General features: G+C 34.2%; 2 protein-coding genes across 2 annotated transcripts; both read right to left on the bottom strand.

The window, feature by feature from the left end:
- Positions 1-18,222: 18,222 nt before the first annotated feature.
- LOC148199152 (uncharacterized) lies at positions 18,223-20,785 on the bottom strand. The gene is made up of 4 exons (XM_088111658.1): positions 20,402-20,785; positions 20,029-20,143; positions 19,866-19,922; positions 18,223-18,402 (listed from the first exon to the last, which is right to left on the bottom strand). Exons 1-4 carry the CDS (start codon positions 20,783-20,785, stop codon positions 18,230-18,232), a joined length of 729 nt encoding a protein of 242 aa, XP_087967784.1. The 3' UTR covers positions 18,223-18,229.
- Positions 20,786-53,905: 33,120 nt separating this feature from the next.
- On the bottom strand, positions 53,906-56,947 carry LOC148199151 (putative magnesium transporter NIPA3). The gene is made up of 5 exons (XM_088111403.1): positions 56,564-56,947; positions 56,191-56,305; positions 56,028-56,084; positions 54,437-54,564; positions 53,906-54,145 (listed from the first exon to the last, which is right to left on the bottom strand). Exons 1-5 carry the CDS (start codon positions 56,945-56,947, stop codon positions 53,975-53,977), a joined length of 855 nt encoding a protein of 284 aa, XP_087967529.1. The 3' UTR covers positions 53,906-53,974.
- Between the last annotated feature and the right edge of the window lie 15,142 nt (positions 56,948-72,089).

Below are 72,089 nucleotides of genomic sequence, written 5' to 3'. Positions count from 1 at the left end.
AGTGTTTTGATGAAATCTTCAAAAAATTGGGAATAAAATTTCCTGTGACTGAAGCATTACAACAAATCCCTGAATATGCTAAGTTTTTGAAGAAACTCCTCAAAAGAAAGAAATATTTAGAGGAGGACTCTATTGAGATACAAGGTGATTGCAGTGTGATCTTGCAGAAGGCACTTCCTCCAAAGGATAAAGATCCAGGAAGTTTCACTATTCCTTGCACTATTGGGAGGCACAAAATAGGGAAAGCCCTAATTGATTTAGGGTCTAGTATCAATTTGATGCCCTTGTCTGTACTTGAAAAGATTGGAAGTTTTGAAGTCAAGCCTACAAGGATGACTTTATGCATGGCAGATGGATCCACCAAAAGGCCTTATGGTGTGGTGAAGGATGTGGTAGTTAAAACTGACAACCTTAAATTCCTGGTGGACTTTGTTGTTATGGAGATGGGGGAAGATTTGGAAATCCCTATTATTCTTGGAAGGCCATTCATGAAGACGACCAAGGTAATCATCAATGTTGATGATGGAACTATAGCTCTTAAAGACCAAGAAGAGGAGATGACTTTCAATGTCTTCAATGTTGAGCAACCGGTTCGAATAAAGAAGACTAGTCTCAAAGCTGCATGTGAGGATGCACACGGGACTAGTACAAAAGTTGTTAAACCAGGTAAAAAAGGTAAAAAATGTTTTCTATCACAAGTTAAGGAAGAAGAAAAAGACAGCAAAGGAACATGTGTTCATCTAGACTCACTAGAGAAACATGAAGAGCTGAGACCAAGATACTAGTGAGATTCAACAAAAAGCTTTGGGTTGTGAAAGAACTCGGAGCTGATGGACTGATAGAGATTGAATCTCCAATTTAAAGGAGAACTAAAACGGTGAACAGGAAGCTGCTGAAGATCAATTGGTGTGGAGAAGGAAAAGATGACACCAAGATTAAAGATGTGACATGAGCTTATTGGGTCAAGCTAGTGACGTTAAAGAAGCGCTTACTAAGAAGCAATCCAACTTTCAAAACCTTTCTTTTTAATCTTTTGTTTTCTTATTTGCTTTCTTTTTAATCAATTGTTTTGTTATTGTACTTTGCTTGAATGAATTAAACTGCTTTGATTCAACTGTGATGTGTTTTGTGATGAGTATTGCTTTGTAATATTCTAGTGTATTGATTGATGTTGAGATGATGCATGGTGTGCTGATATACAGGTAAAACAGGTGCTTGAGGTAAAATTTGATTAAGATACTGAGCATGATGTTTTTCTGAATTCTAGGACTTGAGAGTTTACTTGTGTGAGTTTTGGGCTTCAGAGTTGTTGTGAATAATTGCTATTACTTTGAAAGCGTGAATGATTTTGCCCAAATTTTCTGTGATTGAACTACTTTCTTGCAGGTTTCATATGATCAAGGTCATCTTTTGTTATCCCTTAATTTTTTTAGCCTACTCATGAATTTTTCCAAATAAAAAGAGAACAGTTTGTTCCATCCTTTGAACCTTTAACCTTAAGCACGTTTTGAAAACCCTGTTTTAAATTCTTTTCCTTCAGTTGAGTTGAGAATATTTGTGAGGTATTGATAAATGTTCAAGTTTGGGGTTGCTAGAAAAATAAGCAGTAAGCACAAGGAAAAAGAAAAAGAGAAATCAAAAGAAAAGAAATAAAAGCTCACTGCAAGGGAAAAGGTTGGGAATAAGAAAAAGATCTTCTTGAAAAGAGAACCTGTGTGTAATTGTTAAATTCATAAATATCTCTCTTAACTCAAGGATTTTGCATTCTTGAAAAACCATGTTTCTTCTTAGCCCAGCCAAGTTACAAGCCAAGAAAAGTCCTTGGGATGAAAACCTGCTTGTGAGTATGTTTGGTTTTGGTTAAATGAAAGCCCTTTGGTGTAAATATCTGCACTCTAGTTGACTTTTCTACACTCTGGTTGAAATTTATGCACTCTGGTTGACTTTTCTGCATTCCAACTATTTGGTACTTTAACTCTTCCTTCAAATCATTCCAATAGCGTACAAAATCAAGGGAATTTAGTGATAAAATCAAGTATAACCTCAACTCTCTTATTCACAAAACTAAAGCACAAACATGAGTTAAAGCAAGTTTCTAAGTCAAAAAGGTTGCATTTAGTATCAAAATTACATCACAGATAACGGTATTTTAAACCGTTATCACCTAGCAATTAATTTTGCATTACATACGCACAGAAGCTTAAGATAACCAAAACTCATATTCCTATGTCTAGGCAATACTACTTTTGAGAGCAATTCTTCAGATCTAGGTTTCCCCATATGTGTCCATATCACGAAAACTAATAATCATTGCCATGAATGAGTTAAACATAACAAGCATTGAGTAAAGAAGAATAACTCTAACAATTAATGAAAGAAGCATAAATAAATAAGAATAAATTCAAATACATGAGAGTTCACAAGGTTACATCATCCCCCAACAACAAAGAATGTTTAGCTCCCCATCGTGATGGAGAAACTAGATGAACAATGGAATGAAAAAGATAGAAAAACCCTAAAAATTGAAGAGGAGAGCTTCCGCATCCACTTCTGCCTCTAGAGAATTGAAGAAAATTTGAATTTGTGTTAATTATGTCAAGAGATATTCTCTCTAGGTCTAGCTAATCCTTAAATAGGGTTGAATTGGGCCATAGGCCAATGTTGGCGGTGCTCAGCACCCTTACTTAGGACGCCCAGGTGTGCTTGCGAAGGAGTGGCGCTCAACGTCCAATGGAGGGCGCTCAAGCATGAAACGTTACAGGGAAGATGGCGCTCAACGCCCCAAAAAGGGCACCTAGGCGTGACTGCGAGCTTCCAGCGCTGAGGATCATAAAAAGGGCGCCCAAGCGTGATGTGACCTTTTGCAACCTTCTCTTCCAGTGCTTTTTCTGTCCTTTATGAGTTCCAACTTCTTGACAACTTAACTCCTCTTCCAATTCATCCCAATTTCCTACAAAATCAAGGGAATTTAGTGATAAAATCTTAAAGCGTAATCTCAACTCTCTTATTTACTAAAATAAACCAAAATCAAGAGAACAAACAAGTTTCTAAGTCAAAAAGGGTTCATTTGATATTAAAATTTACTCTCAAATAACGGTGAAATCAACCGTTATCACTAACTGGACAGTCATATAGTACATAAGACCCCCAAGCCCGAGCCTGAAATGACTGGCGAATGGTTTGAAATTTGTTAAATGGCTTTTTCCTTCCATGCAAACTAGGGTTTCTTCAGCCTCCTATTTTATGTGCATTTAGACCGTTTGATGCATTAGAAATATTCACTTTGAAATGTTTGAAAATATGACCATTGGGAGAGAGGTGTGTGGTGCTTCGAATCTTAAACCTGTCAGAATTCAAAAGGTCGGATGCCTTTATCCATTGGATCTGATTAATCTAATGACTAAGGATGACTGACAGGTGGGGCCTTCGCTAGTATAAATAGGGGTGGGCCTCGCTTGCCATTTTCACCTTTGCTCTTTTACTTTCTGTTGCAGATCGATCATTCCTCATATTTTAGGTAATAATATTGACCGTCAACTTGTCTTCATTTAAGGAGTCTTTAGGAAGGGATGGTCGATGATATGAAAATGATGCTTCTTCATCGTCGATGTCACTGTCAATCGCTTCACCCATTTTGGGATCAATCGAGCGAGATGAGAATTTGGTTGGTAGCGTGATTGTTGTAGGTACCAATAAGGTAGTGAGCTTCGAGAGCATTGAAGTTCGTTTTTTGTTAACAATGCTTGCGTCTAAGTCACCCCACTATATTGAGTCAGATAACACTAAGTCGCGATTGAACAACTTTAGTCATCTCATAACTCGATCAGTAGGAGTTCGTTTAGGTGAGTTCTTCCTTCACTAAACTAAGAGGTAGTGGTTCACTTACATAAACTCATCCTTCACTGACTTGGCATGCCTTCGGTAGGGGCTCACAAGTGAGCTCATCCTTCACCAATTAAGTGGTGCAATAGGGGTTAACAGATGATTTCATCATTCACAAACTTAGTGGTGTGGCAGGGGTTCACGGATGAACTCATCCTTCATCGACTTAGTAGTGTGGCAGGAATTCACTAATGAACTCATCCTTCACCAACTTAATGGTGTGACAGAGGTTCATAAATGCACTCATCCTTCATCGACTTAGTGTTGCGGCAGGGGTTCATGAATGAACTCATCCTTCACTAAATTAATGATGTGGCAAGGTTTAACAGATGAATTGATCCTTCGTTGACCTAATGGTGCATTAGAGGTGCATTAGGGGTTCATGGATGAACTCATCCATCACCGACCGATTCGTTTTATTCATTGGATTAAGCGATAGAGTTTCACGAATGAACTCGTCCTTCACTAACTTGACATGTTGTTGGTAAGCAATAACATAAGTAAACTTTTCCTTCACCAACCTGTTAATATCTAACCTGTTAATATCTAACCGGACCACACTTGCACTCATTTTCTTGAAAATACTTTATTGTATTCATTAAGATGAAAGTTACATGAGGTTTGTAAATTTTTTAGTTATTGTAAAACTTCAAATGGAAAGGTTCCAAGTGTTAGGGATGGGTCTTCCCGCCATGCACTAGTTGGTAAGCCTCATTCTTAGGGTCTTCTACAATTCTAAACGGCCCCTCCCAGTTGGATACAAGTTTTCCATGTACCAACTTCTTATGCACTTCATAAGTCTTCATCCACACTAGGTCCCCATTGTTAAAGCTTCTTGGCTAAACCTTTGTGTAGTATCTTCATGCGATTACCCTTTTATTTTCTCGCACGACTTCCACTTTCCTCCTCGCTTGCATCATGTACCACTCCACTCTAAGTTGTGCATCATTCATGGTTTTAGATAACCTCATACATCGGTTGTCGGCAAATGGCCTAGGCCTTAGAGCCATTATCATGTGGTGTAGGGCTATCTTGTGGTTGAGATTTTTTGTTTGTCGTGCGGATATTCTTGAAACGATCCATGAGGGCACAAAAGGATTCTTCTTTCTTCTGCCTAAGATTCACCAGGGCAAAGAGTTTTAAGGTGATGTGATCGATTTGCGGTGAAATGAGTGCCGAACAATGAGCAAATCGCCAAAAAGCTATCTATATAATTGGGTGGCAGTGAGTTGAACCACGCCAAAGCTTCTCTTTTGAGGGAGACAGAAAAAGCTCTAGACCACATCAAGACGCTTATAGTGTAAAAATCCATTTGATTCACGAACATCCTTAAATGCTTGTTTGAATCAGTTGATCCATCGTACTTCTCGATGGTTGGGGAGACTGAGAGCTTGAGAGTCTCCATGATGGCTAGTGTGAAAGGATGTAGATTGGTTGTGTTGACCGTTTGCATGGACGAGTTTTCTCTACTAGCTCTCGTTTTGCCCCCATCGGCAGTTCTGCACGAGTCTTCTTTAGGCTTGGTTGGAGTGGGCTGATGTTCTTGTGGTTTAGTTAATGGTCGAGGCACTGATTGTCAAGTGCTTTGTCGGTGTATGGTCGCATTCTCAACTGTGAGTGCCATTAGCTCCTTTTCATATCTTCGTTGCATTTCCTTCATCTTCCATTGCATGTTCTTTATCATCTCCAACTAACTGGATTGATTCTTCGATTCTTCTATCAGGATGTTGAATGTCATGTTCCTTAAAGTCACTATAGGGCTTATTGGTTGTGAAATACTCATCCTCTCGTAGGCGCCAAAATGCTTCAAGATCACTAATACAATATAGACCTTTTAAGTCTGTCAATTTAAATCTATTTAAAAAAAACAGACTTAAAAGATGTGCAGTAGCACTTTTATAAATAAAAGACACCTGTTAATCAAATAACAAACTTAAATTTAACTCTTTTAAGTCAATAACAGATGTAAATTTATATTTCAAATATATTTTACATCTGTTGAATTTTCAACCGACTTAATTAAATGGTTAAGTATGGTAATTTTAGACTTAGATTTATCTTTTAATTTATGCTACACAGTATCATCCCTCCACTTAGCAATTTCTCTCCCTCCCCTTCGACAGATTTGTTCCAATCTCTCATCCTACGCATCAACATCTCCCCATCTCTTGCCGCAACAAAGACCTCTGGTGACTCACCACCGACAGCTCACCACAACGCGTCAACAACTCCTCTCCCGCGCGCGGTTTCTCTCGCTCTCGTTTGGTGGGCTGTGTTCTCATTCTCGGTAAGTTGGGGCAGCTTATGGGTGCACACGGATGTGCTAAAGTTTGCACTTTTTTGACAAACGTTGGTGTTTTTCTGCTCATGTGAGTTAATTATGCAGCTTAAGGGTTTTTGTTGCTACCACAGTTTATGATTTTGTTTTTCTTTCTCTATGGTATTCATCGTTTTCTTTTGATTGTCATTCCCTTTCTGGTTTCTAAGGATGTAATAGCAATTTTTGTTTTTGGGGGAGGGGGTGTTAGGAAACCAATATAAAACAGGCGAACGCGCGTTAGCAAACCCATATATATATGTGTGTGTGTGTGTGTGTGTGTGAAAGTAGTGTTCTAATATTATATATATCACGTGAAGTGCATAATTTTGTTAATCACGATGAAGTGCAGAATTTTGTTAATTGACTATGTGAAAGTAGTTTTATAGTATTATATAGTTCTTGTGAAGTTGGTAATAAGTTTGAAAGTTTTGGGTGGTGAATTAGATCCTAATGCATTTGGATATTTTTTTTATGATTAAAAAGGGGCTACTGATTTTTTTTTTATTATTATTTTTGTGAAAATTAGTGTGTATGATTTAGATATAATTTTAGTTCAGTTGCATGGTTTTTATCGTGATTAATTTGATAGAATGCTTTTAAAAATGACACTGAAAAATTCACTTTTAAGGTTTTATTATACATTTCTTCACTTTATTTTATTATTTATTATTTTATTATTAATTATATTTAATTTTCCTTTTTGTTTTACCGGCCAATCGGCAGATTAGTTGTAAACACTTCCTGAAGTATATTAGCAATGGACAAGTTATTTTCTCCAATGTGAAGATTAGGTGTTGTTTAAGTTTTGTTTAGGTTATGTTTAGACTTAAAAGATTAAGTTAAACTTTGTTTAGACTATAAATTTTAAGTTAAACATCTTATTCTTTATTTTGATTTTGAAACTTTATATTATGTACTTGAATTGCACAATTTGTAATATATATTTTATTATGAAAATTTGGTTGTACTTTAGATTTTAGATTAAACAAATAAAATTTAAAAAGTAACAAATTTAATTTGCTTATTTTTATTTATAAATATACAATAGTTAGTCAACAACAGATTTAATTAGTCAACAACAAACTTAAAATTTACGTATGTCGAATCTAAGTCTGTTGTAAAACAGACATAAAAAGCCCAAAATAACAGGCTTAAAAAACTCATTTTGTACTAGACTTAAAAAACTCATTTTGTACTAGTGGATGTAGGGTCAATGTTAACTTTTAAGTTGATTATCATGAAAGTTAATTGTCATGGTAATATAAGAATTACGAGCGTGTGGGATGGAATTGATGACCTAATGTAATATAAGAATAATGATGAAGAGAACCATAAAGGTAATATGAACAAATATAATGAGAATGAAGACGAACAAAGACAATACAACTAATAATTAAAATTAAAATAATATAAAACAATTGAAGCGATTAATATAAATTAATACAAATATTTCTAACCATATATTTAACATATACAAAATAATGGCTAGTAAAAAATATTTTTTTAATACATAATAACAAAATCATAAAAAAAATAAAATATAGAATCTTTAGCCCAAATCAAAATTTATTTTTTTTGAAAATCAGATAACATACAAACAGATTGTCTTTGTATAACATGATCAAATTCTAAAAGAGATAAAAAATGAAAACACAAATATAAAGAAGAGAGAAAAATGAAATGAGGAAAATAAAGAAGAAAAAAGAAAGTACCTAAGAAAAGAAAAGAAGATAATAGACGCAGCATCACATGTTTTGAGATTTATTTAACATTTACTGTAAAAAAAATGAAATTAAGAATAATGTTTTGTCAACTAAAGTAAATTTGTTGCTAAATTTGATTAATTAATGAATTTTATCTACAAAATTTGTCACTAAATTTGTCATGATATATATTTTATTTATTCGTACGAAATTTTTCACTAAATTTGTCATAATATATATTTTATCTATTCGTACGAAATTTGTCATAATATATATTTTATCTATTCGTAAATTTATTTTATCAATAAATAAAATATGCATTATTAGTGAATTATTTTATTAATAAAATTGTCAATAATTAAAATTTTCAAATCAATCCATAAAATCCTTTCGTAATATAAAATGGTAAGCTATGTAAGTATTTTTACTTTTTAATTATTGATATTTCATTATTTTTAATTTTTATTTTATTTAATTAATTCCTAAATTTTATTTATAAATGTAATTTTAATTATAAGAAAATATTTATTATAAATTTATTTTATTTTATTCTAATTTTTCATCATTAATTATTGATATTATATAATTTTTGTGTTAATTAATTCATTTAAATTTTATTGATAAAATAAATTTTAATTATAGAAAAGCATTTATTACAAACAAAATTTCTTTTATAGTATAATATTTTCAAACCATTAATTAGTATTATTTTATTACTTTTTTTATTTATGTGTTAATTAATTAATTAATTCATTTAAGTTTATTGATAAAAACATTTTAATTGTAAGGAAACATAGTATAAGATTTTTTTCAAAATTAATGATGATATTTTTTACTAATTTATTTTTGGGTTAATTAATTAATTTACAATTTATTGATAAAAATAATTCTAAATATAGAAAAGCATTTTTTTTCCAAATATGTTTTATAATATTCTCTTACCATTAGTTATTTATATTTTATTGCTCAGTTAATTGTTGTGCAACATTGATAGTTTTGCCATATGTTTACAAAGATTTCCTCCATCAGAATGTTCTTTGTCTTCTACATATGAAATTAACAATCATGTATGTTAAAATCAGTAATAATGTAGAAGTGGAAATAAGAGTTAATAAAATATAATTAATTAATTAATTAGCTATTTGAATTGACCTCACTCATGTATGTTAATTATATGAATTGAATTAATTATTTTAGCACATAGAATATGAATAATTAATGCTGAGAAAATTTTGGGATACATGTTTCCAATAATTAAAATTTTGAGATAAATGTTTTCCATCAGGTCAAATAAAAAATAAAAAGACATTTTTGTCCTTTAACATCATGCCATTATATATATATATATATATATATATATATATATATATATATATATATATATATATATATATATATATATATATATATATATATATATATATATATATATATATATCAGATTGAAGAGAAAAAAACATGAGAATTTGCAATGTATACATTAGTGAAAATCGTTGTGTTGTTGTGCATGCTGGCATTGGCATGTGCATGGGCAGACCCAGCTAGTGTGGAAATTACGAATAGTTTAGAGGGATATGAAACTATAAATGTTCACTGCAAATCAAAAGATGATGATCTTGGGTTCCACATTCTCCCTATTGACAAAAGCTACAAATTTAGTTTTCGAACTAACTTTTTTGGGGGAACACTGTTCTTTTGTTCGGTTCAATGGAAAAATGGTCCTTTATTGCATTTTGATGCATTTGACCAAAGTAGAGATTCAGGTATATGTTTAAACTGCCATTGGTATATTATGAAAGATGGACCATGTAGGTACGAATCTGGCATTCTCACATGGTATAAATGGAATTGATGTGCTTTATTTTAATTATCTATTCTTTTATAAAGACAAATGATAACCCTACACTTCTATCTTATGTTATTCCTCCACTTACATTTTTTTTTTATTACTACACCTTTTTAAACTTATATATTTTTATTACTCTTTCTTAAACTATATGTTGAGGCAATTGAAAAGTAGAAAAAAATTATTTAAGATTTTTAAAGCGTTGCGAGACCAAAAGGTAATGTTATATATACAATCGGTCGAAAATGAAATCTTACGTCGCTCAATCGATTGAGCGTCCAACCTTATTAAGATGATAAACGAAGGATTATAGCACCTAAAAAAATTTATAGTGACGATGTGAGTGAAGGACAATTGTATCCTCATAAGTTATTTTGAGCTTTCAGGACCCATAAGTTGTAAACCAAAAGCATTATATTCTAGAGACGAAATAAATAAAAGACAATTTTACTAAATGATCCTTTATGAGTTGGATGTCATAAGATAAACATGTAACCCATTAGGAGTCAACTTTTTATTCAAAAACCGTTAAGGGTAGTTTTTAGGGTAGTTATATGTAATTTGTCCAAATATAAATTCAAATATGTAATTGTCCAAGGAGGGTTGAAAATATAAATAGGTTTATTTTGATTTTACAAGAATGACAAATGGAACAATTCATACATACTAAAACACTGCAAACAAAAAAATCAGGGGTGATAAAATAAGACAATTTGAACTATTTTTGGCCTGCCAAAATTGAATCGAGCTATGCTAGCAATTAGAAAATGGTTTGGAAGATTCCCACCAATGTTATGTTGCTACTTCTAGAAGAACAGCTCTCCAATTTCTTCTTTGACCCAAATTCTTTTGGAAGAAACACCCAACATGTTTTACTGTAGTAGCAAGATGTGGTATTCTATTCTATGTTTGCAATAACCCTAATTAAAAAAAAACCCTAATTTCTAACCTTGATTCTCAGATTACAAGTAGATAGAGGAATTGACAATGTCAATTGTAAACCAATTGCAACACGAACCTAGAAAATGAACTAAGGCAAATCAATGACAACGAAAACATAAACATGTGGTGCCTTTGCTTCACTCTTCTACCTTGCCTTGCTCCACCCTATAAAGATAGGGTGAGATTAGATTCAGACTATGAAAAGATAGTTGAGAGGGATTCACATTCAAAGTTTAGTGACGTTCGCAGTCTCACGAGGTTCACAATCTCGCAAAGTTCACACTCTCATAGTGTTCGTACTCTCGTGGTGTTCATAGTTTTACATTGATGTTTGCATTCTCACAAACGTTCGCACTCTCGCGGCGTTCACAGTCTCGCGAAGTTCACACTCTCGCAACATTTGTACTATTGTGGTGTTCATAGTTTCACGATGGTGTTTGCACTCTCGCAACGTTCATATACTCTCATGGCGTTTACACTCCCAGAAAAGCCAAAAACACAACATACAAACCTAATTTTGCGAGCTAAGTTAATTAACGTGTAACAAGCCGACGAGTTTGCATGTCCTGCCTTGCATCTGGTCTGACAGGTTGGTGGGCTGGATGGGCGAGAGTATTGTGTTTTGACATGTTCAAACGCATTTCTCGACCTGCCGTTATTTAGTCAGGTACTTTGTTACTCCTAGGAAAAATGGTTAATCCAATGTTGATGGTTGCAATTTTCTTTCTTTGTAATTTTCTTTATGCAATTTACTTCAATGTTCTTGTTACTTTATTGCAACTTCTCCGATCACCACATATACCACTTTGAGTTTTATCACTTTTACGCTACACCTCATTGATTGTTGTTGCATTTCCATTTTCATCTTTATAAATAAACCAAATAAAACAAAAATATAGACTAGTGATGCACGAGATTATCATTGAAATTCGAGTAATAAAGAGATTATAATAATTAAGTGTGTGGGTGAAATTGGTACACGAAATCAATAATCTATACACTAAATTAATTTTATCCATCGACATTGAGACGTGAAAACACCCTAGTTAGATTGAAAAATGATTTTTTGTTGTCCCTATGAAAAAGAACTCACATTAAGCGATTTAGTTTTGAGCAATATTATGATATCGATTGAGACTAAATCCCCGAGAAGCAAAGACACTTATCCATGTCACAATGTTGAAAAACTTTCCTCAGTTTCTCACCACATGATGATATCTTAGTCTATGTGACTTAGATCATCAGTGAAACAAGGAGATTTGTTACAACATAATTTTCAATCCTTAATACAGAAATCAAATAATAATTCACATAAATATCATCCAAGATATGTGACAACATATTCATACAAGTCTTCATCATTTTCAATAGTAATTTTCATACAACATAATTTACATTTTGTTAAGAAATAAACTTTAAGTCTAACTCAACCTTACAAATTTGGCTTGTAATAAGATGATGTTTGCATTCACTTATATATTCTAAATTAACCTTATAACTAATTAATGTGAGATTTCAAAAATAATTCAATTAATATACAAATAATTACATCTATCATAAACATTCAAATATAATCTATTAAAGAGAAAAGCAAAGAAAAAGAAAGAAATTGGAAAATAAAAACTAGGTTTGAATCTATGTACTATCACTAATACAAAAATAGTGTATAATGTAACACATTCAACGTCCAATCACAAAATAGTCAATGTTAACAATGATCAGTGACAGTATTGTAGATAAATTCAACTGGTAGACATCATGTAGATGTAGCATTCGACGTCTTAAACTAAATGACGTCCAACCATTAACACCTTCGACATTAAACTTTAACCAGAGCAAACGTATAACGTCCGCTGAGGCAACAACTGACGTCCAATCCAAAATAAATGAATACTAAACGCTCATATGCTTCCCCACATTTACACTTTAAATAGAGTTTCAGATCCTTTTGAAACCCTACACCTCCATTCACCAAACTTTTGGTTCCAAGTAGAGCTTTCTTATTCAAATTCATTTTTATAACTTTTTGTCTTTGGGTTTGTATCAACTCCTTCAAGTTTACAAAAGCAAGGCATTTTGTTGTCTTTATGATCAGTTTTTGTGAAGCTTGAAAGTATGATACAAACCCAGAGCAAAAAGTTAACAGATATGGATTTCAAAATCCTACTCCATTTTACATAACCTATGGTTCTTTTACTAGTTTGGTTTTCATTTTTGCCTATGTTTTGTTATAATGTATTTCTTTTCGTTTTGTTTTCATTTCTAAACCTATGTTTTTTAAGAATGGATTTCTTTTTGAAATCCTTTAAGCTATTTGACGTCAGATTTAATGATAATTCGACGTCATATTATACTTTAACGTCGGCCAATTCCCAAGGTCGACATCCTTTGGTATATTTGAATGATCCATTTTACAACATAATTTTCAATTCTTAATTCACAACTCAAAAAATAATTCACATATCATCTCATATATGTGATTACATATTGATACAAGTCTTTAGCATTTTCAATAATCATTTCTATACAACATAATTCAAATTTTGTTAAGTCAAACTTACAAAATTAACTTGTAAGATGAGGTTTGCACTTACTTATATAAACTTGTTAACGGTTGAAAATATCGTTATCTGTGATGTAATTTTGATGCTAAATACACCGTTTTTTGCTTAGAAACGTTCTTGGAATCATATTTTTCTGTTAAGTTGTGTGAATAAGAGAGTTGAGGGTGAATTTGATGATTTTATGACTAATTCCCTTTGTTTTGATAGAAAATGAGTTAATATGGAAAGCAGCAGGGATAAAGTGCTAAGGAGATAGAGCTCGGAAAGGTCCAGAAAAAGCACCAGAAGGAAGGAAGCTCGAGGTTGGGGCGCCCTTTTTGGAGGCTTCAGCGTAGCAAACCACCGCCCACCACCTGAGTGCCCCTTTTGGGGCGCTTGAGCGCCAACAACACGAAGCTTGGGCGTCCTCTAGAAGGCTTAAGCGCAGGAAGTGTCACTCACCAAATGCGGGACAACTCAACACATGATAGAGTTAATTCTAAGGTAAGGTCATAAAATTATTACCGATCATATAGGTCTTCAGTAAATATAAGTAATAGATTTTACTTTCATGATCAAGGTGGGATTGTTTTCTCAAACATTGTGACAACAGTTCACCTCTTTCACGACCCCACCTTATAATTTCTTTCAGTTTGATACAGGTGGAATTGTTTTCTTTTAATTTTATAATAATTATATATAAATTGAACTACACTACAAACTAAATCAAATTGAATTATTTTAAATTAGTTAAAATATCTTATTTGTTTTTATTAATAAATGATTTATTTTAAAATTTTCAAAACTTAAAAAAAAGAAACCCCAAACCCTTGTTCACCTCCCTCATTCTTGTTCACCTCCCTCATTCCGCTCAACCCTTTGTCTTTTATCTCTCTCACTCCAACCTTTTCTCTGTCATTTCTATTGTAGTCCCAATTGAAAAAATCAGAAACACTTGTCGTTAAACAATTTGTCTTTGTAAAGAGTTGAGTCATTGGCATATTCACTTTCAGGCAAAGGTTCATTCAAGATCTCTTCAATTTCACCATCTTTACTAACCTTTATAATTTCATCATCTGCATAGGTTGAATCATCATCTCTAAAAAAAACCCTCTAGGTCAATTACCAATTCCTTCGGATGTCATTATGCTCGTGAAAATTAAATAAAATTATATACGAAAAAAATTATAAAATGAAAACTCATTATAAAATCATTTTTTGTAAGAAATTGTTTAACGAGTGTTTCTGATTTTTTCAGACCAATTACCAATTCCTTTGATGTCATTATGTTTGTGAAAAATGGATAAAATTAGATAAGACAAAAATTATAAAATGAAAACTCATTATAAGGACTAGATTGTGCTTTGCATGACATTAATGGATGTATTCCTCTTGTTTGGTGCAATTCGTTGACCCTAGACTGGGTGTCTTCCTCTCGGTTAGGGAAAATGGTTATTAAGGGTGTCTAACAGGGGCTTTGTTCCTGGACAGTACGTGTACGAGGGAAGAATAAAATAGGTGTGATAAGTGAAAGATATGAATGATGATTGGAGTGGTGAGGAATAAAATGAGTTGAGTTATTTGAGGAGAATAAATAGGTGTGATGCATGGAGAGTTTCGGTTAGATGTGCGTGATGGGAATAGGTCAAATAGAGTAGAGTAGATGGTTTCTTGGAAGAGGATGTATGAGTGAGAATCATGGGAAAGTGTAAATGATTTTGTCGGATGTGGTAGATGAGTGTGTGAATGGGTACATGAATGAAGAGAAGGTGAGGACGAGAGAAGATATGTATGAGGGTGTTGTGAGGGGATGAAGAGTGTGTGTATGTGGGAGGGGAATGAAGAGTGTGTGAGAGTGTGAGCGTCGTGTTCCCAATTAGAGAGCCTCGGATGGGTTGTGGAAATTTAGAATGTGCGTGCGAATATATTAAAGTGGAGTGATGTCTGCTAAATAGTTTTGTCTGGAGGCGAGGGAGGAAAGAACAAGAAGAGAGAAATAAGAAGGGGTTGTATTATAAGAGGAGTGGTTGAAGTTGGAAGAAAAGAAAGATGAGGATAAGAAGGAGAAAAGTTAATGTGTAGAAGTAGAGTTAGAAAGGAAGCTGGGCAAGTTTACGTGAAGGTGCTTCTGGTGTTGATGGGTTTCGGAAACAGTGGAGGGGAATAGAAAAAAAGAAGAAGAAGAAGAAGGGATTTAGGGTTACGTGATTATTATGCATGAATAGAATGTTGGAGCTTTGAAGGGTATGAGTAGAAGTTGAGAGAAAGCAAGGGGAAGAGAGTCATGCAGGGTTAGCCATGTAAAAATTAGGGTGATTTTTATTGGTTGGATTTTACAATGCAGTAGGAGAAAGGAAGTTAATGGGTTGGGATGGCTAAGGGTTGCATGTGATAGTATGGGGCTCCGCGGAAATAAGAGAGAAAGAGAAGTATAATAGTGTGGAGCATGCAATTACGAGGGAGAGAAAAAGGTCCTTATATAATTAAGTTTACGTATAGGGTTTAACGAAAAAGATAGGAGTGGAGATTCTTGGATGCAAGAAATGGTGTGTGTGGGTCCCACGGTGGAAAATTGAGCAAAGAAAATAAAGAGTGGGTGAAGATGTGTGTGTAGTATACGTAAATAGTCAAGTGTAGGGGAAGAAGTTTCTTCGTTTGGGTTTTACTTTGAGAGGATGATTATGTGAAGTTTGGAAAGGAAGAAATAAAGAGTGGCACATTAAAAGCTTTACTGCATGCAACGTAATTAAATGGAGAAAATAGAAAGTGAAATGTTGAAATAGAGTTTTAAAGGACAGAAGGGTTTTGGCTTCTGGTGGAAAAATAGAACAGTGATATAGGAGAGTTAGGATGAGAATCGTTAAGGTGGGTTCGTTGGTTTTTTTTGTAAGAGTGATTAGTAATTATTGAAAGATAATATATTGGTTTAAACGAAGAAAAAGGGGAGTATACCATGAAAAGGATTGGTGGCCTTGATTTTAGGTTTAGGAAATTATCGTTATGAGGTTACATATACAATGCCTAAACATTAAAAAAGTACTGAACTTACCTTTAAAGCAGAAAAGGGGAAAGCTGTGTGGTCCTTTAACTCTTATCAACATTATTTGCAACATGCATCTTCATGTACCATATGTATTAACAAAATTTTTATCATGTTCCCTTCGTCTTTTCTTTGCACATAACAATAAATGTGTCATGATTTAGAAAAAAAAAAACAAAAAAATCATGTTTTAATGAATTCATATTTGTCTATGGAATTATTATTAAAAAAACGAAAAAATAAATAAATATGGTAAAATAAACAAATTTAATCAACTGAATTAATTAATTAATATAACTTTTATCATTATTTTTAAGCATTTATGACATGAAATTGTGAAAATAAATTCGTTTTTCACTTTATCTATAAGAAATCAACCTACACGGGCACTATTTTAAAATAATTGCAAGCAATTCTTTTCGCAAATAAAAAATGAAAATGAATAAAAATAAAACGAGGGGCAACTTGTTGTAGTTGACATTGATCACAACAAGGAACAAATTTAAAATAAGACTTCAAATCATATTGAAGAAAACCATTATAGTAAGCAAAATATATATATATTTTATATATATATATATATATATATATAAACTTCGGAAAACAAGGAAATAATAGTATAGAATGTGCTTAAGGTTTTGTTAATGGTGAATTGGGCCACGGTTTTAATTCTGCACCAAACATTTCCTCCATATCTTTCTGCAGAAGAATATGTAAAAATCCAAAATATTTTAGCATTATTCGAATAAGAGCATTTCATATCAAAATAATCAGAATGTACCAAACCAGCAAGTATTTGAAGAGGCTATATATTTGAGGGAAAAAATAGTTGCTACCTGTAAAATAATATTATTTTGAGACGTACAACGGTCTAACATTTGAATCACTTAGTGTTTGAAACTCTTTTGAAATCCAAGTACTCTTGCAACCGCTCGTTCCAATATTCAGAGGGTATTTCCATAAAACACTCGATGTCAAAGTCAGCTTAACGTTACACAGTTTAAATATTAATAGTGCAGTAAATACAGATCACCTACCTCATTACCTCAAACCTGTATTTAAGTGACCACCAATTCACTTATTTGATTGTCTAGTCTCGAGGGTGACTCACACAGATCTAAGCTTGATTGTCCAATCTGTGGCTGACCGGACGGTCATATAGTACACAAGACCCCAAGCCTAAGCTCGAAATGACTAGCGAATGGGTTTGAAATTTGTTAAATGGCTTTTGCCTTCCATGCAAACTAGGGTTTCTTTAGCCACCTATATATTTTATTGAAAGAGTGATTATTGAAAGATAATATATTGGTTTAAACGAAGAAAGATAATATATAGGGTTTAGGAAGAGGTGGTCAAGGGTATGCAAAAGATGCTTCTTCATCATCGATGTCACTGTCAATCGCTTCACGCATTTTGGGATCAATCGAGCGAGACGACGATTTGGTCGGTAGCATGACTGTTGTAGATAACAATAAGATCACTAGCTTCGAGAGCATTGCAGTTCGTTTTTTGTTGGATGTCCACACAAAAAATGAGGAAGTGTGATAATTACTTATTATTCACACTTATTAAAACCCCTTCTTTGTCTTGATTCATGTGTTTTGTGTTAAAATTCAATGAAAAGATGCAAAATTTGTACATTAGTGTTATAGAGATAGAGAATTATCTAGTTTTGGTTAATTTTGAAGGAAAGTGGAAGATTGAAGCTTGTTAAATTATAGCAATCCAACGTAGATCAGCCTCAGTATTATTGTAGTGAAAAGCAAACATTTTTCAGTAAGTATTATTATAGAAATAATTATGCAAGTAAAAAATATATAAAAACCGTATGGAAGCTGAAAGTCTATTTATGAAATTCATTACTAGAACACAGTAGTGAATAGTAAAGACCATATTACTTTGAACATGAAATCATGTTCCTCGGATTATATACTATGAAGTGTAGATCAATCATCAAACATAAGATTTAACAGGAGAGAAAACATTTAATTTACTTACAGAGAGGGAACCCATCAATGAACAAATGCCAGTATAAACTAGCACATTTGTATGCCCACATTTTGGTGCAAAATTGAAGACCAGAATGAATACCAATACTATTACTAAGCCTCCATATGCCAGAAAAGCTGCAAGCACGGAGAAGACCTTCGTAATGAAGGAGCTACTATGAATAACATTATACTAATTCAGAGTATGAATGTTTTGGTCTTACATCATATTTATATTACCATAACTCACTTTGGTTATATTCTTTTTTGTTTCAATTTACTCTTCATTAAGAAAAAAGTGATAATTAATGTTAACCTTGCTAGTGAAGCCTTATATTGTGATCAATGGCAAGTCTTCCTTTGTTTTAACTAATTAACCTCATAAATCATACTAAATATTCAGGGAGTTTCAATCAATTCATTTGATATGAAAAACGAGAGCTTTCCATTAATTTATGCTGGAAATGCACCAAACATCAATGGTGGATACAATAGTTCCATATCTAGGTACCAAAATCTAATCTTTCTCTCTGGTAACAATTTTACAATTACATTTAGTGAGTCTTATTTCTTTATCCTTACACCATGACTACTTAGGTTTTGCATCAACCATTCCTTAGACGAGAATTTGGTGAAGGGGAAAATTGTTTTGTGTGATGGTCTTAAAGAATCTTCATCTCTGGGATTGGTGTCTGGAGCAGCTGGTGTTTTATTGAGAAGTGCAGTGCCAGAAGATGTGACTTCTATCTATGCATTGCCAACGGTTCAACTTGGCCTTAGAAACGGGGCACTCATACATTCTTACATAAATCTAACAAGGTATATTTTTACTACACACATCCCATCACTTAAGAATCACAGGAGCAATTTTCATTCGTGTATACATATGACTAATTTATATTATATTAACTGCATACTATACAGTAATCCCACTGCTACTATATTTAAGAGTAATGAAGGTAAAGACTCAGTAGCCCCTTATATAGCTTCATTCTCATCTAGAGGACCAAATGCAATCACTCCAAACATTCTAAAGGTAATATACATATCAATTTGTATTTTCAAAGAAACAGTTTGCTTATTCTAACCATTTCTTGATTTTGCAGCCTGATTTAGCTGCTCCAGGGGTTGAGATTTTAGCTGCATGGTCTCCAATTTCTCCTGTTTCTGATGTAAGAGGAGATAACAAAATTGCAAACTACAGTGTAGTGTCTGGAACTTCAATGGCATGCCACTGAAGATAAAACTACACTGTACATTAAACCATACAGAAACAGGTTCTGCAAGAAATCAGATGAAGAAAAAATGACCATGACAAACAAATATTTGCATCTAGCTAATAATAAAGCATGTAAAACATGAAATCTGGGTTCCACTACCTAATGTAAAACGAGTCAGTTGATCCTAACTTACCAGATTCAAAAAATTTATTAAAAATAAAATCCAATTAACTCCAGACAATTAATTGATAAAATCAAAACCAATTATTAATACAAGACAAAAGGTAAGAGAAAATCTAGAATCTAGCAGCCCCGTCCTGCCATGTTAAAAAACAAAGTTTTAAGCATAAAAACAAAATTAAAACAACACTGAAAGCTTACTTGTGATCATTCCCACCCACCAGAGTGGCTCCAAGAGATAATAATACCCACCAAAACCTGCAAAATGGCAAAGAAAACAAAATCATGTATAACCAAATACAAGCTTCCAAATAGAAATTCTAATTGTTAAAGGAAAAATAAGAAAAATAAGAAATTCCCTGACCAGCCCTGACACCAGAAGCTGCTGCAGCTCTTCTGAGACCTTGCTTCTTAATGATGAAACTTGCCCCAATGAACCCACTTGACACCAAAGCCAGTATGAGACCTTTCAGATTCTCCTTGGACAGACCCATCACGATTAACCGAACTAAAATTAGGATTGGTCATCAATAACACTCTTCAACAATTATAACACACACACATTAACCGAACTAAAATTCTATACTCTCTCCGATGGTCATCTCGAACTCCAATCAAAATTGGAGTTTCATTCTCATAATTATTACAGTGAAGCTAGTTGATCAGAGCGGAATTCTGGTCTAATTTAGCACTAAAAAAGAGATGCAAGACAAAGAAAAGAAACGACAGAGCACCACCGTATAGCAAAGGCGCTTGAGCACCTCGAGGCTCCCTCCAAATCTCCGCCACCACGCCGTCACCTTCGTCTTCCTCCTCCTGTGCCGCCTCTTCCTCAAGGCAAAGTCTGCACAACAGGCACGACGCGTGGAGGTCGAGTCACGGCGTGATGCAACCAGCATGGTAAAGGTGTTTGCAGGGCAACTATTTGGCCTCGGCGTCAAAGAGGGAAATTTGGTCTTTGCACACAGCGAAGAAAACGAAGCCGTTGGGGTCGAGCGCGAAAAGGACCGAGGGTGTGACGTTGACGGAGGGGAAAGGGTGGCGTTTGGCGGGGAGGGGCTTCGGGGAGAGGAGTAAGAGCGCGTCCTGGAAAATGAGGTCAAAGAGGGGTGATTCGGCATCGTTTTGGGAGAAGGAAGAGTCCATTAGTTCGAGGAAGGAGGTGTGGCAATGGGGACAGAGGAGAGGCGAGGGAAGGAGTGTGAGGGACACGCTCATATCGCATTCGTGGCACCAGTAGGTCTTCGCTTTTGGCTCCGCTGTCGTCGCCATTGGAGGTGTTTCCCTCTGCAAATGATTGTGAACTTAACAGGGAGGCACCCTCTGCGATTGCACGAACCCGCTCCACCACCGGAAATGCTTGCGCTCTTCACACCACCGTTATGCCAACAGAAGATGGAAGGGACCGATGATGCGCAAAGAAAAGGGAATCAAACGAAGGAGGAGATATTTGAGGGTACCCTCACATGCCCTCGAATTTCAATTTTGGGGGAAGAGAAGAGAGAAATTAGGGGGAAAGAGAACTGCTGAAATTGAAAATGAGTGAGGGAATAGCCAAAATTTAGGTGAAGTAATCGTGCCTAATACCGAAGCCTCGTATCTGCCGATAAATCACAAGCAGCGCAAATTACCGAAGGACACTTGACCTTCGGTAATTATCTGTCGGTAATAAGCGCTTTTCTTGTAGTGTCTCAACTCGTCCAATGAGAGCCCGACGCTAGCCCTGCCAAGAAGAGCTTGTAGCCTAGCGAGCTAAGCTACCTAATTTGTCAAAATAAGTACCTCTCGCCTAGTTAAAGCATTGAATGTTGGCAAAAGAAGGGGCTTTTGGACATGGCAATGAGACAGAGGCAAGAAGACTGGGTTGAGGCACTTCTAGAGCTCAATGTTTCATCTTCCTTCATCCTTTTCATCTTTCAATCCATCCTTGTGTTCTAGAATGTATAGGAGTAGCTAAAATCCATTTCATTAAGGTTTGATGTAATGTACCTAAACTTTTTGTAACTTTTTCTCTACAATAGAATATCTTTATTCTATATTCATGTGTTCCATCTCTTGTTTTCACTTGCATGATGGGATATATGCTATTATGTTGGTATCTAATCATTGAAAAATCTTTTGGAACCTAGATTAGGATAAAACAACCAAGACGCTTGGTTCTAGCATAGACAAAGACTCTTAGACATTCTTGACTTCTTTTCTTAATGAAAATCTTGTGTTTGAATATATAAGAGACTAGTATTTTCACATGAATATTTAGAACTTATTTCTAAGGGGTTAAAGTTTTTTTTTTACTTATTATGTGAATGTGTGAAGATGTTAGAGATATATTCCATGGTTGAGTGATTAGAGTTTTGATCATTAAATTCAATCCCTTATAACTGTTATTTTTAGTAATTTTCACGTGTTTGTAATACATTTGAATTAGCACCATTTATATTGCTTAAACTAATAAGTAACCATAATTACTTAAGGAAACGTAAGTAACCATAATTACATGTTTTAAAATTTATTTAACATTTACTGTAAAAATTTGGAATTAACATTTTTATTAGTATATTTGTTGCTAAATTTGATTAATTAATAATTTTATCTACGAAATTTGTCACTAAATTTGCCATGATATATATTTTATCTATTCTTAAGAAATTTTTCACTAAATTTGTCACAATATATATTTTATCTATTTGTAAATTTATTTCATCAATAAATAAAATATGTATTGTTGAAGAATTTTTTATTAATAAAATGGTCAATAATTAAAATTTTGAAATCAGTTCATAAAATCCTTTCGTAATATAAAATGGTTATAATTAAAAGTGATGTAAGTACTTTTAATTTTTAGTTATTGATATTTTATTATTTTTAATTTTAATTTTAATTAATTAATTCCCTAAATTTTATTTATAAAATTTATTTTAATTATAAGAAAATATTTATTATAAATTTATTTTATTTTATTCTATTTTTTCATCATTAACTATTGATATTATATAACTTTTGTGTTAATTAATTAATTAATTCATTTAAATTTTATTGATAAAATAAATTTTAATTATAGAAAAACGTTTATTCCAAAAAAAATTTCTTTTATAGTATAATATTTTTAAACCATTAATTTAGAAGTGGAAATAAGTGTTAATAAAATATAATTAATTAATTAGCTCTATGAATTGACCGTCACTCATGTATGTCAATTATAGGAATTGAGTTAATTAATTTAGTACAACAAGTAATAGAATATAAATAATTAATGGTGAGAGAATTTTGGGATAAATGTTTCCTATAACTAAAATTTTTGGGATAAATGTTTCCTATAATTAAAATTTTGGGATAAATGTTTTCTAATAACTCAGGTCAAATACAAAAAATAAAAGACATTTTTATTCTTTAACATTATGCCATTGTTTTGCAGCTTGTGTATATATATAACAGATTGAAGATCAGAAAAAGAACATGAGAATTTACAATGTCTATGTTATTGAAAATCGTTGTGATGTTGTGTATGCTGACATTGGCATGGGCATGGGTAGTAGACCCAGTTAGTGTGGAAATTACGAATAGTTTAGAGGGACATGAAACTATAAATGTTCACTGCAAATCAAAAGATGATGATCTTGGATTTCACCTTCTCCTTATTGGCCAAAGCTACAAATTTAGTTTTGGAGCTAACTATTTCGGGGGAACACTATTCTTTTGTTCGGTTCATTGGGGAAATGGTCCTTTGTTGCATTTTGATGCATATGATCAATATAGGGATTACAAAATATGTGTAAACTGCCATTGGTATATTATGAAAGATGGACCATGTAGGTACGAATCTGACATTCTCATGTGCTATAAATGGAATTGATGTGCTTCATTTTAATTGTCTACGCTTTTATAAAGACAAATAATAAGCCTACACTTCTATCTTATTTTATACCTCTACTTACATTTTTGTTATTACTACAGCTTTCTTAAACTTATATATTTTTCGAAATTTAAAAATATGTAATTGTCTAAGGAGGGTTGAAAATATAAATAGATTTATTTTGATTTTACAAGAGTGACAAATTGTGGAACAATACACACATTCTGAAACACATCAAACAAAAAAAATTAGAGGTGATAAAATAGGACAATTACCCAGTCTATTTTTGGCCTATCAAAATTGAAACGGGTTGGGCTAGCAATTAGAAAATGGGTTGGAAGATTCCCACCATGGATGTTATGTTGCTCCTTATAGAAGAAAAGATCTCCAATTTCTTCTTTGACTTTTCAACACCACTATAACTCTCATTCTCCTCCTCATTCACGTCAACCCATGCACACAATCTCACTCCACTTCTCATTTTTTTTCCTTCTCCACACTTACGTAAATCACCTCCAAAGCTTTTCGAAAATTAATATAGAAATAAATACTAATTTAATTTTATTCACATCTTTAAATATTTCTCAACACCTTCACAAAATAATTTATTATTTAATATCCTAAAATAAAATAATTAAATTAAAACATCATCTTATTTACACGGGTCTTATAATGTTTGCACTCTCACAACGTTCACACTCTTGTGGCGTTCACACTCTCAGAAAAGCCAAAAACACAACACACAAACCTAATTTTGTGAGCTAAGTTAATTAACATGTAACGGGCCGACGAATTTGCATGTCCTGCCTCTCATCTGGTCTGGCGAGTTAGTGAGCTAGACCAGCGAGCCTATTATGGGTTGGTAAGTTCAAAAGCATCTCTCGACTTGCCTTTATTCAGTCGGGTAGACGGGTTGGGCCATCGGATCTAACCCATTTTGTCACTCCTAGGAAAAATGGTTAATCTAATGTTGATAGTTGAAATTTGCTATTCTTGGTAATTTTCTTTATGCAATTTACTTCAATGTTCTTGTTAATTTATTGCAACTTCCCCAATCACCACATATACCACTTTGAGTTTTATCACTTTTACGTTACACCTCATCGATTGTTGTTGCACTTCCATTTTCATCTTTATAAAAAACCAAATGAAACAAAAATATAGGCTAGTGATGCACAAGATTATCATTGAAATTCAACTAATAAAGAGATTACAATCATTCAATCTGTGGGTGAAATTGGTACACGAAATCAATATTCTATACATTAAATTAAATTTATCCATCGACATTGAGACGTGGAAAAACCCCAATTAGATTGAAAAATTATTTTTTGTTGTCTTTATGAAAATGAACTCACATCAAGTCGATTTAGTTTTGAGCAATATTATGATATCGGTTGAGACTAAATCCTCAAGAAGCAAGGAGACTGATTCATGTCACGATGTTGAAGAACTTTCCTCAGTTTCTCACCACACGATATCTTAGTCTATGTGACTTAGATCATTAGTGAAGCAAGGAGATTTGTTACAACATAATTTTCAATCCTTAATATAGAAATCAAACAATAATTCACATAAATATCATCCCAAATATGTGACAACATATTCATACAAGTCTTCATCATTTTCAATAGTAATTTTCATACAACATAATTTACATGTTGTTAATTAAGAAATAGACTTTTAAGTCTAACTCAATCTTACAAATTTGACTTGTAATAAGACGATGATGTTTGCATTCACATATATATTCTGAATTAACCTTATATTTAATTAATGTGAGACTTCCAAAATAATTTAATTAATATACAAATAATTACATCTATAATAAACATTCAAATATAACCTATTAAAGAGACAAGCAAAGAAAAAAGAAAGAAATTGGAAAATAAAAACAAGGTTTGAATCTATGTACTATTTTCATTTAAGGCAAATATTTTACTTTGAGAGAAAATATCAGAAAAATTAGTCTGAAAAATAAATTAATAAATTTCAAAAGTATTTTTAAATGCACTTTAATAATTCGACTTCTTAAATATTTAAAGTGATCAATTCGAACCTCATCTTTAATAGATTACAATTGTACCGTGGTCATTCAAACTTAAAGTATTTATAATCACATCAAAATCATAAAATGTCATCATAAAACTAGTGTTTTCAACGTGAGTTGTAACCCGCGAGCCAGTCCGGTCCACCACGGGTTTGAGCCAGGTTGGGTTTGAAAAAAATGTAATTTTTTTATGCGAGTTAGTTTTCAACCCGGCTCACTGGGTTGAACTCGTGGTGGGCCGGGTTGGCTCACCAATCCACCTAATTTAATTTAATTATTTATTATTTTGTATTTTAATATTATTAGCTATCATTTTTTTTATTATATTGTAGATGGTAATAAAGAAGATGTTTGAAAAGAGAAAAATATTATAAATTTATCTATTCAAGACTCTAATATTATAAATGGACAAAAATTATCAATATTAAAAACTTATTACTTTACTTTTTGTACATGTTTTTGGATTACGCTTGGATTGTATGATACTTTTATTTATTTATTTTGAATTGTCTTTGAAGTTTAACGTCATTTTAGTGTGAAATTTATTTATATTTGAATTAAAAAAATCGTAATTTTTTTATTTTAAGAAAACTTATAATTAAATGAGCTAGTGAGCCAACCCGTTTAACCCACCAACCCGTGGTGGATTGAGCCGGGTTCGAATTTTTTCAACTCGCTGATAAGTGAGCCGGGTTTGATTAGCTCACTAAGTGACCAATCCGTGGTGGGTCGGGTCGGGTTGAGCCGAGTTACCCGTTTTGACAGCTTTAAATAAAACCACAATTCTTAGACCAAAAAATAAAAATTTAGTGATCAAATAATTTTCACATCCAAGTTATCTGAAATCATAAATAATTGTCTTTTCATGTAATATGTTATTCTAATTAAATCCTAATGTATGTACAAACTAACTCAAAATCTAGAAATTTAGAATAAAATATCTAAATATAATAACATTTTGGTATATGATAAAAATAAGTTGAAATAATTATTTTTTTTTCAAATAAGCCTATTAAAATTGGTGACAAAATAAAATAAAAAAACAAAAAATTTTAGACTAAATAAAAACTTACTGTAAAGATTTGATAAAATAAAAACAATTTCTATTTGCTTAACGTCATTCTCAAATAGAAAAAAAAAATGAAAACACAAATTGTTTCAAGTAAGAAGTTGAGATCTCTTACTCAAAAACCAAGTTGTTTTGAAGACTGGATGAACTTCTTAATGATCTTCTATTATCCAAATTGCGTTGTTCGCTCTCTCTCTTCCTTGTCCAAGCCGTGTGGGAGAGTATTTGTCAAAGACACTCCGACACTCAAGTTAGTGACTTTGCGTGATAATATTTAATAAAAAGTGAGTACTCATAATTAGTTACATGACCTTCCTGTCAAAGGTATATTTATATATATTAAAATGGGTTTATCCTTAGGTCTGACCTATTACTATTAAACGACTTTCATTATTTTATTAACTTCCAATTAGTGGTTGTTATTATTATTATCCTTGTAACTACCTCAACGGCTATCTTAACCGATTGGTTAAGAATTGTTAATTGTTTGTCTACCTAGTTCATTGGCCTGACAGGTATCCATACAGTACAAAAGCCCTTCAAGCCCAAGCAAGCTCTTTTTTTGGAAGGGGTGTGCAGGGATTATTATGAGCTTGAGAGAGGCCGTTCACGTTGTATTGGGGAGCTTGTTTTCAATGTGCTTTAAGTCCTTGCTCCTCTTTGGACCGAGCGACAGACTCTAAGAGTTCACTTAGAACGTTCCCTAGGTCGAAGAGACTTGTGTGAGAGTTCACGAAGAACGTTCCTCACCAAGTGGCAGACTCTAGGAGTTCACTTAGAACGTTCCCTAGGTCGAAGAGACTTGTGTGAAAGTTCACGAAGAACGTTCCTCACCGAGTGATGGACTCTAGGAGTTCACTTAGAACGTTCCCTAGGTCGAAGAGACTCGAGTGAGAGTTCACAGAGAACGTTCCTCACTGATCAACAGACTCTAGAAGTTCACTTAGAACGTTCCCTAGGTTGAAGAGACTCGAATGAGAGTTCACAGAGAACATTCCTCACCAAATAAGCTCTAGTTGGCAGAGTAGTTTGTACATAGGGTCATATCATCTGCACTTAAAAGAAAATAACAATTCGAATTTGAATGGTCAGAAAAATGTAGCGAATCAAATTAATATAAAAATAGTTTAGTTTATAAGCCTAAATGGCTAAACAAGCGAGACGGTTCGGTCTTCGGTTGAATGTTTGGAGACAACCAATGAAATTCATATTAGGATGTGCCATGGCCGAGATATTAGTGTTTAATATCTTGTGACCTACCGAAGAAAATGAAGAAATGAAGGCGTTAATCATGACAATATAAAGAGACCCAACTCGGGATACGCAAATAAGGATTGAGATGCCCAACTAAGGCTTGAACAAGATCCAAGGCATTGGAGCCTGACAAGGCTGAACACATGACGTCCCACGGACCAAGCGATGGGAGAGAAACCAAGGCCTGCTCGTGTTATACCCCCAAATCTGAAAATTGTCAACGAGACGACTAATGAGGTTAAGCACGTTGTTGGTGAACATAGTGTTGGAAATAAAGAGCCTTGTTTCTCAACACCAAGAGGGGGGCTGAATTGGTGATTTATAAAAACTAACACTTTCCAAATCTTTTTGAAAATTTAGAATGATCTTCAAAACTTTCTTGCAATGTAAGTAAACGCATATGTAATTTAAAGTAAAAGAGATAGGGAAAGAATAACAAACACAAGGGTTTTATTCTGGTTCGGCCTCAATGCCTACATCCAGTCACCCTTCCAATCAACCTTAGATTGAAGGATATTTCACTATAATGATTTCAGATTTACACCAAAGGTTTTACAGTGAACACACTCGCACAAATGTAAACACCCCTCCCACTCAACCAAATATAGAAAAAACAATGTTAGAAATAGAGAGCTTTGTTTCTCAACACCAAGAGGGGGGTGAATTAGTGATTTATAAAAATGAACGTTTTTCAAATCTTTTTGCAAAATTGAAATTATCTTTAAAACTTTCTTGCACTGTAAGTAAACGCGTATGCAGTTTAAAGTAAAAGGGATAGGGAAAGAAGAACAAGCACAAGGTTTTTATCCTGGTTCAGCCTCAATGACTACATCCAGTCACCCTTCCAATCAACGTTAGATTGAAGGATATTTCACTATAATGATTTGAGATTTACACCAAAGGTTTTACAGTGAACACACTCTCACAAATGTAAACACCTTTCCCACTCACAACCAAATATAGAAAAGAAAACACCTGCACGCACATAACCACACGTTCTTGCTGCATAATCCCTTTGAGAAACAACTCTCAAAGTCCAAGAGCTCCTCACTCTTCTTCCTGTCGCACACGATCAGGGTTGTGTTAACGGTTGAAAATACCGTTATTTGTAATGTAATTTTGATACTAAATACACCCTTTTCCACTTAAAAACTTGCTTGGACTCATGCTTTTTAATTAAGTTGTGTGAATAAGAGAGTTGAGGTTGCATTTGATGATTTTATGACTAATCCCCTTTATTTTGATAGAAAATGAGTTAATACAGGAAGCAAGGATGAAGTGCTAAGGAGATAGAGCTAAGAAAGGCTTGCAAAAGCACCAGAAGGGGGAATCACACGAAGCTTGGGCGCCCTGCATGGAGGCTTAAGCACAAAAAATTGACGTCCACCGCCCGGGCGCCCTCCTAGGCCGCCTGAGCGGCGGACCCCGAAGCCTGGGCGTCCAATTGAAGGCTCAAGCCCTACATGAGGACGGTCCACCGCCCGGACGCCTTAAATGGGGGCGCCTGAGCGTCGTGCGTCGCAGATCCGGCCCAGTTTTTACTCTGTTTCGACTCTTTTGGACCGGGCCCTGTTTCTACTCTTTTTCGACTCTATTTAAAAGACCCAAGCGCTCTAGGTTTTGTATCTCTGGCTGGAGCAGCACAACAACACACTCTTCCATTCTCTGAAGGCGGATTTGGATGCGGGAGCGTTCATCCTCTACTTTTAGGGTTCTTCTATCTCATGCTTTTCCATTATTCATCTAGTTTCTCCATGTCTATGGGGAACTAAACTCTATTTGTTGTTAGGGAATGATGTAACCTTGTAAACTCTCATGTATTTGACTTGATGCTTAATTTATATGTTTTTTCATTAATTGTTAGGGAATTCATCTATTCCAATGCTTGCTCTATTTTAACTCATTTAGTAGCATGATTTATGAATTGCATGAGTATCGGGAGGTTCCTTACAATTCAGGTTCTTGATGAATTCTTTCAAGGGTAATATTTCTCAAGGATGAGGGTATTAGTACTTGGTCGTTTTAAGCTCTTGATCTTCAGACTTAATTTTCTAGGAACGCTAGGAATTGCACGAACTAGGAATTAAGGCAGGCTTATTGCGCTGAGGGATCGGGTTCTAAGTAATTTAGTGAGTGACGTTAACATTAATGTAAAAAAGAAGAATTCTTATATACATGAGAGTAAACTTGGTGAAATCAAACCCTAACAACATAATCATCTCATTTTATAAACAACCTTCGTTCATCGTTGTTTTCTCTGTTATTGATCAATTGCATTCATATTTAATTTTCTGTTTTCGCATCCCAAATCAATGATCTTGTTTTCTAAAAGTCTTAATTAATTGAGTTATCACACAACTGTCTAGTACCGAGAGTCTTTAGGGATACGATACTTGGTCTTACCATTTTATATTACATGTGCGATTCGGTACACTTGTCAATCCATCAACAAGTTTTTGGTGTCGTTGCCGGGGACTCACGGTTTAAACTATTCTATATTTGTGATTCTTAATTAATTTTGGCTTTATTCTATTTTACTTTATTTCATTTGATTTGATTTTATTTGATTTGATTTGATTCTATTCTATTTTATTTTCATATCTTTTATTTTTATTTTTATTTTTGTGCTAACAATTTTTTCTAGGGTTTTGTTTTTAGTTTATGCAGGATACAGTAAGGACTCAAAGCAGCAAAAGTTCTGAACCTCTTCTTGAAGGACTTGAGACTAGCAGGAGGAGCATGTTATCTAAGAACCTTGTTCCAGAGAGATCCTCTCACAACCAGATCAGAAAATCATGGACAACAATAATGGACAGCCAGACAAACGTACTTTGGCAAATTATGCAACTGTAGTTGGCGCTCAGTATTTTAACAGCATTGCAAAGCCAAGGGTCAATGCCGCGAATATGGAGATGAAGCCTACGTTGATCCATCTTGTGAAGAGCAACCAGTTCAATGGACTGTCACATGAAAGTCCATATGAGCATCTTACCACCTTTAATGCGATCTGCAACACTGTGAAGCTGAATAGAGTGCAAGATGATGCTATTAGATTAGGCTTGTTTCCTTTCTCACAGGGAGGCAACGCTAAATTGTGGCTAAACCCTTTTCCTGAAAACAACTTTACTTAGTGGGAAGTTGTGGTAGCTAAGTTCTTGAATAAATACTTCCCACGGTCAAAGACCAACAAAGGGAAGCAAGAAATATCCTCTTTCAATCAAGGCATGGAAGAATCATTAGGGCAAGCATGGGATAGATACAAAAGCTTGCTAAGAAAGACACCTACTCATGGTTTTGATGAAGTAATAGTAGTCATTCTTTTCCTTGGAGGTCTTTGTTCACAAACCAAATTGATGTTGGATGCCTCAATTGGAGGCAATATCAAATGCAAGACTCTAGAGGAAGCTTATGAATAAATTGACAACATGGCTACTAATGATAATGAGATGCACAATGAAAGAAGAACTTCATCACAACCTAAGGGAGTTTTACAACTACAGTCTTATGATGCCTTGCTTGCTCAAAATAAGATCATCACTCAACAACTTGAAGTCTGAACAAAGAAGCTTTCTCAGCCACAAAAGGAATGCCATAATGTTTTACAAGTTCATCAGCAACTCTGTGAACTATGTGGTGGTGATCATATTAATGGTCAATTTGTTGTGCCCGAGAATCTAAATGAAGAAGTTAATTACATGGGTAACCAATTTCATCCCAACAATTATAATTAAGGGTGGAAATCTCATCCTAGCATGGGACAAAGTCAGTTTGGGCAAACTGGTGGACAATTCAATTGGTCACCACAACAACAACAATAGCAACAATAAACCTCTCCTTCTGACAGAACCACAAAGCTTGAAGAAACCCTCCAATAATTCATGCATGCAAGTCTTTCAACTCAAAAAAGCAATGAAGCTGCTATAAGGAACCTGGAGATGCAGGTTGGTCAAATGGCCAAGAAGTTGGAGGAGATGCCTATCAGAAGTTTTGGGGCTAATACTGAAGTTAACCCCAAGAAAGACTGCAAAGCTATTTTAAGCATGAATGATGAGAGAAAAAAAAAAGAGAGAAAAATAGAGAAAAGAAAAAGTTGAGATGAAAGAGAGAGAAGAAAAAGAAGAGAGAAAAAGTGAGATTGAGGAAACAGAAAAAGAAAAAATTCAAAAAGAAGAGAGAGAAAGTGAGATTGAGAGAAAAGAAAAAGAGAGGATTGTGGAAAAAGAGAGAAAAGAGAAAGAAGAGGTTGAGAGAAAAAAAATAAGAAAATTCTTCCTTACCATGAGGAGTGTTCAAAAAAGAAAAAAATATGCAATTAGAGTGTTTTGATGAAATCTTCAAAAAATTGGGAATAAAATTTCCTGTGACTGAAGCATTACAACAAATCCCTGAATATGCTAAGTTTTTGAAGAAACTCCTCAAAAGAAAGAAATATTTAGAGGAGGACTCTATTGAGATACAAGGTGATTGCAGTGTGATCTTGCAGAAGGCACTTCCTCCAAAGGATAAAGATCCAGGAAGTTTCACTATTCCTTGCACTATTGGGAGGCACAAAATAGGGAAAGCCCTAATTGATTTAGGGTCTAGTATCAATTTGATGCCCTTGTCTGTACTTGAAAAGATTGGAAGTTTTGAAGTCAAGCTTACAAGGATGACTTTATGCATGGCAGATGGATCCACCAAAAGGCCTTATGGTGTGGTGAAGGATGTGGTAGTTAAAACTGACAACCTTAAATTCCTGGTGGACTTTGTTGTTATGGAGATGGGGGAAGATTTGGAAATCCCTATTATTCTTGGAAGGCCATTCACTACAAAAAAGAAGGGCATTACCGAAGGCCAGAAGCCCTCGGAAACAGCCCAAAATCGTCGGTAAAAGGTAATTACCGAAGGCTTATCGACGGTCAAAGAGCCCTCGGTAAATCCCTTGTCGCTAACATTTACCGAGGGCTTTTGCCCTTCGGTAATTACCGAGGGCCAAAAGCCTTCGGTAATTACCGAAGGCCAAAAGCCCTCGGTAATTACCGAAGGGCAAAAGCCTTCGGTAATTACCGAAGGACAAAAGCCTTCGGTAATTACCGAATAGCTGAAAAAAAAAGTATAAACTCAATCTAGAACCATGGATCCAGCAACAAGCTTACATTTTAACTGTTACTTACTAACAACCATGTCTACACTCCATTCATAAAAATGACGGTCCATACCCATTTTTCAGTAAGTTTAATTAGAAGAGAATATTGAAGGCAAACCTATGGGGCCATCCAGAATGTTGTTCCCTTGCATGATTTAACATCATTCAATTTGATTGCCTAAAAACAATAAGAATATCACAATATTAGAAAATGGAAAGATAAAAAAGAGAAGATTGTTCAAAAATGAAAGCTCGACAGGAACAAAACAAAGTCATGAATAGTATATAAACATCTTGAGAAATATCAATTTTACATCTTGAGAAAAATTACATCCAGCAATTGTGATATAATATATAAACATCCATCCTTAAAAGCTACTCCACAAGAGAAATATCAGGATACATAATGGCACTAAATGGTGTTAATTTGAGGCAAGAAAAGAATAGCCATGACAATGTTAAGGACAAGTTCATACACCAAATAGGTAAGGACAAGTTCATATTTGAGTTGCATTTTTTTATGATAAAAAAAATACTTCAATTAAATTAAATTAAAAGCACCCTTTTGAATATTTATGTGCCACAAACTGATTTCTAATTTTGAAGCCTTACAGAAGTAACAAAATTTGTGCTCAAAAAACCATGTAATTGAGTGATCCATGATTCCTTCCACCCCCAACTTGCATTTCATTGAAGTTGAATGAATATGACAGTAGTATCCAACTTGTTCTAATAGGTCCTACACTTCACATGCCACGTACTTGTTCCTAATTCTATGGGACCTTATTTTATTTCTCCCATTGCTTTTAAACCACTAACAGTAATTGTTGCTAGGCCTCAATTTTTATTCAAACTCTGATGTCACACTCATCATAGGATTTTTATTCATGTCACTTTCTATCACAATTTCTTATGCTTATCAGTTAGTGTGTGGAACGCAAGAAAGGGTGTGAAATTCAACAGTGTGCAGTTCCATCTAATATTCTTCCTTATTTGAAAAACTTAAATGAACTCATGGTGCAAGATTGCAACAATTTAGAAGGAGTTTTTGAGATGAATGTCACAAAGGGAACATGAACAATAGTCTAGTAGCAGAAATTAACTCTGTAGGAAGTGTCTGTTCAAGAGTGTCACATGATGCAAACTTTGTTTCCTGCAACCCTGCTACCAAATATTTTGAACCTTCACAAACTTATAATTGGATCTAGTTGGGGGTTGTTAGAAATTATTGGAAAGGAAGACAATGCAGCATTAGCAACACAGGAATTTAAGTTCCCTTGTTTAACTACATTAATTCTTATTGAGTTGCCAGAGCTCATTTACCTTTAGATGGAGGTCTTAGAGGAACTGAACTATTGTACAAAGGCCTTACAACAACTGAATTTGCTGACTTAGGTCCTATAACAGTTAAGGCACGTTGGAAATAACTCAATTAGCAAAAAGACATTGGTTCTTAGCAATTAAGCAACTAAAATTGGTCCTTACAAAAATTGGAACATTGGTCTAAACACTTTGACCATCAAGGATTGGATTAGGAACCATATAGCAACTGCAACATACTTTAAGCACTTGACAACAACACCATAATAACTAGGCACTGGATTAAAGCATAATAATAATAGAACTACTGAAACTTTCTCTTATAGCAACTGAACAAAAATGTTAGGGATTCTATAGCAACTAAACAACTGGCATAGACCTTATAGCATTGGAACATATCATATAGACCTTATAGCAACTGGAAAGAAAACTGAAAAAGCCGTAACCTACTCAGGACATATTTTCCTTATACTCTTGATTTACCAATTTCCGCTATGCTTACAGCAATACCAAAACAGCCCCCAAAACTTATTCCAAGCTCAAAACAAAATGAAGAGGAATCAAAACTAACAGGCCAACCATACCAGAACAAGTTCTAATAGACAGAATGATATATATAGGAATTCAATAGAAAACATGGAAGGTACTAACCTGTTTAGTCTCCCCCTTGTACTCACAGTCTCAACGCAATGACCTCCTCAAGCTAATGACCACGAATCAACACCCTTATCGTCGCACAAGCCTCACGCGCATAGCCATGAACCACTATCCCTGTCGCAACACCGACAACGGCACGAAGAACCCAATGCCACCGGACAGAACGAACAAGGAGAGGGAGAGGGACAAAATGGAAGCACGATCGAACAAGAGTAAGCGAAATAGAAGGGAAAAGGAGAGAATGGGAAGCTCAAGGGGACGACAGAGAGGTAGGGTAGGGGTTCCTGTTTCACAAAATTGGGGACGACCTAAACGTATACCCTCAATCACTTCATTTAATGGGTCAAGCCTCTTACCGAAGGCCACACCCCTTCGGTAATTATCTATCTGACCGTCGGTAACGTACTTTTACCGAAGGCTAAGAAGCCGTCCGTAAAAACCCTTCGGTAATACGCCAATTTCTTGTAGTGATTCATGAAGACGACCAAGGTAATCATCAATGTTGATGATGGAACTATAGCTCTTAAAGACCAAGAAGAGGAGATGACTTTCAATGTCTTCAATGTTGAGCAACCGGTTCGAATAAAGAAGACTAGTCTCAAAGCTGCATGTGAGGATGCACCCGGGACTAGTACAAAAGTTGTTAAACCAGGTAAAAAAGGTAAAAAATGTTTTCTATCACAAGTTAAGGAAGAAGAAAAAGACAGCAAAGGAACATGTGTTCATCTAGACTCACTAGAGAAACATGAAGAGCTGAGACCAAGATACTAGTGAGATTCAACAAAAAGCTCTGGGTTGTGAAAGAACTCGGAGCTGATGGACTGATAGAGATTGAATCTCCAATTTAAAGGAGAACTAAAACGGTGAACAGGAAGCTGCTGAAGATCAATTGGTGTGGAGAAGGAAAAGATGACACCAAGATTAAAGATGTGACATGAGCTTATTGGGTCAAGCTAGTGACGTTAAAGAAGCGCTTACTAAGAAGCAATCCAACTTTCAAAACCTTTCTTTTTAATCTTTTGTTTTCTTATTTGCTTTCTTTTTAATCAATTGTTTTGTTATTGTACTTTGCTTGAATGAATTAAACTGCTTTGATTCAACTGTGATGTGTTTTGTGATGAGTATTGCTTTGTAATATTCTAGTGTATTGATTGATGTTGAGATGATGCATGGTGTGCTGATATACAGGTAAAACAGGTGCTTGAGGTAAAATTTGATTAAGATACTGAGCATGATGTTTTTCTGAATTCTAGGACTTGAGAGTTTACTTGTGTGAGTTTTGGGCTTCAGAGTTGTTGTGAATAATTGCTATTACTTTGAAAGCGTGAATGATTTTGCCCAAATTTTCTGTAATTGAACTACTTTCTTGCAGGTTTCATATGATCAAGGTCATCTTTTGTTATCCCTTAATTTTTTTAGCCTACTCATGAATTTTTCCAAATAAAAAGAGAACAGTTTGTTCCATCCTTTGAACCTTTAACCTTAAGCACGTTTTGAAAACCCTGTTTTAAATTCTTTTCCTTCAGTTGAGTTGAGAATATTTGTGAGGTATTGATAAATGTTCAAGTTTGGGGTTGCTAGAAAAATAAGCAGTAAGCACAAGGAAAAAGAAAAAGAGAAATCAAAAGAAAAGAAATAAAAGCTCACTGCAAGGGAAAAGGTTGGGAATAAGAAAAAGATCTTCTTGAAAAGAGAACCTGTGTGTAATTGTTAAATTCATAAATATCTCTCTTAACTCAAGGATTTTGCATTCCTGAAAAACCATGTTTCTTCTTAGCCCAGCCAAGTTACAAGCCAAGAAAAGTCCTTGGGATGAAAACCTGCTTGTGAGTATGTTTGGTTTTGGTTAAATGAAAGCCCTTTGGTGTAAATATTTGCACTCTAGTTGACTTTTCTACACTCTGGTTGAAATTTATGCACTCTGGTTGACTTTTCTGCATTCCAACTATTTGGTACTTTAACTCTTCCTTCAAATCATTCCAATAGCGTACAAAATCAAGGGAATTTAGTGATAAAATCAAGTATAACCTCAACTCTCTTATTCACAAAACTAAAGCACAAACATGAGTTAAACATAACAAGCATTGAGTAAAGAAGAATAACTCTAACAATTAATGAAAGAAGCATAAATAAATAAGAATAAATTCAAATACATGAGAGTTCACAAGGTTACATCATCCCCCAACAACAAAGAATGTTTAGCTCCCCATCGTGATGGAGAAACTAGATGAACAATGGAATGAAAAAGATAGAAAAACCCTAAAAATTGAAGAGGAGAGCTTCCGCATCCACTTCTGCCTCTAGAGAATTGAAGAAAATTTGAATTTGTGTTAATTATGTCAAGAGATATTCTCTCTAGGTCTAGCTAATCCTTAAATAGGGTTGAATTGGGCCATAGGCCAATGTTGGCGGTGCTCAGCACCCTTACTTAGGACGCCCAGGTGTGCTTGCGAAGGAGTGGCGCTCAACGTCCAATGGAGGGCGCTCAAGCATGAAACGTTACAGGGAAGATGGCGCTCAACGCCCCAAAAAGGGCGCCTAGGCGTGACTGCAAGCTTCCAGCGCTGAGGATCATAAAAAGGGCGCCCAAGCGTGATGTGACCTTCTGCAACCTTCTCTTCCAGTGCTTTTTCTGTCCTTTATGAGTTCCAACTTCTTGACAACTTAACTCCTTTTCCAATTCATCCCAATTTCCTACAAAATCAAGGGAATTTAGTGATAAAATCTTAAAGCGTAATCTCAACTCTCTTATTTACTAAAATAAACCAAAATCAAGAGAACAAACAAGTTTCTAAGTCAAAAAGGGTTCATTTGATATTAAAATTTACTCTCAAATAACGGTGAAATCAACCGTTATCACTAACTGGACAGTCATATAGTACATAAGACCCCCAAGCCCGAGCCTGAAATGACTGGCGAATGGTTTGAAATTTGTTAAATGGCTTTTTCCTTCCATGCAAACTAGGGTTTCTTCAGCCTCCTATTTTATGTGCATTTAGACCGTTTGATGCATTAGAAATATTCACTTTGAAATGTTTGAAAATATGACCATTGGGAGAGAGGTGTGTGGTGCTTCGAATCTTAAACCTGTCAGAATTCAAAAGGTCGGATGCCTTTATCCATTGGATCTGATTAATCTAATGACTAAGCATGACTGACAGGTGGGGCCTTCGCTAGTATAAATAGGGGTGGGCCTCGCTTGCCATTTTCACCTTTGCTCTTTTACTTTCTGTTGCAGATCGATCATTCCTCATATTTTAGGTAATAATATTGACCGTCAACTTGTCTTCATTTAAGGAGTCCTTAGGAAGGGATGGTCGATGATATGAAAATGATGCTTCTTCATCGTCGATGTCACTGTCAATCGCTTCACCCATTTTGGGATCAATCGAGCGAGATGAGAATTTGGTTGGTAGCGTGATTGTTGTAGGTACCAATAAGGTAGTGAGCTTCGAGAGCATTGAAGTTCGTTTTTTGTTAACAATGCTTGCTCTAAGTCACCCCACTATATTGAGTCAGATAACACTAAGTCGCGATTGAACAACTTTAGTCATCTCACAACTCGATCAGTAGGAGTTCGTTTAGGTGAGTTCTTCCTTCACTAGACTAAGAGGTAGTGGTTCACTTACATAAACTCATCCTTCACTGACTTGGCATGCCTTCGGTAGGGGCTCACAAGTGAGCTCATCCTTCACCAATTAAGTGGTGCAATAGGGGTTAACAGATGATTTCATCATTCACAAACTTAGTGGTGTGGCAGGGGTTCACGGATGAACTCATCCTTCATCGACTTAGTAGTGTGGCAGGAATTCACTAATGAACTCATCCTTCACCAACTTAATGGTGTGACAGAGGTTCATAAATGCACTCATCCTTCATCGACTTAGTGTTGCGGCAGGGGTTCATGAATGAACTCATCCTTCACTAAATTAATGATGTGGCAAGGTTTAACATATGAATTGATCCTTCGTCGACCTAATGGTGCATTAGAGGTTCACAAATGAACTCACCCTTCACCGACATAGTTGTTTAGTAGGGGTTCACGGATGAACTCATCCATCACCGACTGATTCGTTTTATTCATTGGATTAAGCGATAGAGTTTCACGAATGAACTCGTCCTTCACTAACTTGACATGTTGTTGGTAAGCAATAACATAAGTAAACTTTTCCTTCACCAACCTGTTAATATCTAACCTGTTAATATCTAACCGGACCACACTTGCACTCATTTTCCTGAAAATACTTTATTGTATTCATTAAGATGAAAGTTACATGAGGTTTGTAAATTTTTTAGTTATTGTAAAACTTCAAATGGAAAGGTTCCAAGTGTTAGGGATGGGTCTTCCCGCCATGCACTAGGTGGTAAGCCTCATTCTTAGGGTCTTCTACAATTCTAAACGGCCCCTCCCAGTTGGATACAAGCTTTCCATGTAACAACTTCTTATGCACTTCATAAGTCTTCATCCACACTAGGTCCCCATTGTTAAAGCTTCTTGGCTAAACCTTTGTGTAGTATCTTCATGCGATTACCCTTTTATTTTCTTGCACGACTTCCACTTTCCTCCTCGCTTGCATCATGTACCACTCCACTCTAAGTTGTGCATCATTCATGGTTTTAGATAACCTCATACATCGGTTGTCGGCAAATGGCCTAGGCCTTAGAGCCATTATCATGTGGTGTAGGGCTATCTTGTGGTTGAGATTTTTTGTTTGTCGTGCGGTATTCTTGAAACGATCCATGAGGGCACAAAAGGATTCTTCTTTCTTCTGCCTAAGATTCACCAGGGCAAAGAGTTTTAAGGTGATGTGATCGATTTGCGGTGAAATGAGTGCCGAACAATGAGCAAATCGCCAAAAAGCTATCTATATAATTGGGTGGCAGTGAGTTGAACCACGCCAAAGCTTCTCTTTTGAGGGAGACAGAAAAAGCTCTAGACCACATCAAGACGCTTATAGTGTAAAAATCCATTTGATTCACGAACATCCTTAAATGCTTGTTTGAATCAGTTGATCCATCGTACTTCTCGATGGTTGGGGAGACTGAGAGCTTGAGAGTCTCCATGATGGCTAGTGTGAAAGGATGTAGATTGGTTGTGTTGACCGTTTGCATGGACGAGTTTTCTCTACTAGCTCTCGTTTTGCCCCCATGGGCAGTTCTGCACGAGTCTTCTTTAGGCTTGGTTGGAGTGGGCTGATGTTCTTGTGGTTTAGTTAATGTTCGAGGCACTGATTGTCAAGTGCTTTGTCGGTGTATGGTCGCATTCTCAACTGTGAGTGCCATTAGCTCCTTTTCATATCTTCGTTGCATTTCCTTCATCTTCCATTGCATGTTCTTTATCATCTCCAACTAACTGGATTGATTCTTCGATTCTTCTATCAGGATGTTGAATGTCATGTTCCTTAAAGTCACTATAGGGCTTATTGGTTGTGAAATACTCATCCTCTCGTAGGCGCCAAAATGCTTCAAGATCACTAATACAATATAGACCTTTTAAGTCTGTCAATTTAAATCTATTTAAAAAAAACAGACTTAAAAGATGTGCAGTAGCACTTTTATAAATAAAAGATACCTGTTAATCAAATAACAAACTTAAATTTAACTCTTTTAAGTCAATAACAGATGTAAATTTATATTTCAAATATATTTTACATCTGTTGAATTTTCAACCGACTTAATTAAATGGTTAAGTATGGTAATTTTAGACTTAGATTTATCTTTTAATTTATGCTACACAGTATCATCCCTCCACTTAGCAATTTCTCTCCCTCCCCTTCGACAGATTTGTTCCAATCTCTCATCCTACGCATCAACATCTCCCCATCTCTTGCCGCAACAAAGACCTCTGGTGACTCACCACCGACAGCTCACCACAACGCGTCAACAACTCCTCTCCCGCGCGCGATTTCTCTCGCTCTCGTTTGGTGGGCTGTGTTCTCATTCTCGGTAAGTTGGGGCAGCTTATGGGTGCACACGGATGTGCTAAAGTTTGCACTTTTTTGACAAACGTTGGTGTTTTTCTGCTCATGTGAGTTAATTATGCAGCTTAAGGGTTTTTGTTGCTACCACAGTTTATGATTTTGTTTTTCTTTCTCTATGGTATTCACCGTTTTCTTTTGATTGTCATTCCCTTTCTGGTTTCTAAGGATGTAATAGCAATTTCTGTTTTCGGGGGAGGGGGTGTTAGGAAACCAATATAAAACAGGCGAACGCGCGTTAGCAAACCCATATATGTGTGTGTGTATGTGTGTGTGTGTGTGTGTGTGTGTGTGTGTGTGTGTGTGAAAGTAGTGTTCTAATATTATATATATCACGTGAAGTGCAGAATTTTGTTAATCACGGTGAAGTGCAGAATTTTGTTAATTGACTATGTGAAAGTAGTTTTATAGTATTATATAGTTCTTGTGAAGTTGGTAATAAGTTTGAAAGTTTTGGGTGGTGAATTAGATCCTAATGCATTTGGATATTTTTTTTATGATTAAAAAGGGGCTACTGATTTTTTTTTTTTTTATTTTTGTGAAAATTAGTGTGTATGATTTAGATATAATTTTAGTTCAGTTGCATGGTTTTTATCGTGATTAATTTGATAGAATGCTTTTAAAAATGACACTGAAAAATTCACTTTTAAGGTTTTATTATACATTTCTTCACTTTATTTTATTATTTATTATTTTATTATTAATTATATTTAATTTTTCTTTTTGTTTTACCGGCCAATCGGCAGATTAGTTGTAAACACTTCCTGAAGTATATTAGCAATGGACAAGTTATTTTCTCCAATGTGAAGATTAGGTGTTGTTTAAGTTTTGTTTAGGTTATGTTTAGACTTAAAAGATTAAGTTAAACTTTGTTTAGACTATAAATTTTAAGTTAAACATCTTATTCTTTATTTTGATTTTGAAACTTTATATTATGTACTTGAATTGCACAATTTGTAATATATATTTTATTATGAAAATTTGGTTGTACTTTAGATTTTAGATTAAACAAATAAAATTTAAAAAGTAACAAATTTAATTTGCTTATTTTTATTTATAAATATACAATAGTTAGTCAACAACAGATTTAATTAGTCAACAACAGACTTAAAATTTACGTATGTCGAATCTAAGTCTGTTGTAAAACAGACTTAAAAAGCCCAAAATAACAGGCTTAAAAAACTCATTTTGTACTAGACTTAAAAAACTCATTTTGTACTAGTGGATGTAGGGTCAATGTTAACTTTTAAGTTGATTATCATGAAAGTTAATTGTCATGGTTCATATGATTGATCGATTCACTTTTTTGATCGTCCGATCTCAAGACTTACTTGTAAATATCCAAGATTGACGGTTCGGTTTTCTTGATCGTCCGGTCTCGAAAGTTACTTGTAAATATCCAAGATTGACGGTTTGATTTGCGGCTGATCAAACCGTCTTACGATACAAATATAATCATAGATAATAGCCAAATTATAGAAAAATTGTGTAGCATATTATCTAGCTCTTTCTCGTGGTGTCGCCAGTGACAATGCGGTGGTTGTCGTGGGTTGGATTCAACAATCGTTGTTGCACATGAGCTTGACCTTGAAGTGGAGGGAAGACCATAACAGGGGCATCAAAGGACCGGTGGTGGTGGTTGTTGACATTGGAATTACGAGCGTGTGGGATGGAATTGATGACCTAATGTAATATAAGAATAATGATGAAGAGAACCATAAAGGTAATATGAACAAATATAATGAGAATGAAGACGAACAAAGACAATACAACTAATAATTAAAATTAAAATAATATAAAACAATTGAAGCGATTAATATAAATTAATGATAATACAAATATTTCTAACCATATATTTAACATATACAAAATAATGGCTAGTAAAAAATATTTTTTTAATACATAATAACAAAATCATAAAAAAAATAAAATATAGAATCTTTAGCCCAAATCAAAATTTATTTTTTTTGAAAATCAGATAACATACAAACAGATTGTCTTTGTATAACATGATCAAATTCTAAAAGAGATAAAAAATGAAAACACAAATATAAAGAAGAGAGAAAAATGAAATGAGGAAAATAAAGAAGAAAAAAGAAAGTACCTAAGAAAAGAAAAGAAGATAATAGACGCAGCATCACATGTTTTGAGATTTATTTAACATTTACTGTAAAAAAAATGAAATTAAGAATAATGTTTTGTCAACTAAAGTAAATTTGTTGCTAAATTTGATTAATTAATGAATTTTATCTACAAAATTTGTCACTAAATTTGTCATGATATATATTTTATTTATTCGTACGAAATTTTTCACTAAATTTGTCATAATATATATTTTATCTATTCGTACGAAATTTGTCATAATATATATTTTATCTATTCGTAAATTTATTTTATCAATAAATAAAATATGCATTATTAGTGAATTATTTTATTAATAAAATTGTCAATAATTAAAATTTTCAAATCAATCCATAAAATCCTTTCGTAATATAAAATGGTAAGCTATGTAAGTATTTTTACTTTTTAATTATTGATATTTCATTATTTTTAATTTTTATTTTATTTAATTAATTCCTAAATTTTATTTATAAATGTAATTTTAATTATAAGAAAATATTTATTATAATTTTATTTTATTTTATTCTAATTTTTCATCATTAATTATTGATATTATATAATTTTTGTGTTAATTAATTCATTTAAATTTTATTGATAAAATAAATTTTAATTATAGAAAAGCATTTATTACAAACAAAATTTCTTTTATAGTATAATATTTTCAAACCATTAATTAGTATTATTTTATTACTTTTTTTATTTATGTGTTAATTAATTAATTAATTCATTTAAGTTTATTGATAAAAACATTTTAATTGTAAGGAAACATAGTATAAGATTTTTTTCAAAATTAATGATGATATTTTTTACTAATTTATTTTTGGGTTAATTAATTAATTTACAATTTATTGATAAAAATAATTCTAAATATAAAAAAGCATTTTTTTTCCAAATATGTTTTATAATATTCTCTTACCATTAGTTATTTATATTTTATTGCTCAGTTAATTGTTGTGCAACATTGATAGTTTTGCCATATGTTTACAAAGATTTCCTCCATCAGAATGTTCTTTGTCTTCTACATATGAAATTAACAATCATGTATGTTAAAATCAGTAATAATGTAGAAGTGGAAATAAGAGTTAATAAAATATAATTAATTAATTAATTAGCTATTTGAATTGACCTCATGTATGTTAATTATATGAATTGAATTAATTATTTTAGCACATAGAATATGAATAATTAATGCTGAGAGAATTTTGGGATACATGTTTCCAATAATTAAAATTTTGAGATAAATGTTTTCCATCAGGTCAAATAAAAAATAAAAAGACATTTTTGTCCTTTAACATCATGCCATTATATATATATATATATATATATATATATATATATATATATATATATATATATATATATATATATATATATATATATATATATATATATATATCAGATTGAAGAGAAAAAAAATGAGAATTTGCAATGTATACATTAGTGAAAATCGTTGTGTTGTTGTGCATGCTGGCATTGGCATGTGCATCGGCAGACCCAGCTAGTGTGGAAATTATGAATAGTTTAGAGGGATATGAAACTATAAATGTTCACTGCAAATCAAAAGATGATGATCTTGGGTTCCACATTCTCCCTATTGACAAAAGCTACAAATTTAGTTTTCGAACTAACTTTTTTGGGGGAACACTGTTCTTTTGTTCGGTTCAATGGAAAAATGGTCCTTTATTGCATTTTGATGCATTTGACCAAAGTAGAGATTCAGGTATATGTTTAAACTGCCATTGGTATATTATGAAAGATGGACCATGTAGGTACGAATCTGGCATTCTCACATGGTATAAATGGAATTGATGTGCTTTATTTTAATTATCTATTCTTTTATAAAGACAAATGATAACCCTACACTTCTATCTTACGTTATTCCTCCACTTACATTTTTTTTTTATTACTACACCTTTTTAAACTTATATATTTTTATTACTCTTTCTTAAACTATATGTTGAGGCAATTGAAAAGTAGAAAAAAATTATTTAAGATTTTTAAAGCGTTGCGAGACCAAAAGGTAATGTTATATATACAATCGGTCGAAAATGAAATCTTACGTCGCTCAATCGATTGAGCGTCCAACCTTATTAAGATGATAAACGAAGGATTATAGCACCTAAAAAAATTTATAGTGACGATGTGAGTGAAGGACAATTGTATCCTCATAAGTTATTTTGAGCTTTCAGGACCCATAAGTTGTAAACCAAAAGCATTATATTCTAGAGACGAAATAAATAAAAGACAATTTTACTAAATGATCCTTTATGAGTTGGATGTCATAAGATAAACATGTAACCCATTAGGAGTCAACTTTTTATTCAAAAACCGTTAAGGGTAGTTTTTAGGGTAGTTATATGTAATTTGTCCAAATATAAATTCAAATATGTAATTGTCCAAGGAGGGTTGAAAATATAAATAGGTTTATTTTGATTTTACAAGAATGACAAATGGAACAATTCATACATACTAAAACACTGCAAACAAAAAAATCAGGGGTGATAAAATAAGACAATTCGAACTATTTTTGGCCTGCCAAAATTGAATCGAGCTATGCTAGCAATTAGAAAATGGTTTGGAAGATTCCCACCAATGTTATGTTGCTACTTCTAGAAGAACAGCTCTCCAATTTCTTCTTTGACCCAAATTCTTTTGGAAGAAACACCCAACATGTTTTACTGTAGTAGCAAGATGTGGTATTCTATTCTATGTTTGCAATAACCCTAATTAAAAAAAAAAACCCTAATTTCTAACCTTGATTCTCAGATTACAAGTAGATAGAGGAATTGACAATGTCAATTGTAAACCAATTGCAACACGAACCTAGAAAATGAACTAAGGCAAATCAATGACAACGAAAACATAAACATGTGGTGCCTTTGCTTCACTCTTCTACCTTGCCTTGCTCCACCCTATAAAGATAGGGTGAGATTAGATTCAGACTATGAAAAGATAGTTGAGAGGGATTCACATTCAAAGTTTAGTGACGTTCGCAGTCTCACGAGGTTCACAATCTCGCAAAGTTCACACTCTCATAGTGTTCGTACTCTCGTGGTGTTCATAGTTTTACATTGATGTTTGCATTCTCAAAAACGTTCGCACTCTCGCGGCGTTCACACTCTCACAACATTTGTACTATTGTGGTGTTCATAGTTTCACGATGGTGTTTGCACTCTCGCAACGTTCATACTCTCATGGCGTTTACACTCCCAGAAAAGCCAAAAACACAACATACAAACCTAATTTTGCGAGCTAAGTTAATTAACGTGTAACAAGCCGACGAGTTTGCATGTCCTGCCTTGCATCTGGTCTGACAGGTTGGTGGGCTGGATGGGCGAGAGTATTGTGTTTTGACATGTTCAAACGCATTTCTCGACCTGCCTTTATTTAGTCAGGTACTTTGTTACTCCTAGGAAAAATGGTTAATCCAATGTTGATGGTTGCAATTTTCTTTCCTTAGTAATTTTCTTTATGCAATTTACTTCAATGTTCTTGTTACTTTATTGCAACTTCTCCGATCACCACATATACCACTTTGAGTTTTATCACTTTTACGCTACACCTCATTGATTGTTGTTGCATTTCCATTTTCATCTTTATAAATAAACCAAATAAAACAAAAATATAGACTAGTGATGCACGAGATTATCATTGAAATTCGAGTAATAAAGAGATTATAATAATTAAGTGTGTGGGTGAAATTGGTACACGAAATCAATAATCTATACACTAAATTAATTTTATCCATCGACATTGAGACGTGAAAACACCCCAGTTAGATTGAAAAATGATTTTTTGTTGTCCCTATGAAAAAGAACTCACATTAAGCGATTTAGTTTTGAGCAATATTATGATATCGATTGAGACTAAATCCCCGAGAAGCAAAGACACTTATCCATGTCACAATGTTGAAAAACTTTCCTCAGTTTCTCACCACATGATGATATCTTAGTCTATGTGACTTAGATCATCAGTGAAACAAGGAGATTTGTTACAACATAATTTTCAATCCTTAATACAGAAATCAAATAATAATTCACATAAATATCATCCAAGATATGTGACAACATATTCATACAAGTCTTCATCATTTTCAATAGTAATTTTCATACAACATAATTTACATTTTGTTAAGAAATAAACTTTAAGTCTAACTCAACCTTACAAATTTGGCTTGTAATAAGATGATGTTTGCATTCACTTATATATTCTAAATTAACCTTATAACTAATTAATGTGAGATTTCAAAAATAATTCAATTAATATACAAATAATTACATCTATCATAAACATTCAAATATAATCTATTAAAGAGAAAAGCAAAGAAAAAGAAAGAAATTGGAAAATAAAAACCAGGTTTGAATCTATGTACTATCACTAATACAAAAATAGTGTATAATGTAACACATTCAACGTCCAATCACAAAATAGTCAATGTTAACAATGATCAGTGACAGTATTGTAAATAAATTCAACTGGTAGACATCATGTAGATGTAGCATTCGACGTCTTAAACTAAATGACGTCCAACCATTAACACCTTCGACATTAAACTTTAACCAGAACAAACGTATAACGTCCGCTTAGGCAACAACTGACGTCCAATCCAAAATAAATGAATACTAAACGCTCATATGCTTCCCCACATTTACACTTTAAATAGAGTTTCAGATCCTTTTGAAACCCTACACCTCCATTCACCAAACTTTTGGTTCCAAGTAGAGCTTTCTTATTCAAATTCATTTTTATAACTTTTTGTCTTTGGGTTTGTATCAACTCCTTCAAGTTTACAAAAGCAAGGCATTTTGTTGTCTTTATGATCAGCTTTTGTGAAGCTTGAAAGTATGATACAAACCCAGAGCAAAAAGTTAACAGATATGGATTTCAAAATCCTACTCCATTTTACATAACCTATGGTTCTTTTACTAGTTTGGTTTTCATTTTTGCCTATGTTTTGTTATAATGTATTTCTTTTCGTTTTGTTTTCATTTCTAAACCTATGTTTTTTAAGAATGGATTTCTTTTTGAAATCCTTTAAGCTATTTGACGTCAGATTTAATGATAATTCGACGTCATATTATACTTTAACGTCGGCCAATTCCCAAGGTCGACATCCTTTGGTATATTTGAATGATCCATTTTACAACATAATTTTCAATTCTTAATTCACAACTCAAAAAATAATTCACATATCATCTCATATATGTGATTACATATTGATACAAGTCTTTAGCATTTTCAATAATCATTTCTATACAACATAATTCAAATTTTGTTAAGTCAAACTTACAAAATTAACTTGTAAGATGAGGTTTGCACTTACTTATATAAACTTGTTAACGGTTGAAAATATCGTTATCTGTGATGTAATTTTGATGCTAAATACACCGTTTTCTGCTTAGAAACGTTCTTGGAATCATATTTTTCTGTTAAGTTGTGTGAATAAGAGAGTTGAGGGTGAATTTGATGATTTTATGACTAATTCCCTTTGTTTTGATAGAAAATGAGTTAATATGGAAAGCAGCAGGGATAAAGTGCTAAGGAGATAGAGCTCGGAAAGGTCCAGAAAAAGCACCAGAAGGAAGGAAGCTCGAGGTTGGGGCGCCCTTTTTGGAGGCTTCAGCGTAGCAAACCACCGCCCACCACCTGAGTGCCCCTTTTGGGGCGCTTGAGCGCCAACAACACGAAGCTTGGGCGTCCTCTAGAAGGCTTAAGCGCAGGAAGTGTCACTCACCAAATGCGGGACAACTCAACACATGATAGAGTTAATTCTAAGGTAAGGTCATAAAATTATTACCGATCATATAGGTCTTCAGTAAATATAAGTAATAGATTTTACTTTCATGATCAAGGTGGGATTGTTTTCTCAAACATTGTGACAACAGTTCACCTCTTTCACGACCCCACCTTATAATTTCTTTCAGTTTGATACAGGTGGAATTGTTTTCTTTTAATTTTATAATAATTATATATAAATTGAACTACACTACAAACTAAATCAAATTGAATTATTTTAAATTAGTTAAAATATCTTATTTGTTTTTATTAATAAATGATTTATTTTAAAATTTTCAAAACTTAAAAAAAAGAAACCCCAAACCCTTGTTCACCTCCCTCATTCTTGTTCACCTCCCTCATTCCGCTCAACCCTTTGTCTTTTATCTCTCTCACTCCAACCTTTTCTCTGTCATTTCTATTGTAGTCCCAATTGAAAAAATCAGAAACACTTGTCGTTAAACAATTTGTCTTTGTAAAGAGTTGAGTCATTGGCATATTCACTTTCAGGCAAAGGTTCATTCAAGATCTCTTCAATTTCACCATCTTTACTAACCTTTATAATTTCATCATCTGCATAGGTTGAATCATCATCTCTAAAAAAAACCCTCTAGGTCAATTACCAATTCCTTCGGATGTCATTATGCTCGTGAAAATTAAATAAAATTATATACGAAAAAAATTATAAAATGAAAACTCATTATAAAATCATTTTTTGTAAGAAATTGTTTAACGAGTGTTTCTGATTTTTTCAGACCAATTACCAATTCCTTTGATGTCATTATGTTTGTGAAAAATGGATAAAATTAGATAAGACAAAAATTATAAAATGAAAACTCATTATAAGGACTAGATTGTGCTTTGCATGACATTAATGGATGTATTCCTCTTGTTTGGTGCAATTCGTTGACCCTAGACTGGGTGTCTTCCTCTCGGTTAGGGAAAATGGTTATTAAGGGTGTCTAACAGGGGCTTTGTTCCTGGACAGTACGTGTACGAGGGAAGAATAAAATAGGTGTGATAAGTGAAAGATATGAATGATGATTGGAGTGGTGAGGAATAAAATGAGTTGAGTTATTTGAGGAGAATAAATAGGTGTGATGCATGGAGAGTTTCGGTTAGATGTGCGTGATGGGAATAGGTCAAATAGAGTAGAGTAGATGGTTTCTTGGAAGAGGATGTATGAGTGAGAATCATGGGAAAGTGTAAATGATTTTGTCGGATGTGGTAGATGAGTGTGTGAATGGGTACATGAATGAAGAGAAGGTGAGGACGAGAGAAGATATGTATGAGGGTGTTGTGAGGGGATGAAGAGTGTGTGTATGTGGGAGGGGAATGAAGAGTGTGTGAGAGTGTGAGCGTCGTGTTCCCAATTAGAGAGCCTCGGATGGGTTGTGGAAATTTAGAATGTGCGTGCGAATATATTAAAGTGGAGTGATGTCTGCTAAATAGTTTTGTCTGGAGGCGAGGGAGGAAAGAACAAGAAGAGAGAAATAAGAAGGGGTTGTATTATAAGAGGAGTGGTTGAAGTTGGAAGAAAAGAAAGATGAGGATAAGAAGGAGAAAAGTTAATGTGTAGAAGTAGAGTTAGAAAGGAAGCTGGGCAAGTTTACGTGAAGGTGCTTCTGGTGTTGATGGGTTTCGGAAACAGTGGAGGGGAATAGAAAAAAAGAAGAAGAAGAAGAAGGGATTTAGGGTTACGTGATTATTATGCATGAATAGAATGTTGGAGCTTTGAAGGGTATGAGTAGAAGTTGAGAGAAAGCAAGGGGAAGAGAGTCATGCAGGGTTAGCCATGTAAAAATTAGGGTGATTTTTATTGGTTGGATTTTACAATGCAGTAGGAGAAAGGAAGTTAATGGGTTGGGATGGCTAAGGGTTGCATGTGATAGTATGGGGCTCCGCGGAAATAAGAGAGAAAGAGAAGTATAATAGTGTGGAGCATGCAATTACGAGGGAGAGAAAAAGGTCCTTATATAATTAAGTTTACGTATAGGGTTTAACGAAAAAGATAGGAGTGGAGATTCTTGGATGCAAGAAATGGTGTGTGTGGGTCCCACGGTGGAAAATTGAGCAAAGAAAATAAAGAGTGGGTGAAGATGTGTGTGTAGTATACGTAAATAGTCAAGTGTAGGGGAAGAAGTTTCTTCGTTTGGGTTTTACTTTGAGAGGATGATTATGTGAAGTTTGGAAAGGAAGAAATAAAGAGTGGCACATTAAAAGCTTTACTGCATGCAACGTAATTAAATGGAGAAAATAGAAAGTGAAATGTTGAAATAGAGTTTTAAAGGACAGAAGGGTTTTGGCTTCTGGTGGAAAAATAGAACAGTGATATAGGAGAGTTAGGATGAGAATCGTTAAGGTGGGTTCGTTGGTTTTTTTTTGTAAGAGTGATTAGTAATTATTGAAAGATAATATATTGGTTTAAACGAAGAAAGATAATATATAGGGTTTAGGAAGAGGTGGTCAAGGGTATGCAAAAGATGCTTCTTCATCATCGATGTCACTGTCAATCGCTTCACGCATTTTGGGATCAATCGAGCGAGACGACGATTTGGTCGGTAGCATGACTGTTGTAGATAACAATAAGATCACTAGCTTCGAGAGCATTGCAGTTCGTTTTTTGTTGGATGTCCACACAAAAAATGAGGAAGTGTGATAATTACTTATTATTCACACTTATTAAAACCCCTTCTTTGTCTTGATTCATGTGTTTTGTGTTAAAATTCAATGAAAAGATGCAAAATCATGTTTTAATGAATTCATATTTGTCTATGGAATTATTATTAAAAAAACGAAAAAATAAATAAATATGTAAAATAAACAAATTTAATCAACTGTATTAATTAATTAATATAACTTTTATCATTATTTTTAAGCATTTATGACATGAAATTGTCAAAATAAATTCGTTTTTCACTTTATCTATAAGAAATCAACCTACACGGGCACTATTTTAAAATAATTGCAAGCAATTCTTTTCGCAAATAAAAAATGGAAATGAATAAAAATAAAACGAAGGGCAACTTGTTGTAGTTGACATTGATCACAACAAGGAACAAATTTAAAATAAGACTTCAAATCATATTGAAGAAAACCATTATAGTAAGCAAAATATATATATATATATATATATATATATATATATATATATATATATATATATATATATATATAAACTTCGGAAAACAAGGAAATAATAGTATAGAATGTGCTTAAGGTTTTGTTAATGGTGAATTGGGCCACGGTTTTAATTCTGCACCAAACATTTCCTCCATATCTTTCTGCAGAAGAATATGTAAAAAATCCAAAATATTTTAGCATTATTCGAATAAGAGCATTTCATATCAAAATAATCAGAATGTACCAAACCAGCAAGTATTTGAAGAGGCTATATATTTGAGGGAAAAAATAGTTGCTACCTGTAAAATAATATTATTTTGAGACGTACAACGGTCTAACATTTGGATCACTTTAGTGTTTGAAACTCTTTTGAAATCCAAGTACTCTTGCAACCGCTCGTTCCAATATTCAGAGGGTATTTCCATAAAACACTCGATGTCAAAGTCAGCTTAACGTTACACAGTTTAAATATTAATAGTGCAGTAAATACAGATCACCTACCTCATTACCTCAAACCTGTATTTAAGTGACCACCAATTCACTTATTTGATTGTCTAGTCTCGAGGGTGACTCACACAGATCTAAGCTTGATTGTCCAATCTGTGGCTGACCGGACGGTCATATAGTACACAAGACCCCAAGCCTAAGCTCGAAATGACTAGCGAATGGGTTTGAAATTTGTTAAATGGCTTTTGCCTTCCATGCAAACTAGGGTTTCTTTAGCCACCTATATATTTTATGTGCATTTAGACTGCTTGACGCATCAACAATATTCGCTTCGACGTGTTTGAAAATATGACCATTGGGAGAGGTGTGTGTGGTGCTTCGAATCTCGAACATGTAAAAATTCAAAAGGTCAGATGCCTTTATCCATTGGATCTAACTTGATCTAATGACTAAGGACGACTCACAGGTGGGGCCTTTGCTTCTATAAATAGGGGTGTGCCTCGCTTGCCATTTTCATCTTTGCTATTGTACTTTCTGTTGCAGATCGATCGTTCCTCATATTTTAGGTAATAATGTTGAACGTCAACTTGTCTTCATTCAAGGAATCTTTAGGAAGGGGTGGTCAAGGGTATGCAAAAGATGCTTCTTCATCATCGATGTCACTGTCAATCGCTTCACGCATTTTGGGATCAATCGAGCGGGACGACGATTTGGTCGGTAGCATGACTGTTGTAGATAACAATAAGATCACTAGCTTCGAGAGCATTGCAGTTCGTTTTTTGTTGGATGTCCACACAAAAAATGAGGAAGTGTGATAATTACTTATTATTCACACTTATTAAAACCCCTTCTTTGTCTTGATTCATGTGTTTTGTGTTAAAATTCAATGAAAAGATGCAAAATTTGTACATTAGTGTTATAGAGATAGAGAATTATCCAGTTTTGGTTAATTTTGAAGGAAAGTGGAAGATTGAAGCTTGTTAAATTATTTTTGCCAAAAGTTGCTCGCCTAGCGAGTCCTCTCACTACAAAAAAGAAGGGCATTACCGAAGGCCATAAGCCCTCGGAAATAGCCAGAAGCCGTCGGAAAAGGGTATTTACAGACGGCTTATCGACGGCCAAAGAGCCCTCAGTAAATCCCTTGTCGCTAACATTTACCGAAGGCTTTTGCCCTTCGGTAATTACCGAGGGCCAAAAGCCTTCGGTAATTATCGAGGGCCAAAAGCCTTCGGTAATTACCGAGGGCCAAAAGCCTTCGGTAAAAATCAGGCAGGATTAAAGAATAAAGAATCAATGAACTACATTTAAAATCTCTAGCAAATTGTAATGTAGCTGGTAATGCGATGAACTCTATAATTTCCTTTCAAGTTAAATCATATTCCGGAACATATATCTTGAAGAAGGTAATAATGAATGTAATCTTTTGTCATTCAACAAAGAATAAAGTATGATTCTTATATTCCAATACATATATCTCCAGAAGAAAAAAGGCTACAAATTATAAAATCTAACTATAAATAGAAAGCTCTTATGAATCGTCATTTACATTCTTGGCAATCTTCAAAAGAAACCTTATTAAGATAATTCATTTGCATGATGACACATATAGCCACAACTAACATAAAAAACCATGTCTCTGGGTAGATCAACTGATTTTTCCCTTCAAAAGTTAACTTCAAAGAAGTCCCGAGGGCCTTAACACTCATCACCTGTAAAATTATAGCAATCCAACGTAGATCAGCCTCAGTATTATTGTAGTGAAAAGCAAACATTTTTCAGTAAGTATTATTATAGAAATAATTATGCAAGTAAAAAATATATAAAAACCGTATGGAAGCTGAAAGTCTATTTATGAAATTCATTACTAGAACACAGTAGTGAATAGTAAAGACCATATTACTTTGAACATGAAATCATGTTCCTCGGATTATATACTATGAAGTGTAGATCAATCATCAAACATAAGATTTAACAGGAGAGAAAACATTTAATTTACTTACAGAGAGGGAACCCATCAATGAACAAATGCCAGTATAAACTAGCACATTTGTATGCCCACATTTTGGTGCAAAATTGAAGACCAGAATGAATACCAATACTATTACTAAGCCCCCATATGCCAGAAAAGCTGCAAGCACGGAGAAGACCTTCGTAATGAAGGAGCTACTATGAATAACATTATACTAATTCAGAGTATGAATGTTTTGGTCTTACATCATATTTATATTACCATAACTCACTTTGGTTATATTCTTTTTTGTTTCAATTTACTCTTCATTAAGAAAAAAGTGATAATTAATGTTAACCTTGCTAGTGAAGCCTTATATTGTGATCAATGGCAAGTCTTCCTTTGTTTTAACTAATTAACCTCATAAATCATACTAAATATTCAGGGAGTTTCAATCAATTCATTTGATATGAAAAACGAGAGCTTTCCATTAATTTATGCTGGAAATGCACCAAACATCAATGGTGGATACAATAGTTCCATATCTAGGTACCAAAATCTAATCTTTCTCTCTGGTAACAATTTTACAATTACATTTAGTGAGTCTTATTTCTTTATCCTTACACCATGACTACTTAGGTTTTGCATCAACCATTCCTTAGACGAGAATTTGGTGAAGGGGAAAATTGTTTTGTGTGATGGTCTTAAAGAATCTTCATCTCTGGGATTGGTGTCTGGAGCAGCTGGTGTTTTATTGAGAAGTGCAGTGCCAGAAGATGTGACTTCTATCTATGCATTGCCAACGGTTCAACTTGGCCTTAGAAACGGGGCACTCATACATTCTTACATAAATCTAACAAGGTATATTTTTACTACACACATCCCATCACTTAAGAATCACAGGAGCAATTTTCATTCGTGTATACATATGACTAATTTATATTATATTAACTGCATACTATACAGTAATCCCACTGCTACTATATTTAAGAGTAATGAAGGTATAGACTCAGTAGCCCCTTACATAGCTTCATTCTCATCTAGAGGACCAAATGCAATCACTCCAAACATTCTAAAGGTAATATACATATCAATTTGTATTTTCAAAGAAACAGTTTGCTTATTCTAACCATTTCTTGATTTTGCAGCCTGATTTAGCTGCTCCAGGGGTTGAGATTTTAGCTGCATGGTCTCCAATTTCTCCTGTTTCTGATGTAAGAGGAGATAACAAAATTGCAAACTACAGTGTAGTGTCTGGAACTTCAATGGCATGCCACTGAAGATAAAACTACACTGTACATTAAACCATACAGAAACAGGTTCTGCAAGAAATCAGATGAAGAAAAAATGACCATGACAAACAAATATTTGCATCTAGCTAATAATAAAGCATGTAAAACATGAAATCTGGGTTCCACTACCTAATGTAAAACGAGTCAGTTGATCCTAACTTACCAGATTCAAAAAATTTATTAAAAATAAAATCCAATTAACTCCAGACAATTAATTGATAAAATCAAAACCAATTATTAATACAAGACAAAAGGTAAGAGAAAATCTAGAATCTAGCAGCCCCGTCCTGCCATGTTAAAAAACAAAGTTTTAAGCATAAAAACAAAATTAAAACAACACTGAAAGCTTACTTGTGATCATTCCCACCCACCAGAGTGGCTCCAAGAGATAATAATACCCACCAAAACCTGCAAAATGGCAAAGAAAACAAAATCATGTATAACCAAATACAAGCTTCCAAATAGAAATTCTAATTGTTAAAGGAAAAATAAGAAAAATAAGAAATTCCCTGACCAGCCCTGACACCAGAAGCTACTGCAGCTCTTCTGAGACCTTGCTTCTTAATGATGAAACTTGCCCCAATGAACCCACTTGACACCAAAGCCAGTATGAGACCTTTCAGATTCTCCTTGGACAGACCCATCACGATTAACCGAACTAAAATTAGGATTGGTCATCAATAACACTCTTCAACAATTATAACACACACACATTAACCGAACTAAAATTCTATACTCTCTCCGATGGTCATCTCGAACTCCAATCAAAATTGGAGTTTCATTCTCATAATTATTACAGTGAAGCTAGTTGATCAGAGCGGAATTCTGGTCTAATTTAGCACTAAAAAAGAGATGCAAGACAAAGAAAAGAAACGATAGAGCACCACCGTATAGCAAAGGCGCTTGAGCACCTCGAGGCTCCCTCCAAATCTCCGCCACCACGCCGTCACCTTCGTCTTCCTCCTCCTGTGCCGCCTCTTCCTCAAGGCAAAGTCTGCACAACAGGCACGACGCGTGGAGGTCGAGTCACGGCGTGATGCAACCAGCATGGTAAAGGTGTTTGCAGGGCAACTATTTGGCCTCGGCGTCAAAGAGGGAAATTTGATCTTTGCACACAGCGAAGAAAACGAAGACGTTGGGGTCGAGCGCGAAAAGGACCGAGGGTGTGACGTTGACGGAGGGGAAAGGGTGGCGTTTGGCGGGGAGGGGCTTCGGGGAGAGGAGTAAGAGCGCGTCCTGGAAAATGAGGTCAAAGAGGGGTGATTCGGCATCGTTTTGGGAGAAGGAAGAGTCCATTAGTTCGAGGAAGGAGGTGTGGCAATGGGGACAGAGGAGAGGCGAGGGAAGGAGTGTGTGGGACACGCTCATATCGCATTCGTGGCACCAGTAGGTCTTCGCTTTTGGCTCCGCTGTCGTCGCCATTGGAGGTGTTTCCCTCTGCAAATGATTGTGAACTTAACAGGGAGGCACCCTCTGCGATTGCACGAACCCGCTCCACCACCGGAAATGCTCGCGCTCTTCACACCACCGTTATGCCAACAGAAGATGGAAGGGACCGATGATGCGCAAAGAAAAGGGAATCAAACGAAGGAGGAGATATTTGAGGGTACCCTCACATGCCCTCGAATAGGGGGAAAGAGAACTGCTGAAATTGAAAATGAGTGAGGGAATAGCCAAAATTTAGGTGAAGTAATCGTGCCCAATACCGAAGCCTTGTATCCGCCGATAAATCACAAGCAGCGCAAATTACCGAAGGACACTTGACCTTCGGTAATTATATGTCGGTAATAAGCGCTTTTCTTGTAGTGTCTCAACTCGTCCAATGAGAGCCCGACGCTAGCCCTGCCAAGAAGAGCTTGTAGCCTAGCGAGCTAAGCTACCTAATTTGTCAAAATAAGTACCTCTCGCCTAGTTAAAGCATTGAATGTTGGCAAAAGAAGGGGCTTTTGGACATGGCAATGAGACAGAGGCAAGAAGACTGGGTTGAGGCACTTCTAGAGTGTATAGGAGTAGCTAAAATCCATTTCATTAAGGTTTGATGTAATGTACCTAAACTTTTTGTAACTTTTTCTCTACAATAGAATATCTTTATTCTATATTCATGTGTTCCATCTCTTGTTTTCACTTGCATGATGGGATATATGCTATTATGTTGGTATCTAATCATTGAAAAATCTTTTGGAACCTAGATTAGGATAAAACAACCAAGACGCTTGGTTCTAGCATAGACAAAGACTCTTAGACATTCTTGACTTCTTTTCTTAATGAAAATCTTGTGTTTGAATATATAAGAGACTAGTATTTTCACATGAATATTTAGAACTTATTTCTAAGGGGTTAAAGTTTTTTTTTTTTACTTATTATGTGAATGTGTGAAGATGTTAGAGATATATTCCATGGTTGAGTGATTAGAGTTTTGATCATTAAATTCAATCCCTTATAACTGTTATTTTTAGTAATTTTCACGTGTTTGTAATACATTTGAATTAGCACCATTTATATTGCTTAAACTAATAAGTAACCATAATTACTTAAGGAAACGTAAGTAACCATAATTACATGTTTTAAGATTTATTTAACATTTACTGTAAAAATTTGGAATTAACATTTTTATTAGTATATTTGTTGCTAAATTTGATTAATTAATAATTTTATCTACGAAATTTGTCACTAAATTTGCCATGATATATATTTTATCTATTCTTAAGAAATTTTTCACTAAATTTGTCACAATATATATTTTATCTATTTGTAAATTTATTTCATCAATAAATAAAATATGTATTGTTGAAGAATTTTTTATTAATAAAATGGTCAATAATTAAAATTTTGAAATCAGTTCATAAAATCCTTTCGTAATATAAAATGGTTATAATTAAAAGTGATGTAAGTACTTTTAATTTTTAGTTATTGATATTTTATTATTTTTAATTTTAATTTTAATTAATTAATTCCCTAAATTTTATTTATAAAATTTATTTTAATTATAAGAAAATATTTATTATAAATTTATTTTATTTTATTCTATTTTTTCATCATTAACTATTGATATTATATAACTTTTGTGTTAATTAATTAATTAATTCATTTAAATTTTATTGATAAAATAAATTTTAATTATAGAAAAACGTTTATTCCAAAAAAAATTTCTTTTATAGTATAATATTTTTAAACCATTAATTTAGAAGTGGAAATAAGTGTTAATAAAATATAATTAATTAATTAGCTCTATGAATTGACCGTCACTCATGTATGTCAATTATAGGAATTGAGTTAATTAATTTAGTACAACAAGTAATAGAATATAAATAATTAATGGTGAGAGAATTTTGGGATAAATGTTTCCTATAACTAAAATTTTTGGGATAAATGTTTCCTATAATTAAAATTTTGGGATAAATGTTTTCTAATAACTCAGGTCAAATACAAAAAATAAAAGACATTTTTATTCTTTAACATTATGCCATTGTTTTGCAGCTTGTGTATATATATAACAGATTGAAGATCAGAAAAAGAACATGAGAATTTACAATGTCTATGTTATTGAAAATCGTTGTGATGTTGTGTATGCTGACATTGGCATGGGCATGGGTAGTAGACCCAGTTAGTGTGGAAATTACGAATAGTTTAGAGGGACATGAAACTATAAATGTTCACTGCAAATCAAAAGATGATGATCTTGGATTTCACCTTCTCCCTATTGGCCAAAGCTACAAATTTAGTTTTGGAGCTAACTATTTCGGGGGAACACTATTCTTTTGTTCGGTTCATTGGGGAAATGGTCCTTTGTTGCATTTTGATGCATATGATCAATATAGGGATTACAAAATATGTGTAAACTGCCATTGGTATATTATGAAAGATGGACCATGTAGGTACGAATCTGACATTCTCATGTGCTATAAATGGAATTGATGTGCTTCATTTTAATTGTCTACGCTTTTATAAAGACAAATAATAAGCCTACACTTCTATCTTATTTTATACCTCCACTTACATTTTTGTTATTACTACAACTTTCTTAAACTTATATATTTTTCGAAATTTAAAAATATGTAATTGTCTAAGGAGGGTTGAAAATATAAATAGATTTATTTTGATTTTACAAGAGTGACAAATTGTGGAACAATACACACATTCTGAAACACATCAAACAAAAAAAATTAGAGGTGATAAAATAGGACAATTACCCAGTCTATTTTTGGCCTATCAAAATTGAAACAGGTTGGGCTAGCAATTAGAAAATGGGTTGGAAGATTCCCACCATGGATGTTATGTTGCTCCTTATAGAAGAAAAGATCTCCAATTTCTTCTTTGACCCAAATTCTTTTGGAAGAAATACCCAACATGTTTTATTGTAGTAGAAAGACGTGGTATTCTATTCTTTGCAATAACCCCAATTCAAAAAACCCTAATTTCTAACCTTGATTCTCAAATTACAAGTAGATAGAGGAATTGACAATGTCAAACGTCATGGCATGAACCTAGAAAATGAACAAAGGCAAATCAATGACAACAAAAACATAAACATATGGCGTTCATAGTTTTACATTGTTGTTTGCACTCTCACAAAAGTTCACACTCTCATAATGTTCACAGTCTCGCGAAGTTCACACTCTCGTAACATTTGTAGTCTTGTGGTGTTCATAGTCTCACAATGGTGTTTATAACACCCTTAATAGAGTGCCATGTTTTAATTTATAAAATCCAAATTGCCAATTTTTTTTCGTTTAGATAACGTCACGAAAACGAGAACCTGAAATTTCTAAACGTATTATAATAAAAAGTAAACCATTACAATTCTTGAAATACATTATTCAAAAATATAATATAACTTTAAAACATAATAAATTCCGAGCAGCAAATTCCTATATCTCTCTTTGACTACTCTCTGTCTTATCTGCATTGTCATATACTCTCGTACAAGTACGATCATTGCAGGTGGAACCACAACTACAAACAAAAAAGAGTTAGTAACTAAGAATATAACATAACATACAATTCAGTAATCATATCCCCAAAACACAGACTATATGAGTCGTTACATCACATTATATTTCAATTATCAACTCATAACACAGACAAAAATAATAGTCATTACTTTACAATACACCCCATTATTTAAAACATAATCCAGATCATTCACACAAGCTTTTGTTGTTTCCTGGAATTTTATCATATCAAACCTGTTTCGCTATTCGAGCCGCCTTCCATCGCAACTTCAAGCTTATCTCTCCGACTCATCAAGAACTAACAAGTAAAAACTTCGGTTATGTACATCTATCGAGCACTATACTCAACATAAGCCGAAATCATTGGGTGAGACATCCAACCTTCTCTAGTCCTTGCAAATGTGGAAAGGGTGATACTCAAATCTCAACCTCCACAGAAACTCAACACACTATTGTATCGTAATACGAACATCGTCCGTTCGACAAAAATTCCAAAGAAATGACAGAACGCTTATTCTCACAAACTCATAATCATACATATTTAACAAACCATGTATAAAATCAACCAATTCATTGACCAACAAATAATTAAAATTACAAACAATTAATTTAATTAATTTCCACAATTAATTAAAATATTTTTTTATGGCATATCCCATGAAATTATTAATTTTACAACTCGACCATTAGAATAATTATTTGTAGTGCACCCCACTTTTACTACATTCATACAAATTAAAATACTCTTTTTAATGTATCACCATTTTTAATTTAAATACACTATCTCTTAACTTTACCAAGTAGACCCATGAACATTTTTAAATTCTAAAATCATACTTTATTTTTCTATGACGAAATAGACCCACTATAAAACAATCATTTCTCACTAAAAGCACTTTTCTCTCTCCCTTTTTTTTCACTTTTACGGTACCCACTCCACACACCAAAATTACACTTTCAATCTCCTCTCTCTAACCAATGAAGTTCACGGCCCCACACCATTACACCCCATTTTATTTTTTATTCTTGTCTCTTCACTTCCTCCACCACACTCACGCAACACCATGTCTTCTCTCACACAATTTCATTTTATTTTCTTCTCTCTCATAGCCCCAAGCTCACGGTCCCACACCACTCATTCCCATGCATTCTTTCATTTTTTTTTCCTTTTTATTCACTCCCTCTACTATTTACGTAACACTTTCTCCACTCTTTCATCCACTTTTTCATTTTGACTTTTCAACACCACTATAACTCTCATTCTCCTCCTCATTCACGTCAACCCATGCACACAATCTCACTCCACTTCTCATTTTTTTTCCTTCTCCACACTTACGTAAATCACCTCCAAAGCTTTTCGAAAATTAATATAGAAATAAATACTAATTTAATTTTATTCACATCTTTAAATATTTCTCAACACCTTCACAAAATAATTTATTATTTAATATCCTAAAATAAAATAATTAAATTAAAACATCATCTTATTTACACGGGTCTTATAATGTTTGCACTCTCACAACGTTCACACTCTTGTGGCGTTCACACTCTCAGAAAAGCCAAAAACACAACACACAAACCTAATTTTGTGAGCTAAGTTAATTAACATGTAACGGGCCGACGAATTTGCATGTCCTGCCTCTCATCTGGTCTGGCGAGTTAGTGAGCTAGACCAGCGAGACTATTATGGGTTGGTAAGTTCAAAAGCATCTCTCGACTTGCCTTTATTCAGTCGGGTAGACGGGTTGGGCCATCGGATCTAACCCATTTTGTCACTCCTAGGAAAAATGGTTAATCCAATGTTGATAGTTGAAATTTGCTATTCTTGGTAATTTTCTTTATGCAATTTACTTCAATGTTTTTGTTAATTTATTGCAACTTCCCCAATCACCACATATACCACTTTGAGTTTTATCACTTTTACGTTACACCTCATCGATTGTTGTTGCACTTCCATTTTCATCTTTATAAAAAACCAAATGAAACAAAAATATAGGCTAGTGATGCACAAGATTATCATTGAAATTCAACTAATAAAGAGATTACAATCATTCAATCTGTGGGTGAAATTGGTACACGAAATCAATATTCTATACATTAAATTAAATTTATCCATCGACATTGAGACGTTAAAAAACCCCAATTAGATTGAAAAATTATTTTTTGTTGTCTTTATGAAAATGAACTCACATCAAGTCGATTTAGTTTTGAGCAATATTATGATATCGGTTGAGACTAAATCCTCGAGAAGCAAGGAGACTGATTCATGTCACGATGTTGAAGAACTTTCCTCAGTTTCTCACCACACGATAAGTCTATGTGACTTAGATCATTAGTGAAGCAAGGAGATTTGTTACAACATAATTTTCAATCCTTAATATAGAAATCAAACAATAATTCACATAAATATCATCCCAAATATGTGACAACATATTCATACAAGTCTTCATCATTTTCAATAGTAATTTTCATACAACATAATTTACATGTTGTTAATTAAGAAATAGACTTTTAAGTCTAACTCAATCTTACAAATTTGACTTGTAATAAGACGATGATGTTTGCATTCACATATATATTCTGAATTAACCTTATATTTAATTAATGTGAGACTTCCAAAATAATTTAATTAATATACAAATAATTACATCTATAATAAACATTCAAATATAACCTATTAAAGAGACAAGCAAAGAAAAAAGAAAGAAATTGGAAAATAAAAACAAGGTTTGAATCTATGTACTATTTTCATTTAAGGCAAATATTTTACTTTGAGAGAAAATATCAGAAAAATTAGTCTGAAAAATAAATTAATAAATTTCAAAAATATTTTTAAATTGATGGAATCCTACTTGACTTAGTTTTCCTTTTGTATTTTTACTTTTCCTAGCTTAGCTCTTAAGGAGTATGGGTTACTATAAATACCCAACTCCTCTCTTGTATTAGGACTTTTGAGAATAATGAGAATTAAATTTTCTGAAATCAGAAATAATTCTCTCTTGAAAGTCAGGGTAGAGAGTCCAAAGACTCCCTCTAGCCACCTTCCAAGCACACTCTCATTCTTTCATTTCTCCAAAATTCTACGGTGCTTTCTCTCTCCTCCTCCACGCTATCTCTCCTTCACTGCCACTTCCCTTGCACGCGTTAGCGTCTCATTACGCCTCTCACGTCTTCATTTCTCATTTTCCCTCTCGCGCATCCTCATTATTCACATTTCCACTTCGCAGAAACCTCCTCTGCTAGGGTTTCTCCCTCTTAAACGCATCATCATCATAGTAAGCCTCTACTCCATTTCTCTCTTCACAGATTCCATATCCTTTTCATCATTTCTTCAGTTTCTTTGAGTTTTGTCCGATTAAACACCTCTCCAACCTTTGTTCTTTCCTTTTCACTGTTTAAAACACCATTTCCACCAATTAATCGGTCAGTTTAGTGATTCCTCACCGTTCTAGGGTTTCCTTCGTGTTTATAAGGTTTTCCACCGATTAAACCTTAGATCTTAGGGTTTTCTTGAATCTGATCATAGTTTAGTAGTTTTCCTTCGAATCATTCTTCGATTTAGAGCTCCCTCTCCATTCCGCTGCGTCTTCACTCGTCGGAGAAGCTTCGAGGAGCCCGCGTCGCGCCTTTGGTCACTTCTCGGAACCACTCGTCCATCAAGTGGTATTCAGAGCAAGGTTCGAGCACGCGTCAACAAATAAGTTGTTCTATCTGTTCTGAATGTTTTTTCTCATTTGCTTTGCGTTTGTTTGTTTTTTGGTTTGTTCTTGTTTGTGATTCATTTTTTTTCTCTGATTCACGAAATGTTGATTCAAGTCTTCTGTTGAATCTGTGTCTGTGATATCTTGATTCTGAGTTTCTGTTTCGTGTTTCTGTTTCGCATCTCTGTTGCGTTTTTCTTCATTTACGTGGTGTTCATTCATCTTATTTTGTCTCGGTTTGCTTTTGATTCTGAGCAATTTGTGTTGTTCTTTTAATTTCTGATTTGTTCATCATTTTCTATTACTGTCTTGTGATCTGGTTTGTGTCTTCATTGAATCAATTCCAGGTGTTTTCTGGTTTGATGTTGAACTCATTTTCTGATTTTGTGTTTGTCTGTGCCTTGAGTCAATTTTTTTTTTATCATTTTATTCGGTGAATCCAATTTGTTTGAGTCTTTTAATTTGAAAATCCATTTCTGTTTTGTCTATGTCATGTTGCTTTGTTTTAATTGTCAAATAAATCTGAGTTTAACTGCTTCAGTTGAGTTTTTGCTTTGAGTAAGATCTATCCATCATCATAAGCAGTGACATTCAATTGAATGAGCTTGATGACAGACTTCAATAGCAGTTTTAATGTCATTTCATTTATCTGAAGCTGTCTTGAGTTTTTTTTTTTATGCTGATCATTATATGTAATTGTAATTGCACTTTTGAAATTCTGTGAGCTGAAAGTTGAACCTTCTTGTGGATAGCAAATGCACACCAATTAAGCTATGAAATGTTGCATTGAGCTTGGGTGCAAGATGCTTACAGCAGCATCAGCCTCTCTTTTGGCCAGCTACACCGAACTGGTTTTTCTTTGAAGTCTGTGTTAATGTTTTGAGTGTGTGTTTGTTCTGCTTGGTATTAGTTCATTGCTAAGCTTCTAGTTCAATCATATTCAAGAGTCATTTGTGTTTGCTGTTTTGTTATTCAAGTTCAATTTCTACAGTTTTGGTTAAGAGTGAAATTTGATGCTAGAGTCAAAAGTTATCAATGAAACCAATTATGTGTTTTCTTTTTATTAAGTTGAACCATTAATCTGATGCAAGTAAAGTGCTGATTTGTAAACTGCATTGATATTAGTCTATTGTGGATTGTAGCAAGAGCTGTAAGTCAATAACATTTGAAGCAATTAAGGATTAATCCTACTGTTACAAGTTAAAAAAAAAAAAAAGAGTTGAAGGACTTAGTGCAATTCACAATAGCTGCCTCTAATTCAGAACATCAAATATGAAAAATAAAACAAGTTTCTCTGAGGCACAATGTCAAACAGTTTGGTATGCCAATTTATAAATCAAATCTGTTCAGTATTGGTTCAACTTAAGTCCCTTTTCTTGCTTTACTCATCTGTTCTAGTTCTATTCCTTAGGTTCTATTTGTTGTGCTTACTTTGATCAAAAGCTTTGTTTCTTGCTTGTCTTGGTTGATAACTCTGGTTTTGTCTCAGTGCACGTGTAAACTCTGATCTGCTGTTCTGTAATTGAGCTTTTGTTTGCTTTCATAATCTGATCTTGAGTCAGTTTCTCTGCTGTGTTGTCCTTATTTGTGGCTGTTCTGTTCTGGTTTCTGATTTTGACCTTAGCCTAGCCATTCTTAATTGAGAAGTTTTTACACTTTGGTTTATGGAGTTTGAAAGAGGTTTGTGTGCTTGGTAGCATCTTAGGTGGTGGTGGTCTGAAAGATTCTCCAGCTGTGTACTGCCAAGGAAGAATCTCCCTTCCAAACCTTTCCATTTTGAGTGCTTTAAGTTTTCAAAGTGAAGCCTGAGTGTAGTGAGTTTCGTGAGGCTAATTTGGCCTAATTCCTTGGCACTTTGAAATAGAGAATTCATTGTTAATCTAACTGTTGTAATTGTTCATTGTGCAGGGAAAAGGAGTTGAGTGAGTAAACTAGAGCAACTGTGATTTGTTGCAACTGGAACTGCAATCACTGTTGTTTTAATTGATTATTGATTTCCTGGAACTGTTATTTGTGCTTGTGAATCTTTAAACTGTCATTGCATTCATTTTAGTTAAAACATTGCTTGTTGAATTCATTGATTTGTTGAAAAGGCTGCTCTTGTCATAATCAATTGTGCATCAAACTTTTTTTTTTTAATTGCCAATGCATCCTCCAGTTTTAAAAAGTGATTAAAGCACCTAACTTTCAGTTCTGACTTGGCGATTGCAGTAATTAGGTGGTTAGTTTCTGCATTGAATTACCTCCAGTCTGAATATAGTTCACTGTCCATTGGATTTTGTTGCTGGATTTTGTTGGATTTATGTGTGCAGAGCTGATGTGAATGAAACCTTACGTGAGCAGAATATTACTGAAGAAACCAGAGGCAGAAACACTTCTTGTGGGAGTGTTGAACTGAAGGGAGTTATTTACTTTAATTGCTTCTGATTGTTTACATTACTTTGGTTTAAAATTGTTCATTATGGACTGCATGAACTGCTGATTTAGTGTGAATTTTTTGTGTAGTTTGGGAAAAGCAATATTGATGGTACTGTAGCATATTGTAAATTGTGAGCTGTTTCAGTGAAGACAGTAGCAACCATCTGAACTAAAGGGAGTTTCTTTTATCTCAAACTGTTTTTGATATGCTTAAATTGTTTAGTATGGCCTGCAATTGTTAGGATTAAAATTGTTTAATTGTTGATTTGGTTGGAATTCAGTTTGTGCAGGAGTTTAATTGAATAGCAGTATAATTCTGAGCGGAAAGCTTGGGAAGCTTGTGCAGCCAAGAGAAAGGGAAGTTATTACTACCCTATATACTCTTCTGCAATCTGTTTTAACCCGTTGAATACTCATAGCAGTCTTGTGCATGTGTGATTGCAGGAGTGGACAAGCTAGTTTCTTGATTTAGGCCGAGAATTGAAAGGAATATTTGGCCTCTGGAAGATTTCGTGCAAGATGAAGAAGTGGCAATAGGAACCTTTCTCTGCATCAAGTGTACAAACCCAAGAAAGGGAAGGCTCATTTAAGTGTAACTCCCCTCTTCCAATATGTTCGTTAATTGTCTCTGATCCAGCTTTGTACATTTGTGATTGTAGAGTTGAACCCAAGAGATAGGAGACTCCAACGTTGTCAAGAAGCAAACTGTTTTGCAGGAGTGGTGAATCAGATTCAAGAGAGAAGATTCCAGAAGCACAAAGTGGAACAACAAAGCTGAATGAAGTGGACAGGACCGTGGCAGGGGGCATGTTTTGTATTTCTTTTGTTCCATTTGATGTGTAATAGGTTGATAGGCTAGCTTTCTTTTAGTTTCATTTTTGTTGTAAAAGGGCCTTTTATAAAGTCCAAGTGTTTAGGAAGAGTCCTTGGTGCTCTTTCAAAATCTTGGCAACTTTACTTGCTTTAAATTTAGCATAGGTAGATAGATGAATGTGTGATTTGATTTGTGTTTCTCGTAGGGGTCATTAGAGTCCGCTGGATTCTTTAGTGTTTTTGTTTCTTTGATTTTTTATGTTCACGTTTAGGGATGATTAGGCTAAAAGGGATTAAACTCTAAGCCTTTTCACATTAGAGTCCGAGAGTCTAGTCTTTTATTTGTGCTTAATTGTTTGAGTTGTGTACTTTGTTTCTAAAGGTGATTTTAATTTAAGGGGTAATTAGTTAGTAGCCTAAGACATTTCTGGCAAGGCAAGACTTGGTACTTAAGCAGCTCTTTAGCTCACCTCTCTTACCTGGGACTTGTCTAAGTGAAAGTTTTGAACCCTTTAGATTAAGAAAACTTTTAAAAACAAAGATGTCTTCTTATGGTTCATATAGGTCTTCTAGGTTAGATAAAGCTGATGAAATGTTTAAACAAGCTAGGAATCTTCCATCATTTGGTAAAGACATAGGTGCATTAACATACCTAGCTTGGGAAAAAGAAATTGATAAAATAAATCCTTGGTTTTGTGAAGAGAGTGAATATTATGTTCTTAGTATATATCTCTCTAAGTTAGAAGTGCATGCAAGAGAGTGGTGGAATGAAAGACAATATCATGTTAGGAAAGGTAGAAAGTCCTCCATACGTGATTGGCATGATTTAAAAGCTTGCATGAGAAGAAAGTTTGTGCCTTCAAGCATTAAAAGAAACCTAGAACTAATTAGGGATTGCATTAATGATGGAAAATTATTTCTTGAGAGTTTAAATGATCATGGGTTTCTTCGTAGAGAATTAGAATTTGGGGCAAGACTTAAGGAGATCAAGGATAAGAAAAGAGAACGAGAGATTGAGAGAAAAGAAAAGGAAGAAAAGAAAGAAGAAGAGAAGAGAGAGAGAGAGAACAAATAGAGAAAAGAGAAGAGAGAAGAAGAGAGGAATTAAGAAGAGAAGAAGAAAGAAAAGAAGAAAAGAGAGAAAGGCAAGAAAGAGAGAAGAAAGAAAAGGAGAAATTGTTACTGATGACAAATCCTATTCTTTCAAAGACTGTGGAACCTAAAAGGGAAGGTTTCCAAATCTTTACTTCTTTTCCAATAATTGATTACTTTTCAATTTTTGACTTCTCTTTCAAACAAATTGTCATCTCATATTCTATGCAAACTTTTTCAAAATATGACAATTTAAATCTTGAATTATTCAAATCTTTTAGGAAAGAAATAACTCAAGATGAAAGTGAATTTGGACTTCTAGAATTTCCAAATGTGATAACACAAAATATTAGAAGTCCTTATTTCCTTGTTTTTATAAAAAAATTCTTTCTTGGATTGGTATTAATTGAAAATATATTTGATGTTTATTGCAGATTTGTGTTTGATCCAGGAGGAAGAAAAAGTTAATATAAAAGAATAAGGCCACTCCAAGATGGCCATGCTCCCAAAGATTGTGTGGGGTTTCTTCATAAGGCGATTGCCAGATTTGAGGACAAATCTTTTCTTAAGAGGGAGGGCATGATGGAATCCTACTTGACTTAGTTTTCCTTTTGTATTTTTACTTTTCCTAGCTTAGCTCTTAAGGAGTATGGGTTACTATAAATACCCAACTCCTCTCTTGTATTAGGACTTTTGAGAATAATGAGAATTAAATTTTCTGAAATCAGAAATAATTCTCTCTTGAAAGTCAGGGTAGAGAGTCCAAAGACTCCCTCTAGCCACCTTCCAAGAACACTCTCATTCTTTCATTTCTCCAAAATTCTACGGTGCTTTCTCTCTCCTCCTCCACGCTATCTCTCCTTCACTGCCACTTCCCTTGCACGCGTCAGCGTCTCATTACGCCTCTCACGTCTTCATTTCTCATTTTCCCTCTCGCGCATCCTCATTATTCACATTTCCACTTCGCAGAAACCTCCTATGCTAGGGTTTCTCCCTCTTAAACGCATCATCATCATAGTAAGCCTCTACTCCATTTCTCTCTTCACAGATTCCATATCCTTTTCATCATTTCTTCAGTTTCTTTGAGTTTTGGCCGATTAAACACCTCTCCAACCTTTGTTCTTTCCTTTTCACCGTTTAAAACACCATTTCCACCACTTAATCGGTCAGTTTAGTGATTCCTCACCGTTCTAGGGTTTCCTTCGTGTTTATAAGGTTTTCCACCGATTAAACCTTAGATCTTAGGGTTTTCTTGAATCTGATCATAGTTTAGTAGTTTTCCTTCGAATCATTCTTCGATTTAGAGCTCCCTCTCCATTCCGCTGCGTCTTCACTCGTCGGAGAAGCTTCGAGGAGCCCGCGTCGCGCCTTTGGTCACTTCTTGGAACCACTCGTCCATCATAAATGCACTTTAATAATTCGACTTCTTAAATATTTAAAGTGATCAATTCGAACCTCATCTTTAATAGATTACAATTGTACCGTGGTCATTCAAACTTAAAGTATTTATAATCACATCAAAATCATAAAATGTCATCATAAAACTAGTGTTTTCAACGTGAGTTGTAACCCGCGAGCCAGTCCGGTCCACCACGGGTTTGAGCCAGGTTGGGTTTGAAAAAAATGTAATTTTTTTATGCGAGTTAGTTTTCAACCCGGCTCACTGGGTTGAACTCGTGGTGGGCCGGGTTGGCTCACCAATCCACCTAATTTAATTTAATTATTTATTATTTTGTATTTTAATATTATTAGCGATCATTTTTTTTATTATATTGTAGATTGAAGGATATTTCACTATAATGATTTCAGATTTACACCAAAGGTTTTACAGTGAACACACTCTCAGAAATGTAAACACCTTTCCCACTCACAATCAAATATAGAAAAAACAATGTTAGAAATAGAGAGCTTTGTTTCTCAACACCAAGAGGGGGGTGAATTAGTGATTTATAAAAACTAACGTTTTTCAAATCTTTTTGCAAAATTGAAATTATCTTTAAAACTTTCTTGCACTGTAAGTAAACGCGTATGCAGTTTAAAGTAAAAGGGATAGGGAAAGAAGAACAAGCACAAGGTTTTTATCCTGGTTCAGCCTCAATGACTACATCTAGTCACCCTTCCAATCAACGTTAGATTGAGGGATATTTCACTATAATGATTTGAGATTTACACCAAAGGTTTTACAGTGAACACACTCTCACAAATGTAAACACCTTTCCCACTCACAACCAAATATAGAAAAGAAAACACCTGCACGCACATAACCACACGTTCTTGCTGCATAATCCCTTTGAGAAACAACTCTCAAAGTCCAAGAGCTCCTCACTCTTCTTCCTGTCGCACACGATCAGGGTTGTGTTAACGGTTGAAAATACCGTTATTTGTAATGTAATTTTGATACTAAATACACCCTTTTCCACTTAAAAACTTGCTTGGACTCATGCTTTTTAATTAAGTTGTGTGAATAAGAGAGTTGAGGTTGCATTTGATGATTTTATGACTAATCCCCTTTGTTTTGATAGAAAATGAGTTAATACAGGAAGCAAGGATGAAGTGCTAAGGAGATAGAGCTAAGAAAGGCTTGCAAAAGCACCAGAAGGGGGAATAACACGAAGCTTGGGCGCCCTGCATGGAGGCTTAAGCGCAAAAAATTGACGTCCACCGCCCGGGCGCCCTCCTAGGCCGCCTGAGCGGCAGACCCCGAAGCCTGGGCGTCCAATTGAAGGCTCAAGCCCTACATGAGGACGGTCCACCGCCCGGACGCCTTAAATGGGGGCGCCCGAGCGTCGTGCGTCGCAGATCCGGCCCAGTTTTTACTCTGTTTCGACTCTTTTGGACCGGGCCCTGTTTCTACTCTTTTTCGACTCTATTTAAAAGACCCAAGCGCTCTAGGTTTTGTATCTCTGGCTGGAGCAGCACAACAACACACTCTTCCATTCTCTGAAGGCGGATTTGGATGCGGGAGCGTTCATCCTCTACTTTTAGGGTTCTTCTATCTCATGCTTTTCCATTATTCATCTAGTTTCTCCATGTCTATGGGGAACTAAACTCTATTTGTTGTTAGGGAAAGATGTAACCTTGTAAACTCTCATGTATTTGACTTGATGCTTAATTTATATGTTTTTTCATTAATTGTTAGGGAATTCATCTATTCCAATGCTTGCTCTATTTTAACTCATTTAGTAGCATGATTTATGAATTGCATGAGTATCGGGAGGTTCTTTACAATTCAGGTTCTTGATGAATTCTTTCAAGGGTAATATTTCTCAAGGATGAGGGTATTAGTACTTGGTCGTTTTAAGCTCTTGATCTTCAGACTTAATTTTCTAGGAACGCTAGGAATTGCACGAACTAGGAATTAAGGCAGGCTTATTGCGCTGAGGGATCGAGTTCTAAGTAATTTAGTGAGTGACGTTAACATTAATGTAAAAAAGAAG

Source organism: Vigna umbellata, chromosome 4 (assembly GCF_029865625.1).
Source record: "Vigna umbellata cultivar VRB3 chromosome 4, Vumbellata_1.0, whole genome shotgun sequence".
NCBI classification, from domain to species: domain Eukaryota; kingdom Viridiplantae; phylum Streptophyta; class Magnoliopsida; order Fabales; family Fabaceae; genus Vigna; species Vigna umbellata.
The sequence above is the reverse complement of the archived record's forward strand: the minus strand, read 5'-3'. Positions and strand labels throughout refer to the sequence as shown.

Coding starts and splice junctions, on each gene's coding strand:
- LOC148199151 (XM_088111403.1), bottom strand. CDS start 56,947: ATGCCGAATCACCCCTCTTTGACCTCATTTTCCAGGACGCGCTCTTAC. Junction 56,085..56,190: donor AGCTTCTGGTGTCAGGGCTG/GTCAGGGAATTT, acceptor GCCATTTTGCAG/GTTTTGGTGGGTATTATTAT. Junction 54,565..56,027: donor GTGGGTGGGAATGATCACAA/GTAAGCTTTCAG, acceptor CCGTGCTTGCAG/CTTTTCTGGCATATGGGGGC.
- LOC148199152 (XM_088111658.1), bottom strand. CDS start 20,785: ATGCCGAATCACCCCTCTTTGACCTCATTTTCCAGGACGCGCTCTTAC. Junction 20,144..20,401: donor TCAAGCGCCTTTGCTATACG/GTGGTGCTCTGT, acceptor GGTCTGTCCAAG/GAGAATCTGAAAGGTCTCAT. Junction 19,923..20,028: donor AGCTTCTGGTGTCAGGGCTG/GTCAGGGAATTT, acceptor GCCATTTTGCAG/GTTTTGGTGGGTATTATTAT.